Source organism: Cryptomeria japonica, chromosome 8, assembly GCF_030272615.1.
Source record: "Cryptomeria japonica chromosome 8, Sugi_1.0, whole genome shotgun sequence".
Taxonomy (NCBI): domain Eukaryota; kingdom Viridiplantae; phylum Streptophyta; class Pinopsida; order Cupressales; family Cupressaceae; genus Cryptomeria; species Cryptomeria japonica.
This window is the reverse complement of record NC_081412.1, coordinates 22,017,594-22,081,863: the sequence shown is the minus strand read 5'-3', so window position 1 is coordinate 22,081,863 and position 64,270 is coordinate 22,017,594. Positions and strand designations below refer to the sequence as shown.

Here is a 64,270-nt window from a genome sequence, read left to right as displayed (position 1 = left end):
GTTCCTCTCAAACTTTGTACACCATTCAATGAATAGATAAATTCAATGTAAAACATCTCTTGGATTGATCTAAGATACATAGTTAAAATGCAAGATGATGCAATCTTCAAAGGAAAAAATAATCTTAGAAGTCACAACTTTAATTACCCAATTCCTAGCAAAAGCTAAAGAAACAATTTCCATAACTAAAAGTGCATGAAAAGTATTTGGTTTCAAACTACATGAAAGTACTCAAATTGATTTCACAATGCATTTCACCATCAACAAGACACTAGTGATGTGAAGCGCATTTCAAATTCGTCTAATAAACATGAATTAATTATAAAAAGTATGAGATACCATGTTTAGAGACTAAAACATCAAAAGAGTAGTAAGTAGATCAAGAATGAAGCAATTCAAATATGAGTTTTATTGATATGAGAATTAGTTTTCAACCCTTTCAAAATAGTTGTAATTACATATTTGTAGGTTTAATAGTTATGACAATATGAAATATTTTCTCTCCCAAAAACCATATAAGATAAACTACAAAATAAGTTTAAAATTCACCTCACTTTCACTACTGACTTCTAATTATGTATTACATTAGGAAAAAAATTGACATACAAATGCATACCATGTATGTTGTCTAACCACACTTGTCATCCTTTGCATCCTTTTGAGATTTATGGCTCTCCTATAAATAAGTTGAAATTAAGAAAAACTATCCAAACAAATTCAAGGTTTGAACCATCTAAAAAGATTATATTTTATGAACTTTGACAAATATTTGTAATAGCATACGTTGACCTTTCTTATTGTTATTTGAAAATATTTGTAATAAGTCCTTATTCTCATGATTCAAATAATTGATACTATATTTAAACTTGACTCCATAAGAGATTCCTTTTCACCACCCTCTCAAATCAATCCTTCAAAATTTGTACAAAATGAATAGCATTTTTATCGTCATAAAGCTAACATTCCATCCCTTGGATACAACCTTTAAGAATCTTTATCCTATACATGTATCCCCACTTCCACTTCCTATGCAACTAGAGCTCTCTTCCATCTAAAATGCCCCTGTATATTTATATCTATAATTTAACTTTGGTTATCTCTACAATTTAGGACTAACTATTTTCTATGATCCCCAAATTTGTATCTAACCATTCCTCCAACATTTTCATGGAATCTACTCCTTTGAAAACTTCTCATTGACTTAATCTTCTATGCTTTGGTGGCTCTTACAATATTACCCAATTCTTCTCCAGCATAGATGTGATTCTCCATTGCTTCAACAAATTATGGATTTATGATAGCAATTGAAGAAGCAATATAGTGCATTAAATATTAGATATAAGAAGTAATATAAGAAACTTTATCTTTAAATTCTTCCTTTCTTACCAATAAATTATCTATCTTTTGTAAAATAAAATCAATGAAAGACTTTTATACTTGCTTCACTTCATTAATTAGTTATTCTTCTATTGATATTTTTGTTACAAGGTAATTCAATATTGTACTTCTTTCTTTTCTTTTTTCGTTAAACTGGTTCTTATTAAAACCAATCTCGCATAATCTATATTAACTATAGTTCTAGATCTCACTCTAACTCTTTTTGGAGGAGGAGGATTGATGAATATTGAAACAAAGTGTGAGAAATAATATTTTGTAGACTTAGTTACTCTCTTCCTCTTTTTATTGATCTAATCAAACCATATGGGATTATCTTGTGAGGTCAATTCACCCTATTGTCCTTTATCCTTTTATCCATGAGGAGGTGCCTATGGACGAAGATTAGTTGTCCTCTTAGGAGAGAGATGTAGAATTCTCTTGATAGGAGATGGATTAGGAAACCTATTTGGGGATGGAGTGAGTGTACAAGCAATATTACTGGAGAAATATTACCAATTAGAGAACTCGGTAGAGGAGGAGACTTAGAAGGGGATAAGTGTGGAGGAGAATGTAGTGGCAAAACAGTAGGAGGGGTCATAGGATAACATAAAGGTGATAGAAAATATTCTTCTAAAGTGGGAGAAGAGAAAAGACATACATGAGTTTTCTCAAGTTTAGTATAAGGAGGACTAGGGATAGGTGAGTTTTCTAGATCTTGGGAGAAACTTTATTTTGGCTAAGGTTTTATTGAGCTCACAAATTTGATCTTTCGTTTTGTTTTCCTCCCAAGCTAGTAAGTCTCATTTTCTTCTTTAGTGTTCAAAACCTTGAGACATAACCCAAATGTATCTTCTTTTTCTTGTTCTTGAAATTGTATTTCTCCTATTCTTTCTTTCTTTTTCCTTCTAATTGTTCTACTACTTTGAACTAGAGCTTATTATTGTTATCCTCTAACCACTTCTTGATTATTTTCATAACCTCTTATGTTCTCTCCTTAGTATTTTTGAACTCTATACTACTCCAACCATTCTCGTAAATAGTTTAATAAAAATCCTTTCTTGATCTTGGGAGGTACCAATAAATTTCCTAACATCATTTGATGCATTTATAATTATAAAATTGAGTATATCAATTGCTCATTGTTTTATTACTTCTAGAAGTTTGGAGGATATTATTTTGGCAAGATAATTTTCTAGCATCTTGATGATTCAAAAAATTAAGGAATCATTTACCCTCCTCAATGATTTTGCACTTTATTGGAGTTTAAATTGGGTTACTATTCATATGCTTTCTTCTTCCTAATATTGATTGCTCCATTTTAAAACTTTGTAAACAACACTTACTTGAGAAAAACATACATTAGGTACATGAATTCATGTAGAACTTATTTAATCCAATAATATCACTTAATTTCTCCTATAGATTCTAAGTGATGCTTCTTATTAGAACTCATCAAGTTGACACTTCATCAAGCATCTTTTGTTAGGACCATTGATGCCCATAACATTCCATGAATCGATCTTAATAGCTCTTGAGGAGAGTGGCATGCTCTCCTCGGTCTCAGGTTTTTGTAGCTCGTAACTCGCTGACATTTGACAGTCCCTTTAAGTGCTTATCCCTCGTTATTCATCCTTGTTGGTTTGACTTCTCAGGCTTATCTTTCTCACTTTGTAAAAAGAATTAAGACCCTTTCTAAATAAATTTTAAAATATTATTTATTAGAAAACTATCATTTTCACCGAGTAAACATTACATATATTGTATATACACATATATATGTATATGCATATGCATATGCATGTATATGCATGTATATGCATGTATATGTGTATGTGTATATATTATTTGGAAACTGTATAGACCAATTACATGACAAAGATAGCACGATTGTTATAATTCTGCAGCTGGGAATTAATAACAATTCATTCTCTTTCTTTCTATTTATTCTATTTGATCTACTAACATCCTTTCAATTTTCTTTTATTGCTATTCTCTTTCTTTCTGTCTGATGATAGACCATAGTATTTGATTTGAAACATTGACAACAAAAAATCTACATGATTTAATCTAAAAATAAACATATAAACATATTGATCATTATAAACTATGGAAGCTTCATGAATTTGAATACTGATATGATTTTTTATTTTTTATTTTAATTTTACACAGGAAAACTGTTCACTTCATCTGCCCCTGCATTAGAGGTAAAACGAGAGTAACTTTGATATTTAGCAGCCACCAGAAATATGAAAAAATTAACCATATTTATTCCTGCCAAGAGCCAGTAAAATAAATCCAGACGGCTCCTATTTAAATCATTTCTGAGCCAACCATTTTCCTTTCCACCTGTACGATTCTCAATAATATTTACAATCATGGTGCTCAGCCAACTTCCAATACCAAATGCGCTTAGAAAAAGTGAGCTGCTCAAACTCCTTGTCCCATCTGTAGCTTCGTCAAAGAAAAACTCCATTTGCCCTACATAAGTATAGACTTCAGCAGTTCCCATCAGAAAAAACTGTGGCACAAGCCACATAACAGACATGGGCAGGGTGCCTTCGTGCAAATCCAGGGCTCTGATATCTTCTGCCTTTTCCAGCCTCCTTTTTTCTATGACTGCTGCACAAGTCTGTATGGTAACAATTCAATTTGTCACAGTGATTTTTCTGAAAATATAAACTCACAAAAAAGATAGAAAAGTGTTTTCCTTTAAATTTAAGAATCAATTCAAATTTTATTGGTTAAAAAAAAACAGTTAGTCTTAAACCATACATATTAAGCAATATATTAAGCTTAGAGAATGTTGTTAGTCAATTCTGAATATTTAACATTTTTAAGTCTAGAAATCAAAGCTTAATATGTATGATTTAAGCCATCCAAAAAATAAATTAAATTAGATTTATACCATAGCTATGATCGAAATGAAAAGGCCAGTGCCAATTCTTTGCAAGGACGTAATCCCACGTTCAATTCTGGTGAATTTCCTGAGTGTGGGAACCAAGATCCAGTCATAGAAAGGGATAATTAAAATTGCACTGAGGGTGGAAAAAGTTGCTAATGAAGGCGGTGGGATGCTGAAATTGGAGGAGAGTTCTCGCCTTAGTGTCTTTCCTTGGGCAACAAAATAAGTAGAGAGTTGTGCGAAGGAGATTGTCAATGCAATGGTGGATACCCACACTGGCAAGACTCGCAGTAGTGCCTTCAATTCTTCAACTTGTGTAACAGTACACAGACTCCAACAACTCTTTTCCAGTTCTATGTAGTCATAATCTGTAAGTATTGCTGCTTTGTCAAGAAACCTGCACCATGTCAATTACAATCAATAAACCTACTAGCCAATAGAGATATATTTAATGTTGAGAGGCATTTATAGTGAGGTATCAAATGTAATGTCGTGAGTATGTCAACAAAAATTTATTTGTATCTTAAATTTGCTAATGAAGAGGTATTCTACAATGACAACATGGAGTGGAATGTAATAATATGTTAAATTTATTTTTATTTTTTATCAATCATTTACATATCAATATATTAATATTTAACTAACATATATATCTTAAATATATCTATCTAAAAGATCAAAAGAAATCAATTTGAAAAGTTTATATATTTAAATGTATTTAAGATATATATACTAATTTGTATCTAAATATATGTTAGATTTAACATAAAAACAAAGATCATTAGAATATATTCTATTTAAACAACATAACTGCAGAGAATGTACCTGTACTCAGGAGTATGAGCGAGCTTCCGAATTCCTGGAATAGCAGATGCAGTGCCCTTCACTTCATACAAAGTAGTGTTCTCATCGACCTTCATATTCCCCTTCCTTGCAGAAGCAACCAACACCTGAGCAAATCTTGTGAAGGGACTTCCAGTAGGATTCCTGAATCTGTAATAAGGAGTTCCACACACAAAAGCAAGTATAGAAACCAATGTGGCTCCTGTAGGAATACCAAATCCCCACATCCATCCATACCTGTTCTGAACATACACCATCACTGTTATGCCCAGCAGTTGACCAGTGTTAATGCTAAAGTAAAACCAGTTGAAGAAGGAATATCTTCCTCTTCTTTCTTTGTCATCGGTTTCATCAAACTGATTTGCTCCAAAGGAGGAGACACAAGGTTTGATTCCCCCTGTGCCGATTGCAATGCTGTACAGAGCAAAGTACAAGACAGCAATCTGAGCTTTGGAGGCCGGCTCACATTTGGCAGTGCATTCGGGTGGCCTGAAAAAGCTTATGGATGCATTTAACAGCAGAAGAATCGTCCCCTGTAAAATTTAGGATTCAAATTTACATTACAGATCTCCCATCCTCATAACATGTTCTTCTTGTTGCTTGTGAAAAATACAAACGAGTACTAAGTTGGATTGAAGTGGGTCCAGAAATACACCAAAAAATCTCATAAACATGGCAGTATACAATTTATTAAAACAACCTAATGAGCTTATGTTAGCTTGATATTTAGCTATTCCTTTCCAAACTCAATACCACATGTAGATTTTCTGTTTGGGCCAGATACATCTATTCTGTCATTCACGACAAATAAAATAAAACAAATTGTTCTTATTCAATAATGTATGGTATTTACTTGAAAACTAACTAAAAAATATCAGTGATTTCAATTTTCAATTGGTGGAAATTATTCTTACCACAGCATAGATACAAGAGAAAGCAAAAATGGTTTTGTAATGTCCCCAGTATGCATCAGCAACGAAGGCTCCAAGAAACGTAAGGACAAAGGAAGCACCTATCCAGTTTGTAACAAAATTAGCAGCATGGGGTATGCTGTCATGCATCTCATATACCAAGTAGGAGAACATGTTGGCAGTAATAGAATAGTATGCTAGCCTCTCCGCCACCTTGTTCACTGCAAAAATATTACACAAATTTTAACATCAAAGGCATAATTCTCAGACATGTGGCGGTTAGTCCCACATACACTCCCTTCTAACGTGATTCGGAAGAATTGAATGTGGGTTGAAGTTCTAATATCACATGTAGATTTACGGATACAACAAAATCTGAAGGTGTTCTAAGGTGTTCTAGAGGTGTAGGTAAAATTTATATTCAGAATGACGGTTAATTCACAAGATCAATTTAAATGATGGTTAATTCACAAGATCAATTTAAATAACAGAGAAAATATAAATTATACGAAATGGCAAAATAGATTGAACATATAAATAACATAAAACAGCAAAACAGAAATAGAGACCATCATAAGATAGACACAACATAACAAATTACGCGGTTGAATTCACTCTTGATCTGTCATTCAATTTGATATATGTGTTCAGGCCCCATCTCAATTGATTTAATCAGAACAAATTACGTGGTTCATCATTAAAGACTACGTCCACAAGTAAAGCAGGACAATATCTTTATTCACTATTGCAACATAATACATAGTCTACACTCATCATTTATACAAATGATTAACTTTTCGAATATGAAGAAATAGCAAGTAAATGAAGAAACCAGAAGAAAAGGATTAATCAGATAACCATTGAACTCCACATTCTCAAACAACACTGACTACAACTTTCGAGGTGGTATTTACCAAAAGAAAAATTAATTGTTATATGATTCTACTGGTGAAGTCAAATAGTTGACAAAAAAGATCCTACAACTTGCATAAATCAAAGCATAAGTATGACAGTATGTAAAGCAATTGTTTTTTAATGCAGCCTCACACCATAAAGAGACGAGACAAGAGGAAATAAAGAAGGGTAACTGATTGTATGGCCCCCCAGTGGAAGTACAAAACATCCAAGTATACTTACCTAGAAGGAAAAGTGACGCTTTCCATCTCCCTGTTCTCTTCATGTCAGCCACTTTCCCATGAAAGTCATATGACATATTTGGAGCATGAACAGATTCTTTTTCCTCTCTCTCCATTCCCTGAAACTAATTACAAAAAGATTCATCATACATGATACATGATCAGCACAATTCCATGAAACTTGCATTCTTGTATTTGCTTATTTCATACCTGACTAGATAAAAGATCGTTTTTAGAGTCAAAAGAGAGATTTTCCATCGTCTCCATTGCCTGCTGCAATAATTGGGTAACCTTGGTTGTAAACTTGCAGCATGGGGGTTGCTTAAACTTTAAAGGCTCTACTCTCATAACATAGAATCCTGGACTGAAAGAACAACAAACATTCTTGTAGCATATGCGTTGTCCTGTTTCCACAAATAGAGGAGTTTCAGCCGGCAAAGGCTATGGACAAAACTCATGATGCAGCCATAGTTTTCAGACGTATATTTCAGTAAGTGTTTTGGACCCATTCAAATGGATTGCGCAGAGAAGGCAAACAGAAAAGTATGTTTAGCGTATACTTATATTGCAGAGTATGTTGTCAGATGCCTATAGTGTCCATTCACTAGCGGATAGATTTTTGAACAAACTGTTTGATTTCAGTGTGTTTACATTGCCAACAAAATAAATATGTGTGTGTCCCATCGCTTAAGTTTTAACTACTTATATCCTACATTTTTAATAACATATTTAAGTGTTTTGACATCTTGTATGTTGTATGTTGTATCTATTATCATATGAATTTAAAAGTCTTTGTTTTACTTATTTTTAAGTATTGAATTTATATATCATGTAAATAAATAAGTGTTAGGCTTCTGTTGCCCTCCATTAGCAACATAAAAAGTGTTTTAATATCTTGTGTGTTGTATCTATTAACATATTGTCTATTTTAAAACAATATATATCATTAAAAAAGTGGTTGTAAAAATATGTCAAATTATTAATTAATAATAAATAATAAGTGTTTTGACATATTGTGTATTGTCTTGAGATATTATAGAGGAGAAAAGTATTTTTTATTTTTATTTTGCTTTATGTTTATTTATTTTAATGAAAAAAAAAGTAATTTATATTAATTGAATAAAGTTTAAAATATATTGTAAAAAAGTGGTTATAAGAGCATGTCAATTTTTTTTATTAGAGGTAGAATATATTTTGAAGGGACCTGAAACCTTGTACAAATGGATTTCGTCGAGATCCAAAACCTACATACACAATGTTGTCAATAACCTACATACACAATGTTGTCAATAGATAGAACAAAGGCAGACAATAGATTAGAAGAATCAAAACATTATAAACTAACTGCTACAAGAACAAGGCCAAAGGATGAAAGCCACATAACAACTCAACTCAGAATAAAAATAACAATGGGTTTGGAAAAGGCTATCATAACCTCAACATGATACAACAATAAGCTCCTTCCTTTGTATCCATCTCAATAGGAGAGGTAAGAAAGAAGTTTGGAATAAGGGTAGCAACAACCCCCTTGTAGCCAACATCAGGAGAAATGGCAACAACACCAAGCCTCACTTGCACAAACAATCTCCACCTCAATAGGAGAAGTAACCACCTCAATAGGATAAGATAGAGAGTCAGCCAACTAAAAAGGAAACAAAACCTCAACCCCTTCCACATGAAAAGTATCCACCTCTATAGAGTAACTCTCCACCTTTATAGAGTAACTATCCACCTCTACAGGAGAAGCATGAAGAGAGGACATGGTAATAGCAACATAGGCCCTCATTTGAAAATCAATATTTTTTATAGAATAGTGCCCTCTCAACATTAGCAAGAACAAATTCTCTCCTCCATATCAACAGAAGAAACTCCCAACCAAAAGCACCAAAAATCCACAAAGACAACCCTTAAAAAATTAGGGCCAATGAGATCGAACTTGAGGAGAACCCCAAAAAAACCCCTCATAGCCAATTTGCTTCTTGTAAACACAACAAGGGGGAAAACAACCCCAAGCCATCAACACCAAAAGAAACAAAACCAGGAAATGGGTATAGTGAGCAAAGGAACAACGAACAACATACCCATCAAGGCAAAGCCATCCTTTTGGAAAAACATAACCAGAAACCACCGAAAATTGGGACATAAAATAAACTAGGGCTTCCAAAACATCTCAAATGTATGACACAAATAGGAGAGGAAAAGCCCCACAAAAATAGTTTTTGAAGTACTCACAACCATGCAAAGGGAATTCTTCCACACAGACTACATCCAAAGATCTAGGAAACCACTACAGAAACAATGACAAAGCCCTCCATATCACATTTCTCAAAGCAAACCACAAAATGGTCTCCATGAACATCCAAACAAAAAACCCTTAAAGTAGAGGCAATACCAATAACAACCAATGGATAGTTAACTAGTTTCTCAATGTCAACCACCATGACATCCTCTATGTTGATAATCCAAGAGCCTCCTCCACACAAGAGAATAGTTTTTCATCCTCTGCAACAACTTCCTCAATGGAATCAACTTCTTTTGAAACTCAAAACCTAGATGTCTCTACATTTGTTGCACTTCATCTTTGATTTATTAAACTTTGTAAACCCCACCACAAGAAGCAAAAATCCAAGCTCTCGACCCCAGTTACCCATCTCCTCCCCTCGCACAACCATAGATTTTTCTATAGAGCCATTTGTATCACCTCCCCAAAAGCCAATACCAAACACCCACAATAAATAGGAAGGGCCAAACCAAAAATAATAGTGCACAACAACCAAGGATGCTTGATCCTCAAGCTGAACAAATCATAAGAGGGGATAAAATCCATCCCCATCATCATCCTCATATTTTTCATCAAAGAAGTCCTCTTCTAGAGAGGAAACCCTAAAAAAATCCTTCAAAGCACTCACAGACTTGCAAAGGGAAAATTCTTTCACACAAACTACATCCAAAAAGGAAAACCATTATAAAAAAAATGACAGAGGCCTCCATATCACATTTCTCCAAACAACCCACATAATGGTCTCCATGAACACTGTTGTCCAAACCAAAAAACTTAAAGTAGAGGTAGTGTCAATAGCAATCAATGCATAGTCAATTGATTCCTCAACATCAACCACCATGATAGTGTCAATGCTAGTAAACCAAGAGCCTCCACTCATGAGGATAGATTCATCATCTACAACAACTTCCTTGAAATAATAAACTTCTCCTGAAACCCAAAACCTCCTCCTCTATCTCTATCACACTTCATATCTAATTTATTAAACTTTGAAAACCCCACCACAAGAAAAAAACCCAAGCTCTCAACCCCACCCACCCATCTCCTCCCCTTGCACAACTACAAATTTCACTCTAGCCCCATCCACAACACCTCCCCCAAAACCAATACCAAACACCCACAACAATGGGGAAAAGGCAAACCAAAAATAATAAGGCATAGCAACTAAGGACACCTAATCCTCAAGTTGAACACATCATAAGAGGGGAGAAACTCAATCCCCATCAGCGTCCTCATAGATTTTGCATTAGAGTGGTCCTCTTCTAAAGAAGAAACTTTACTTATGCTATTGTCTACATTCACTCTCTACCCATGATGAACATAAGAGCATATCAAGTTATTATGTAATTAAAAGTTAGGATAATTAAAAAATGGAAGCCAATTATCTTGTTTTAAGTAGAGTATTGAATTTTGTACATTAAATGGTCTTTATCAATTTTATTTTAGTCTTTAATTTTTTAGGTAAGACCTCATAAAATTTATTCTTGTATCTTTAACAAAATCACATGATTAATTTTATCCTCTAATTAGAATTATGGTTTTTCAATTCAAGAAATTCCCCTTAGCTTCTCAAGTCGATTGTTTGAAAAAAAAATGATCATTTACCCATTAGATTTTATTCGTAATAGTGAATGGATTTCCTAGATTTGTGTATTTATAGACATGTACTAGCAATTTTCTAAATATTATCTGTAGTCACATAAATCTGTCCACTTAATTAAAATGAATATTTAGTATTTATTTGATTATTTATCCATCAATCAATAATTAACTAAATTAATATATTTAATTAATTCATCTTAACCCTCTTCTCCTATTAATTAAATAAATTATTCAATTTATTTGATTTAATTCACTTAACCAAATTCGGACCATTAATTAAATAAATAAATCATATTTATTTAATTCAATCTTCTCTCACATTTAAATAAATTAATATTTATTTAAATTCCCTCAAAATCTCATCTCTCACATTTAAATAAATAAATAATTTATTTAAATCACCTTTATCCTCCACCCACTTGTATTTTCCTACAAATGCAAGTTGCACAACTATTTTAAATAAATCATTTATTTAAATCACCTTTATCCTCCACCCACTTGCATTTTCCTACAAATGCAAGTTGCACAACTATTTTAAATAAATTATTTATTTAAAATCCTATTTATCCTCACCCACTTCAAACCTTTAATGGTTTCCCTTAAAGTCTTCAAACTTAATGGCTTCCTTCTAGAGTCTTCTCAAACCTTTAATGGTTTCCCTTAAAGCCTTCAAATTTAATAGCTTCCTTCTAGAGTCTTCTCAAACCTTTAATGGTTTCCCTTAAAGTCTTCAAGCATTTAATGCTTTATCTTCCTTTTTTTCATTTAAATAAATTAATATTTATTTGAATATTTACCCAAATGCAAATTACACCATTTAATTGAAATAAATGATTTTATTTTAATTGAAAATACCAAAATTCCTCTCACTTGCATTTTCTTACAAAATCCACTTGCATGCCTAAACCCCTTCTAGATTCTTCTAAACCCTTCCTAATTAACCTAATCCATCCCCTAAATATTGTCACATTCCTAAGCAAATTGAAGTCACTTCTCAAAGACTCCAAAGTCTTTGAAAAGCAATTAATGCTTTGTGTGTTCAACAAATTAACCTCTAAAGTCTTCCAAACCACTTATAGCTCTTACATGACCATTAATGGTTAATTCCACTTGCACCCATGGTTAAGGACTTTGACCCCTAACTTAACCCTCATGTAACCCATGTGTCTCTTCAAAGCATTTATTTCTTTGACTAGGGTAACCATCATGTCCCCTCAAGCATTTAATGCTCCTTATCTCTCCTCTCAAGCCTCCTCATGGTGACACTTGTCAACATGGGATTGGATTGAAAGTCTCACATGGATTGAATATCTTTCAATACTAACCCTTGTTAAGATTACTCAATCTTAACCCTTCATTTCCCCATTTCTTCTATAAATAGAACCCTTCTCCTCAAGCAAAGGGGAAGCATTAGAGTATTGTTGTTATACTGGTATTAGCATAGAGCTTTTTCATAGCATCACTATCTACACTTGCATAGCATTTGTTTATCATATTCAACCATCTTGAATCTCCATATGGCATCCATGGCTAGTGCTAAAAGCTGAGAGCTACACTCATTTGGGACTTGGAGAGGGAAGAACCAAGGGAAAAGCATCAAAAGGCATCATGGAAGCATCTTAGGGAGGCACTTCTCCTTTCTTTTATTTTGTTAAACTTCTTTCATGCTTTTTGAAATCTCTTTTGATATGTTTGGAATGGTTTTTAGTTCTTTGTTTTGTTTTTATGGTTGAAACTAACTTATTAACATTGAACTTTGTTGTTGCCTTGTCCCCATTTCCATGACATCATTATCAATCAAGAAAGTGTTCCATTATACTTGAGCAATCAAAAACCTATCAAAGCCCTTAAAACTAAAATCAAAGTGATGCAAAAAAATATCCTTCTACATAAAAATTGGACATAGATAGCATGTAAAGAATGGTCCAAAAATTGAACAAAGATGTTCTAAATTATCAAACAGGAATGCAACAAATTAAGAAAATTGAGCTTATCAACAAAAAAACTATAATTATCAAAGCACAATCATTGATGGAATACTCATTGAAGTAATAGTACCATTGGTCCTTCCCTTGGAAACACAAATAGACTTTACAATTTAAATTAGGGAACAATAATTAATCTTAAATACCTTGTCCAATCACATATATGTAGATTTAATTCCAACAAAGTTCATAATGAAATTTCATACCCATAGTTCACTTGGCATTGGGTATAATCTAGCAAGGATTATAAAATAATGAATAACTAGCTACACATTAAAACAATCCAAAGAAAGATTCTTCCTATCTTAGGAAAACATTCATAAAATTGATACTTACAATTTTCTTATTAAATAGAAGAATGGGTCGTAGGAAAAAACTAACAAAGTTCAATTATATTAGAAATATCAAAAAGGAGAAAATTATGCTTTGAAAAATTAAATGAACTAAGAAATCAATTTAACAAATTCTAACCCACAAAATATGGGAAGGTCGTAAGGCGAGGAAAATCTGCATCTATATGTCACATGCCTCACCCCCAACCTTGAGATGGAGCATGGAGAAGTTGTTGATACATAGCACTCGATAGATAGGAGAGCACTATGTTAGGAAAATAATACAAGTTGATAAGAACATTTTCTAAATAACACCATGAGAGAAAAGTACGTATACAAGCTTACAAAATAATCATATGCAAAGATCAATTATATACCACAAAACAACAAATGATATACCTTGAAAAAACCATCAAAAGGGAAAAACCCAACCTTCAAAAACATCCACACTCATTGTATTATTCAGTAAATAAAATAGTATAATATACTAACAAAGTCTTCATGAAAACTTTTTTTAATAATGTAAATTATATCCCTATACAATTTCACACTCATTTTGGGCTCACTTTGGTGGTTTTTCCTCATTCCCCCAATTCATGACTGATTGTGCTCAATCGATAGAGAAATATAGAACCCTAGAAAAATTCTAAGCTCCTTTCAAATTAGATTATGGCTCAAAAAGCTAGGAATCTGGAACCCAGATCCCTATTCCTCATGGTCTATTGTGCCCAGCTCCATGGTCTAGTCAATATGGGCCTAAATTTGAATCCTTAATGGTTGAGAAATTGTATATTAGTAAATGCTCCCCGATGTCGGCCTTCTTAAAAAAAATTAACCCAAAATGGTGTAAGTTGTGTATGAATACAACTCCCTCCCCCTCATTTTAACATCTCTCTACAATTATTTTTGTTGACTACTAATTTTTCATTAAACTCTAATAGCCTTATGGGAAATCCAGTGATTGGGGACATTTGCGCGAAGTTCACTGAATAACACCTCCGAGTTTGAGAAGTCGTCTCTTCATACAATGGGGGGTAGAAAAGGGAGAAAGAAAACTTAAAGGCTACACTAATTAGGCAATGCGCCAGAATATTTTTACAACATTTGCAGCACATAAAACCCAAGTAATTATAGTTTTAAGGCCCATTCAACAATCTACATGCCCAACACAATTTGAGAAGATAATCAAACAAGGCTCATTCAACATAATATGATGTACACCATTCATCTAACAGATAACAAGTTTAACAACATAGTTTAATCCACAAAGTATCACAACATATATCATAGAATTTACTAAATCAGAAAATAGCACAGAAGTTAATCTATTAAGCTTCAAACAAAATAACCATAAAGGCCATAGGCACAGTCTGATATGTTTATCATCCACAAAACATAATTAACATAAAGGCCTGATTTACAAAGCCAAAGTCTAATAATCCTTTCTTAAACTTTGAACCCCTAAAACAATACAGGGGAGGCCAATAAATAGCCCTCGGCCCTCAACCAACAATAGGAAAGCACAAGAAAAATCTCAGCAACCGCTACCTATCAGGAAAATCCTTGTGTGGAATCCATAGAGACACATGCAATCAAAAATGTAAAAAGGTCTTTCAATGTCATTATGCAAACTGCATCATGGCGACCTCTGCACTTGCCAAAACAAGAAAATCACGCACCAACAACATTTTGGTTCATGAATCATCGAAGGGACATGTGTCAACTCGGAGGAACCACAAAGTTGAGCGCAAAATGGGGACCAGGACATGAAGCGCGGAGGCACCATGTGTCACTTCTAGCACAAAGAGAAAGGTGGGGTTGAAAACACTTATGTCAAAAAAAAATCCTGCACCACACGGCAGCTCTACGCTTTCTCAATGCAAGGGGAGAAAGGCGAGCTGCTTAGAGCAGCGTGGTGACACCACGTGGCACGTGCACATGAACGGGAGAGTGAGCCGAAAAGAAAAGAAAGATGCAAAACACTTAACCAAAATGTCGCTTGCGAACAACTTCGAAATAATATTAACATTTATGGCGACTAAATGGGGAATTCTGCCTGTGGAATGTTAGGACCCAAAATTGCTGGTTCGGAGACCAAACTTTAAGATTGAATTGGGAAAAGTAGATCAAAGACCTGCTGCAACAGAATCCAATCCTCTTCAGAAGGAAACACCTGAGCTTCCACGATTTGGCACCTCTAGTCCAAATAGATAACTTCATCAAATGGCAAGATTGCCAGTTCTTCATGGACCATCTTCAGAAGTGCATAGAGTTGAGCTAGGGGGTGTAAAATTTGCTCGAATTCATCCACTGAAATAGGGCTACTGAGGCACTGTAGGAAAGTTTGATCTTGTTGCAGGTGCTCGATTTGGCTCACAACTTTCTCAATGCCCAAAATAGAGTCGTTTGTAGGAAAAGGCAAAGATAGGTCAAGGTTCACAAATCTCTCCATACACCGCTTGATATCTGGAACCAAAATCCTCAAAGAATTAAGCGTTATTGATGCTTGCATGGTTGCCTTGTCATGATTGATGGAAAGATTGGCCCTCTTGATCAATTTCTTGTGATCTGCAACTCCCTCTGTTATCAAATCTTCATCAGAAGCAACATATGGCCACTGAATCAAACTCTTGGATATGGGGAGCTTAGAACCAATTAAGAGCGCAACTTTGTCAATGAGAATGCCTGCTCCAACACAAAGAGACTGTGCTTCACCTAGGAACCTCGACACGGGCTGCAAGGAAGGGAAATACCGCTTAATCTTCTCCCAATGAGAAACATACAATTATTCCACAACCAGGGAGAGATCTTGAGTAACTTCCAAAGGGGGGGGGAAGTTGAGATAAGCGTGCGATTTCATCATCCTTCGCTCTTATCTCATTTTGTAGATCTTGATTTTTATCTTGTTCACGAGTGGCTTGATGCTCTAAAGTGAGGATCTTTGTGCCTTTATCCTTAAAATCTTCCTGAAGCCGCACTATGCGATCTTTCTCTTGTTGTAATACCCTTTTCATTCTGGAGTTCCTTCTCAGTTTGCTTCAAGCTACCTTTCATTTCGCGCATGGTTGTTTCAAACTTCTCTTTCCTCAGAAAGAGTGACCTACGCATTGCTCAAATATTGAGCGTATTCTTCTTTTAGGCAAACCTCTTCCCACAGCTGAGCTTGAATCTAGATAGCATCTCTAGAAGATGCTTTCAGATGTTTCACTTCTTGTTCCTTCTCTTGCAATTCCTTCACTGCTACATTCCTTATTGCCTCTTAACCCTTCAATTGAAAGCCCACATTGTAAAGGGTGGATTGCAACTTTTCCTTTTCAGAATTTTCTTGAGCTAACAAGCTTTGCAAACAGTTTATTTCAGTACTTCTATCTTTGTCCTGTTTCCTCTGACGGTCCAAGGATTCTCTGAGGCAAATGAGCTCTTCTTGCATCTTGTCCAGGGAGCAGCTCTTCTTGATGAAATTAGAATGCATGGCCTTCGAATTTTCTTCCATCATTTCAACCTTATCCATCGCAATGGCGTTCATGAGATCAACCCCGACAACATATAGGGAGTAATCATTTGGCTTCATTTGGGCCTTCGACTTGTTGACCTTTGGAAACACGGTTGCAAAGAAGAGACTTTGATTCTCCTCACTGAAATGTGTCTACACATGTGTCCGGGTTGGCTTTTGTCCATCCTTCTCTTTCCTCCTGTTAGTTCTGTTAAGATGTGCAGTCTTAGAGTAGGAGACTTGCTGATAATAAGTATCCAAGGTGGAAATTGCTTCACCTGCAAACACTAAACTAGGAGGAATAGCATAAGGAAAAGAGGAAATGGAGCCACCAAACATTGTCTGAATAGGTTGGGCAAGCGTGGTCGGGGAGAACAATGGTACAAAGGGAGACGCTCCTAAAAAAGATGGATCGACAGATGCCGAACTGACATTGGGGGGAGGAGTGGACTCTTTGAAACCAAGCATATGCGCAATAGGGTTTGCAATGGAAGTTTGCTGGAAGAACCTTGCAGAGAAAATGACATTAGGGGCAAGGAATGAGGAAGCGGCATGTAACAATGCAACTTGAGGCTCAACTAGTGGCCTAGAGGGTACTAATGTAAGAGTAGTAGGGACTTGCGAAGACATAGGTGCAACTTGGGGTGCTGAGGAAACTAAAGGCAGAGTAGAGAGGAGGGAAGGAGTAGTGCATACCTGAACCATAGAAGTCACTGCTTGCTACGAGGTTGAAGGAACTGCAAGAACTCGATAAGATGAACCCTTCTTTGCAAAACCTATGTATTGTTTCTTTTTGGATGGGGGGTCAAAGATCTTCTTATCAGCTGGTCTTTTTGAAGATTGGGAGTGCGGTTTCTGAGTTGGGCTGGCGAAAGGAACCAAAATGTCATCTTCAACACCTTGCTCTTCTACACTTATAATTCCTACTTCTTGTTGTTGAGCCTCCTTGGGAGATCAGTCGTCATGTGGGGATTCATCACTCACATCTTCCTCCTCATCATTATTCTTTTGCCATTCATCCTCAAAATACCTTTCCAAGAGAGCGTTGTTCACGTTAGCCCTGGGTTGTTGATTTTCTTGATAGTAGATCCAAAAATGCTCTCTTCTTTCTAGGCCAAAAATCGTCTTTCATAGTCTGCAGCATATTCTGGGGAATAGGCTTAGCCAAGTTATGCCTTTGTGTGGGAGTGTAAAAAAGCAACCATGGGGAGCACTCAACTACGGTTAAATCACTAGGATCAATGTAGAGGCTTGGGTCATTCACTAGAGGATTGGTGCGACCTTCCCATGAGCTTCATTGCTCATGCTTAATAGAATTTGTTCTATATTTGCTGGATAGGCACCCATCTAAGTAATAATTCCATACATCATCAATTACCACCAAGCGGAGTTGCACCGGCTTGGAGTTCAAGACCTCCGTGATACTCTTTTATTCAATAATGATGGGGCCATTAGCCTTGTGGTCTTCAGTTATTGATGTATCATGCTTCCCTGACCCTATAGCCTTTTCAACTTCCATCAGCTGCTTGAATATTTCAAGGGCCAAGGTTCTTTCAGTAACATATGTAGGTAGGCGGAATAGTTCCTCAAAAAATCCATGTATCTGTATAAAAGAAAAATCTCTACCCAAGAACCAGTCATAGTGGGGGCATTCATTACTCATCTAATTCACCTGAATCTCAGAAAATCAGGCAAGCGGCTCCTAAAGAATAACACCAAAATCTTAAAATATGGGGGCCATGAAACAATCTGAAAACTCATATGCATCCTAGGTGGCCGACAAGATGGGTGTCAAGACGGACACCGACATCCTGTATCCTTGCTCATCATGGGTAGCCAATCACATGAATTGACTAAAGAAAGGGAAATTTTGGTGTACGAACAGATGAACTAGGAAAGAAGCGAACATGAACCATCATGACTACTCAAACTCAGCCAGTTGCATTATCATTTCTTTGGCTAACAATAAAGAGAAGTCAAAATGAAATGGCTCTTTCTGTTTCTGGCATTTAAAAAGAAACCCCATCATGGGAGCTAAAATCTCCTGGTCACTGTCATGATCGCACATGAATGCAATTGTAGAGATGATGTCCTTAAGGTCATATTGCTTTAGGTCACTGTAGGGAACTGGGAGCTTGGGAGGTTCAACCACCGAACTTCAATTTAGCGCGGTTTGACAAAAGGGGACGATGTCTCGCCTAGAGTACGAATAATCTTCCATAGCATCTTTGTCAAAAATCTCAGTGATGTCAATTCTAGGACAACACAACATGTCCTTAATAGCATCTGGGGTTATGATACCCACAAATAAGAGCCCTGTATCAAAGAACAGTCTATCATGAATCTATTCGCGCATGTTGCGACAAATTTTGGATAATGTGGAACCATGGGGACCAAGAATTGGGGAATACCGCTATTCCAAAAATTAAATGTCATAGACTATGGCTCATCTCTATGGTTTGACATTCTTGCGCATGTGGCCACCCTGAGGCCCTTTGGTTGTTTATGCAGACCAGGCTCAACAACATCTTAAAATGAATCGATTACCACCATGGGGTCACAGGTGTGCGTCTTCAACTTGGACTTAGTTTTGGGGTACTCAGGCTTCAGAGGCATAGCGTGAGACACATATGATATTTCTCCATACACATCCACCCACATTTGGCCCTGAGAAGGGTTAGAGGTCCTTGCTGCTATCTCCATTTCTCTGTAGACAAGCTTCTTGACACTTCTAGAGGACTTTGGCGCTTGAGATGCAAAATGAATATCTTGCATGCACTTTTGAGGCTTTCTTCCTTAAATGCATCGCATGCCTAGATTTGTGTGTGAAAAAGGTATGTTTATTATAGGTATCAGTCCGCAATATGCCACCTCACTTTCTATGCGGCATTAATGCTGAAATACAAAGAAGCGCCGCCATTCGCATTTTTGAAAAGATATCTTCCCACTATGTCATCATTATGAGCCACTTGAAATGATCCTCTTGTCAAGACAAATTTCCTCATTAAGGAAAACATTTGCAGCCACAAAAGCTAACATGAGCCGAAGCAATCCTTTAGGTTACTAGGTTTAGGCAAAACGTACTTGAGGATACGTGTGGCGTTTGAGTACATTGCTTCTCTTCTCGGGGCTATGATCAATACATACACAATTCTTAGGCCCAACTTCATTCACTTGTGTGAGTAATGAGAAAGGATAGACACATCAAAGATCGAGGGTGTTGGTTCTTTATTGTCATTCATTATCCAAGGTGGAAATAGGCTATAAATATGTCTTTCCAGACATATTTTTGCACACTATCTAGCTTAACGTCGGATTTTCTAAAGTCATGGACACTCCTGTTAGGCTCTCCAGTAGCAAGGTGTAGGTCACATTCCCGGGGAATGTTTTAGACCGATGGTTACAGAGTATGATGCAATGAAAAAGCCCTTTGATTATTGATGTTATTAAATGGGTGCTTGGGGAGAACTTTTATCGATTATGTAGATAGATAACGTGTCAAAATGGACATTTGCTCACGCTTCATGGCCTCAATGCTAGACGCTGGGACAAAAGATTATCTCACAATGGAGCTGACTCAGACACTCTTCTCATCAAAGTATCTGGGTCATCTTGAGGATGTAGTGCAATATTTTGTTCCTTTCAGAGGTCTTCCCTTGGCTTTGTACTTGCAACGCTTCATAGCCTCCGGAGAAGATGTGGACTGGTATCCTCTTATCAACACTTTAAAGATGACATCATTGTCTACTCATTGCCTTTGAGTAGAGCGTGCTACTAAGTTTCTCCTCTGAGACCATATGATAGTGCATGCTCTGGCTAGCACAGCTTAGTACACCAATTTCTGGGACTACATCTTCTAGCAGATCCTGACACCACACATCCTTCCACATCTGGTACATGTCTCAATTTTCCACAAGTCGGACAATGACTCGGGTTACGAATGCATGGAGGAAGAAAATGAGGAGGATGATGATTCTAAATTCCTCATGGAAGAGGAAGAGGATGAAGAAGATGATTGAAGAACTACACGCCTTGCCTCAACAACCTACCACCCTGCTTTGACAAATTTACAGGCTACTAGCCTTTTTGATGCATTGTACAAAATGATACTACAATATAATATAATGTCTCTCTTTTGCTTGTTCATAGTGTATGTTATGGTTTTACTTTTGTTCCTTACCAATAATTGAATAAATAAGGGCAGACTAAAAATACACTATTTACATGGGAACACAAATGCTTAATAGAAATGTTTAAGGTGAAACTTGTTAACCGGGATTTCGAGGGACTCTTCTTGCATGTTTTCAAGGCTGAATACATTAAACCACTTGTAGTTGTTTATACAGAAAGGTCCCTCCCATAAGCCATCAAATTTTGCATACTGACCTGGCCTAGCAGCCCTTTCATTATATTTCAAGACAAGATCTCCCTGCTTGAATCTTGGGTTAGAACTCTTCTTACTGTCAAACCATCTCTTGACATTTTGCTGGTGATTTTGAAGTGACTCAAACGATGCTTCTCTTGCCTTCTATAATTTCATGAGTTCTGCTTACCTTACTTCCATGGGCTCATTTTCTTCCACCTCAATATATTTGAGGAGTTGTAAGGCGAGGATTTCCATGGATATAGGGAATAAGGCATCTCTACCATAAACCAACTTGTATGGATAGTTCTTGAGGATTTGTTTATGTGTGATCTGGTCTACCCATAATGCACTTATTAGGTGATGATGCCACTCCCTTTTGTATTTGGACCCGATCCTTTTGATGAGTCTTATTAGGTTCTTGTTACCTGACTTAGTCAGGCCATTTCCCTGTGGATAATAGTTTGAGTAAGTTTTTAGGTAAATACCTTGGCTAAGAGCGAATTGGGTCACTCGAAAACAAGTGAATGATCGTGCATTATCTGATATTATAGTCTTCGACAGGCCATACCGACATACTAGCTCCTCCAAAATTGCCAGGATTTATATCTTTGTAGCATTTCTTATAGGTACAAATTCAGACCATCTAGTGAAGTAATCAGTGGCAGTGAGGATCCATTTGTGTCCAACTAAACTTGGGAGGTTAACCATTCCTATGAAGTCCAGACCCCACTGAGTGAAGAGCTCTTCGACCACTATTCGTCTAAGTGGCATTGTTGCATTCCTATGTCTACCACTGTAAAACTGCCATTCCTTACATTTCCTTACCAGTGCATGTGCATCTTTAAACATTGAGGGCCAAAACTATCCAGCACGGGTGATCTTAATGATAGTGGTTTGTGCTGAATAGTTGCCCCCTACGAGTCCATGATGGAATTCCTGCAAGATCTTTTGGGCTTGATCTTTGTCTACATAGTAGAGTAAAATTCTATCAATTTTTTTTTTGAAAATCACCCCTTCAACCAGAAGGTATTTGCTATTTTACATTTTGTAGAACCTCTTCTTTTTAGGGGAAATGTGAGCTAGGAAGATCCTAGTCGTCATGAAATGCTTTCAGTCTATGACCCAACATTCTTTTGTCAGCTTAGAGGCAGTCATCACGACTTCCTCCACAATAATCTCAGTTTCTTGAGGGCTTGACTCCTGGGCGATGTATTCACAAAGTCCCTTTCCACAGATTACCTTAGTTGGTCTAACATCGATGTCATACTCTAGGATTTTGGTAATCTAATTAGCTCTTTTCTCTATAATATCACCTTCCATTATATATTTTGAGACTAAAAGATGAGTGACCTATACAATAGTTTTGTTACATGCAATGAAATGCCAAAAAAATTTAAGGCTTTGACAATGGTCAGGGCTTGCTTCTGAACAAGGTTGTACTTAGCCTCATATTCTTTTAGTATTTTGGAATGGAAGGCTATTGAGTGTTCACCCTTTTGATTTTCATCTTTTTGGGTTAAAACCACAACAATGTTGTAATTGGTGGAGAAGACATACATTATGAAATCCCTAGACATGTTGGGATTTGAAAGGACTGAGGCTGATGAAATGATGTCTTTGATTTTATCAAACACCTCCTTTGATTTAGGGGTCCATTTGAAATGTGTGTCCTTCTTGAGCATAAGTGTGATAGGCCTTACCATTCCGGTGAAGTCGAAGATGAAACATCTAATAAAATTAACCTTGCCTAGGAACGACTGAACACCTTTCTCGTTGACAGAAAGAGGGAGCTCCTTTATTGCTTTCACATGATCAGGATCAATCGAGACTCCTTGTTTAGACACTATATGCCCTAGAAATTTCGCTGGCGGGACTCCAAAGATACATTTATTTGGGCTCAAAGAGATACCAAATTCTAAGAATTTTTGGAAGACTAGCTCGAGGTGGTCAAAATTATCTTACTTGTGTTTTGAGAACACTGTCAGATCATCCAAGTAGATAAGGATGATTTTGTTTATCAACTCCTTAAAAGTCAAATCCATAGCCCTTTGAAAGGTCGTACCAGTGTTTGACAATCCAAACAGCATCTTCTGGTAAGTAAACCTGAGAATCCATCTAACATTGAGAAAATTTTTGACCCAACCACAGTGTGCAACTACTCTATTGGTGGTAAAGGGCAGTGATCCTTCAGGGAGGCTTGATTCAGGTTGCGAAAATCTATAGAGAGTCGGATATCTCCATTCATCTTCCTAACTAGTACCAAATTTGATACCCATGTATTGTGCTTAATGGGATAAAAAATCTTGGTTTCTATTAACTTTTTTTATTCTTGCGCCATGAGAGTCTCAATCTTTGGATTAACAAGTTTTTGTTTCTATCGGACTGGCTTGGAACCATCAGCAAGTTCAATGGTATGTTGGATGATGTCAGAGTTATCACCTTTCAAATTCTCATATGACCATGCAATCACACCAAGATATTCATCACAATAGCGAGCCAACCTTTCTTTGTCTTTTGGAGAAACCCCCTTTCCAACCTTGAGCGTTCTTCCATTTCCCATTGGTATTTTAGTGTAGTCACCCTTGTCAACTGTGAATTTTCATTTGTCATTTTTAGGATCATCATGATCAAATAGATTCTCAAGGGTGATCAATCCAATTGAGAGTTTATTGGATTTCAATTGAATGATTTGATCTTTCTAAGCCTCCCTTACTTTAGGTTGCATTTGATCAGCAAATTCATCGGAGTGTTGGATGAACAGAGCAATTTATTCATCACTTTCAAATACTTGCCAATGAGTGTCATTTTTTGGAATAGATGGTCAAACTACCACACGAACCGCTTGATGATTGGTAAGCAAATCTGCAGTAGGGTCGAATTATGAACCAATAGTGGTCATCCAATCAACGGTTGCATTTTCCTTGCAGGGAATCCTCCAGATGTTGAAAGCATCAAAAAATTTGATTAAATCCCATATTTTGTTAAATATGACCTTATGCGAACATGTTTGGCACTTGAGATCCCCCAGACTTGGTGCACTATTAGCTCAGAATCTCCTAAGTCTTTCAACAGTTTAATCCCCATCTGTTCTGCTAAGCTCAGGCCTTGAGTTAGTCCCTCATACTTTGCTTCATTGTTTGAACAAGCAAACTGCAAGCGGAAATATCTCGAGACTTGTTTGCGAGAGGGCGACGTAAGGAAAACTCTAGCACCTAAACCTAATTTTCATCTGGCATCATCAAAGTGCAAGGTCTAGAGTGTAGAAGACAAATCCTCCTTGGTTAGTGGTTCTTTAGTCAATTTTGGAATAATCCGATCCTCATAAAAAATGCAATAGGTACCAAGACCTATAGCATGGTAATTGGCATATGGGTCAGAATTTATGAACTCATTAAGGAATACCTCTTGTTCTAGTGTAATGTCACCAGTCACTTCTTGATCCTCTAGAAGCTCTACATTTTTTCTCTCCTCATTAGAGATGGAGGTATGGATTGGCTCAAATTTGATCATAGCTTGATCAGCTATATGCTCGGTATATAGGGGCTCTGAAAGGATTTTGGTTTTGGCACCATGTTGGGTTCAGAGGATGAGATGGGACCAATCTAGGGATGGGTAACCTCCTATCTTAGCAGTAAAGTAGTGGGAGAGGCAGAGGCCAAAAACAGGGGGGATATCAATGACTACTACCTCTTGGGATACAATGACACTAGGACATGCGAATAGTGTCAGCAAAAGACTTTTGATAAGACCCATGGTCTGAAAAAAAATTCCATCTAATTGCATAACGCCCCTACTTAGAGGTTCATATTTGATGTTCGAAACCTCGGCAATCTGCTTTGGCATGACAGTGGTGCTAGCACTAGAGTCTATCATGGAATTATGCAAAAGCTTGTCTCCTACAATGAGTCAAATAGAATGGATTTGGTTTAGGCTTACCCTCTATTTGGGACCTGGGTGATTAGGCCTCATTCGTTAGCATAGCTGGCGAGTGCAATTGCGTTGAGGGAGCTATAGATCTTTCCTCATTAGTTTGTGAGGAATTTGTGACATTCCTGGTGGTAGGTCTTTCCACCTCTACCAAAGCTTCTTTTAACCGACTCTTTTACTTTGGGATGCTAAGGATATCCCATAAAGAGAAATTGGTCGGGGCTTTCTTTAGTTGTTCCACCATGTATAATACTAATGGCACATACACTTTTACTTCTCTCGGTTTATAGGGGATAAAATCCTTTCTCTAATATGTGGCAGCAGCAGTGGGTTGTTCAGGAGCTTTTTCTGAGTTGAACCTCCCTTGTGTGCCTACAGGATCTCCTATGAACTGTCTTTTCGACCAAATTTTATAGTCTGACTATACTTGGGGAGCTCTCGAACTCGATCCCATTGTGCCATTTATGAGTATGGCATCTTCATCTTCCATCCAAGAAAATAAAGAATGATCTGAGGCTATCTCATTTTCTTGCTACATCGACATGCCTTATATTTGAGCGATGAGGGTTGCATTGTCCATGCCAAGGGAAGAACAAACCCTTAGGTCAGAGGTAGCACCTTGACTCCGTTGATCTGCAATCTTTTGTTGCAAATTACCCCTTAGACAGTTTCTTGGAGGGTGGGCATTGTTACATGGGAAACACCAAGAATTGGTGTTTGTTGGCTTGATGATGATGTTTTGATGTAATAGGTTGATTGATGACTTGTTTTATGTTGTCATTGATGACAACTATGTGTTGATAGTCATCTAAGTCTTTTAGGTCGACCGGTAGAGGAGATAGTTTATCAATGAACTGGCAAATAGGACTTCAACTAGTAAAACAGGAACAGAGTTATATTCACAATCGGTATGAGCGATCAATGAAAATTTAGGTGATGTGGTTTTGCAAGAGTGTTGTAGATTGTATCAGGTATCTATGTTTCACACCGTAGTGGTAGATTCAACAAGATGAGAAAGTTATGTTGTATAGAGAAGTCAATCATGAAGAACAGCTAACCAGTAGAACAAAGTCACTAAGATCGGTAAAATGGTACACATTATGTTTTATTTTTTAGTTGTTATGTCAGTGGCTGACATAGGTAAAGCATGTAGTGGAAGATTGACTAGATTCATTGAACCTAGGAAATTGTTCCAAGGTTGTTAGCCAACTAAGTTGATGTTTATAAAAAGTGTAATGAGTTATGAGATGAAATATGAGATCATGAGCAAATATTGAGAGTTTAACTATGTGATAATCTGAGAAGCTCTGTATTGATGTGTTGTTGATGTATTGAGCAGAACTAAAGTGGATCTTATCAAGCACAGAGGTGCTACATACAGATCATTTTACTATTATTTTCCTAATAGTTGCAGTAGTCAAATCCCTTAACCGGGTAGGTCCTAACAACCTTGAAATTGTAAATCCCCTAACAGGGTAGCTCATTAATTTGAGTCTAAATCCTCTTGAGAGGTTTCTCCTAACAGGGCAAAGCTTTTAATAGGGCTGATACAAATCCCTTAACTTGGTGACTCCTAACAGGGTCTTCTCCTAACCGGGCATATTTGTATGACCTTAACTAGTCAAAGATTTATATTCTATAGATAGTGAATCTTGTGGCTATTAACTCCCACCATGATTTTCCCCTTTTGGGTTTCCACGTATGAATATCTGTGTTATGTGGAGCTTGATATATTAGTTGTTAGCATATGTGGTGTTATTTTATGTTTATTAATCTTTAAGTTAGTTAAAGTGGTGATCAGATTTGTGTTGTGGTTTTTGCTTGCACTAATTCACCCCCCCTCTCAGTGCCTTATAAGTTTATCAATTGGTATCTGAACCTAATTCCCTTAAGGCTTAACCATTTGGTAAAGATCCTCAAGGATATCATGGGGGATATGAGTTATAGAGATTTGTTTAACCAACTTGTAGAATCTGAGGAAGCCCTAGATACATTGAAAGGCAAGTATAAAGCCTCACTTGCTAAGAGAAGAGAGCTTGTTGAACAATTGATGGAGTTTATTGAAAATAGTTCTTCTAATGAAGAAAACATGGATGCATTGGTTACTGAAGTTGAAAAATTGAATGATGAGAAGGCAAACCTGAGGATAGAGTTGGAAGCCCTAACCATCAGGATTAGTCAAGAGCTTGAAGCAAGGAGGACAACTGAAGACAAAATGAGAGAAAAAGAACATGAGATCTTTAAGTTGAACCAGGAGGTTGGAACTCTATATGCTCATCCTCATGAAGAACAAGAAGAAAAAGATGAAATAAAGGCTAATCTAGACATGGAAATGTCTCTAAGAGAAAGTCTGATGAAAAATAATGAAGATCTTACAAAGGAACTTGTTGATGCTAATGAAACACTTGTAAAGTTTAACAAGAGCTCTATTATGCTTGATGATTAGATCCAGCCACAAAGGTAGAATGGTGATACACATGGCTTGGGATAAAATACTTTTAAGAAAGGTGAGTCTTTCAGTACAAAGTAAAATACTGAAGAAGGTAAATCTACACCTAAGATCTATAAATCCATCGATAAAAAACCCTACAAAGCAGTATACTTTAATTGTCATAATCCAGGACATACTGCTAATGTTTGTAGATCTAAAGTTGTTAATGGCTATAGACCTAATGCCTATCAAGGATACAAACCTAGAACCTTTAATGGATATTGTTACACTTGCAACATGTATGGGCATAGAGTTAGTGAATACAAGTATGGAGCAAATGATCTGACACCCCACATAAATAAACGATCTGGTGGAGATTGGCAAAGAAATTTTAATGACCGGAGAGATACAAATTGGCAGACACCCTATGCTAATCGGTCTAGTCCCTATGAGATGGAAAAGAGAATGAATGTGATTTGCACAATCTGTCATAACTATGGTCATGTAGCTATGAATTGCAGAAGGATGGGTAGAGGCAATCTTGGACCCTAGAGAGCATCTAGTATGGCATGTTTTCATTAGTACCAACTGGGACACCTTACAAAGTTTTGCAGAGCTAAAATGAGTCAACCAGTAAATCAATATGTTGATCAAAAAGGGAAGAAGAAAGTTGATGTGGAAGAGACCAAAGCAGAGATGAACAAGATCTGGAAAAACAAAGAGTGATGAGAAACCATCGAAAGATCCTAATTCTTCACCTAGTGTGGAGAACTCATCACTAGAAAACTAAGTTGTTAAAAGGCTTAGAGGGAGCTTAATGTCAGATCCATTTTCGGACCCCCTTATATGGTGTGCGGTAAGATAAATCTTCATATCTTGATGCATTATGATATTGTGAAGTGATTTTATGAGAACCGATAGTATGTTGAATGGTGTTTTAGGGTTTGTTCGTTTATACAACCAGGAATAGCATTTAATGTAGTGGGTATTGAGAAAATAAAAGGACTTTTTTAATATCATTAGTCACTTTGTATTCCTGAGAGCACTCAGAGAGAGAAAAGAGCAGAGAAGATCTTGTGTGAGAAGCATTGGATCATATTAACAGAAGATTTGGAGTGATCTACGACCGGTAATTGCTAAGAAAGTGAGAAATGAAGTTGAGAAGTTTTCTAAGCAACAAAGATTTACCAAAGGAGGCCATAGAAGAGGCTAGAGAAAAATATGAAGCTAAACGAGCAGGAGCATCTAGTACCCCAACCAGTACCAGCATTGGTATGAAGACAAGAAGTGTTGAGGTTAAGAAAGAGAAACTTACAGAGGCAAAGAAGGAGAAACCTTCCAAGATACAATTTAAGAGAAAAGGTAAAGTCATTGAGCACCCTACACCTAAAGCACCCAAAGTGAAAGAAGTTTACAGGAAGAGGAAAAAGGGGCAAGCAAAAAAACTGACAGCTGATGGTGAAGAAGAAACTGAATCCGAAGGTGAGAAGAAAGCTTTGAGAGCTAGTGGCAAAAATTCAAAGGTTGTAGGAGCATCTACTGTCAAATCCATCAAGAAACCGGTGACTAAGCTTAAATTTTTTAAAAAGATGTTAATGCATATTAAGGAATATGGTGTTCTTAAGGGTTTGGATAAACTGTATGATAAGTTTAGTGAGGATGAACAAAGGTAGATAGAGGATGCAGTTTATTTTATGATGAATAAATATAGTAAGGCCCTATAATTGAATTGCAAGGGCAGATTTCAAATTCTTTGTTTGATAAGCTTGATGCTAGATGGCAGGCAGCCATAAAACATGATAGAGAATTTATTGAATTTATTACTAAAAACTTGCAACCTAAAGCCACAAAGGAGGAGATAGATTCAAAATTATTGCAAAGGCTAAATCATCTTTTAGATCTAAGAAAAGGTTGACAAGATTATTAGTTGGTAAATCTCAGTTGGTACATATTGAGACTGAACAAATTCTGAAGAAATTTTTGGGTTTGATACCTGATGAGGAGGAAGAGCAACCAGAGAAGTTTAAGGTAGAAGATCTCCTGGATGATGTAGATATTGATGTTTTTTCACAATATGAGATTGTTTTTACTAATCAATCGGAAGATGAAAAACTGGTTAATGTACAGAGTGAGACAGCTGTAATTCCTGATGATGATACAGAAATTGATACAATTGGTACAAAGGAGGAAAATAAATATCAAATTGAGGATATACAAGTTGAAGGTGTTCAGATGACTGAACAACGCGAAAGGGAACCGAAGAGAGGATAAGAAAATCGGACTAAGAAAGAGCCACTGGTAATCACTCAAACAGTTGATACACAAAATCCACTGGTAATGGACAAAGAGTAGACATAAGAGAAGAAAGAAGAGGAAGAATTGAAACCAGGACCTAAAGTGATATCTCTATCACTTACCTATAAGAAGAAAATTGATGATGATGCATTAAGTATACAAGGACCCATCAATATGGATGCATTGAGTTCCATAGAACTAATGGAGATTGCAACTATCGTGCAATCTAGAGCTAAGAAGAAAATAATGAAGGAACAAAAAAATGAAGCTCAATCAATACAATGTGTAGTTGAGATTTTGTCTAGTTTGTTACCGGAGACAGACACTAATAGACTGTCTACACCGATTGATAAGTTAGGTCAATTGGTTGCTGATGCTGATGAATAGATGAAAAGTTTTGAAGATGCAGCATATTTGAATGTGGAAACGGAATTTAAGAAGAAGAGAATAGAGCAGCTGATGAATGATATTGATAGAGTCAAAGTTTCTCTGATGGTTAATAAAGATCATATTAAAGATGCAATTGAAACCGGAGGTAAAATCCTATCCATTGTTGCAAAGTTTTCATTATTTTGTGATGATTTGATGAAAAGGAAACGGGAAGATGAAAAGGAACTTGAAGTTCTAAGTGAATCATTTAGCCTCCTAAATGATTCTGGTATAACTTATGGAAGATCAGTTGTTGAACTTCAACATAAGCTAAAAGCTTATGAGGATGAACATGTCAAAAGGACTAAGTCACTGCAGAAGCTACAAACACTATTGATCCCTAAGGTTGAAATTTTGCAGAGAGGTTATAAGGAAACTGAAGCTATTATAGTTACACCTAAGATGAGTACATTTGATGCCATGGAGGAGCTGGCTTGCCAGATAAGAACATATGTTGAGATAACCGAGACTCTTTTGGAGACTTGGCACAATGATTTGAAGCGGTTACAACCTCATTTTGGAGATGCATTTTATAAGATGGAATTGTAAAAAAAATTAACTTTTATATTTATATATGATAATGCAAATTTTGATGTATATTGCATTTATCTTTCATGTATTTGCTTACCTTTGCCATTGTTGTCAAAGGGGGAGTAGTAGTGAAGTCAAAATTTTGTGTTGTCATGGGGAATAGTAGTATATATGTTTGTAAATTTTGTAATAGCATAAAATTGCTAAGGGGGAGTATGTGTCATGAGTTGAGTCAATTTTTGTATTGCACACTTAGACAAAAAAATTCCTAAGTGTTGCCATCAATGCCAAGGGGGGAGATTGTTGGCTTGATGATGATGTTTTGATGTAATAGGTTGATTGATGACTTATTTTATATTGTCATTGATGGCAACTATGTTTTGATAGTTATCTACGTCTTTTAGGACAACTGGTAAGGGATAACCGGTAGAGGAGATAGTTTATCAGTGAAATGGAAAATAGGACTTCAACCGATAAACAAGAACAAAGTTGTATTCAAGAAACCGGTATGAGCGATCAATGAAGAGTTAGGTGATGTGGTTTTGTAGGAGTGTTGGAGATTGTATCAGGTAGCTATGTTTCACACCGCAGTAGTAGATTCAACATGATGAGCAAGTTATGTTGTACAGAGCAGTTAATCATGAAGAATAACTAACTGATAGAACAAAGTCACTAAGATCCGTAATCTTACACATTATGTTTTATTTTTGAGTTGTTATGTCGATGGCCGACCTAAGTAAAGTGTGTAGTGCAAGATTGACTAGATTCATTGAACCCAGGAAATTGTTACAAGGTTATTAGCTGACTAAGTCAATGCTTATAAAAAGTGTGATGAGTTATGAGATGAAATATGAGATTGTTAGCGAATATTGAGAGTATTGATGTGTCGTTGATGTATTGAGCATAACTAAAGCGGATCTTATCAAGAACAAAGGTGCTACATGCAGATCATTTTACTATTGTTTTCCTAATAGTTGCAACAGTCAATCCCTTAATCGGGTAGGTCCTAAAGAGCTTGAAATTGTAAATCCCCTAATAGGGTAGCTCATTAACTTGAGTCTAAATTCTCTTGAAAGGTTTCTCCTAATAGGGCAAAGCTTTTAATAGGGTTGAGGTAAATCCCTTAATCGGGTGAGTCCTAACAAGGTCTGCTCCTAACTGGACATATTTGAATGACCTTAACCGATCAAAGATTTATATTCTATAGATAGTGAATCTTACAAGTATTAACTCCCACTGTGGTTTATCCCTTTTGGGTTTTCACATATAAATATTTGTGTTATGTGGAGCTTGATATATTGGGTGTTAGCTTATGTGGTGATATTTTTTTTATGTTTATTAAGCTTTAAGTTATTTAAAGTGGTGATCAGATTTGTGTTGTGGTTTTTGCTTGAACTGATTCACCCCCCCCCCCTCTCAGTGCCTTATAAGTTTATCGGTGTTGTCCACCAGATTATTCTTTCCTACAGTTAATTCTTTATTGGTACTAGAATAAATGGTTTGTAGCAGATTAGGCACTGGAACTATCTGGCCCTTTTTTTGACTTGAGGAAGCTCGATTGTTCGCATATTGGTTTTCCTGATACAGGGGTTTATTTCCTTGAAAATTTTGTTGGAAAGGAGGTCTAACAGAGGGATTTTGGGACCTTTTTAGGTTAATGATCTCATTCGAAAAAGATCTCAACAAATTTTTCTTGTCATTGACTTATGTAACCAGAGCTAAAGAAGAGGATGTGCTATCTTGTTGGGCTCCAGGGTATACATACACGGTTTGGGGCGTAGAAGTGCTTGGTGTGACAGGGTCAAGTACTTGATTCGATATTTCAAAGAAGACCGACATGAGCGGTCATGATGCAAGCTTCCTAGTATCAATTAAATTGTTCTCTGCTCGGACCACCGAATCATATTCATCTAGGAGAGTATTGTGTCCGAGAGATTGGATCATCATGGATATATCTAAATTGAATGCTTTCAAATAAAAGACAAAAGCCATATCTGCGGGTGGGCGAGCAGACAAAGGTATCCTCTGTCAGGTTCTTTGAAACGTCATATTAAAGTCTGTCATTGCTTCATGAGGATCTCTCTTGATTGTAATAATTTGTTGCATCAGAGATGATCTATCCACCTTATCTAAAAATCTCTCAAAGAAACGATCACCAAGATGATCCCAATCAACTATAGAATTGGGTGCAAGAGATCTATACCAATCTAAAGCTCTTCCTTTAAATGAAGCTGCAAGCAATCTCAGAGCTAAATTTTGCTTTGTAACATTATAGACTATACAAACATCAGCCACATCCTGTAAGTGTTCCCTCGATGTCTTGGAATCTTCACCAGTGAATTTAGGGGCGACTTTTAGCGCAGAAGTAGGAATAGGGCCCCATACTGCATGTGGAATGGGAGGAATAAGGGGACTATCATTGTTCCAAAGTCACAAAATTTCTAGGAGGAACTTGATCCATCACTATGGGAATGGTTGTCATAGAGATAATAGGTGGATTCTAAGAAGAAGAAACTGCAAGTGATTGAACGGTTACTAGGGGTGGCAGAAGTAAACTAGGATTTGATGTTGTTTTACTCCTGGCAACATGTCTATGGTTCATAAACCTAATTAGGTTTCAAGCAAAAATTAGGTCCCACCGAGCGTACTAGAAAAAGAACTATTGACTACTAATTTTGCATTAAACGCTAACAGCCTTATGGGAAATCCAATAATGGGGGACCTTTGCGAGAAGTTCACTAGATAACCTCCAGGTTTGAGAAGATGACTCTTCATACAATGCGGGGAGAAAAGGGAGAAAGAAAACTTAAAGGATAAACTAATTAGGCGATGCACCAGAATATTTTTAGAACACTTGCAACACAGAAAACCCAAGTAATTGTAGTTTTAAGGCCCATTCAACAATCTACATGCCCAATACAATTTGAGAATATAATCAAACAAGGCTCATTCAACATAATATGATGTACACCATTCATCTAATAGATAATAAGTTTAACAACATAGTTTAATCCACAAAGTCTCACAACATATATCATAGAAGTTACTAAATCAGAAAATAGGATAGAAGTTAATCTATTAATCTTCAAACAAAATAACCATAAAGGTCATAGGCAGAATGCGATATATTTATCATCTACAAAACATAATTAACATAAATGCCTGATTTACAAAGCCAAAGTCTAATAATCCTTTCTTAAAGTTTGAACCCCTAAAATAACAGAGGGAAGGCCAATAAATAGCCCTCGACCCTCAACCAACAATAGGAAAGCACAAGGAAAATCCTTGTGTGGCATTCATAGAGACAGATGCACTCAAAAAGGCGAAAAATGGCCTTTCGATGTCATTATGCAAACAATATCATGGCAATCTTTGCACTTACCAAAACAAGAAAACCGTGACGCCAACAACATTTCAGTTCATAAATCATCGAAGGGATATTGTTGGCAATATTGTATTATAACAGACAATGAAAGATTGTTGGCATTTCAATAAGGATATTGAGAAGGTTGTTGATGATTATGGATATAACTGATTAAAGATGTTTTACTATCTTTATATTATTATTTTGTCATTGATGTCAAGAAATTGATTTTCTAATTCAGTATGATGTTGCCATATCTTGAGAAGTATGATATGAAGATTATAAAGAAGTCGGTAAAAGACATAGTAAAGAATATGATGAATAAAGGGATGAATAAGGTATTCAATGGGCAACTACTATCGAGTCAGACAATGATGAGATCATGATGTTTTAGATTGTTTTAACATCATACATATGTTGTAAAATGTAAAGGTTAGTACTATACTATGTTATCAAGCAAAGAACCTAGTCGGTAAACCCTAAGGTTATCGCTATCGGTTAATGAAGGCAGAATGTCTACCGAGTGAAGTTTAGTATTCACTGAGTTGTTACCGAGTTGTAATCAAGCTATAACAAAATGCATTAAATGTTTACATGTGTATTTAATGAAAGAAGCTGATGAGCTGGAGCGGATCAATGATTGGTAAGTCATGGAAGAAGTTTGTTAACGAATCTAAGGCAATGGAAAGTCGGCATGAAGATCTATAGCTCAGATTGAACTGCAATACCCTAGCACAAGTTCCAAGACTATTATGCAAGTTCCAAGGCGGGGTAAAACTTTTTCAGATCGAAAGATGCATTGAACCTAGACAAGATTGAAGATATGATGGCTATGATTGATCATGGGAAATGTGATCAAGGAGATTAAGTGGTTACCTAATTGTTTATAAATAGGAAACTATTGATAAACAATGTATGCGGGCAAGTGTATGTACAGGGATGCTACATAGTGATTACCAAGCACAGAATCTTGAAGATTTGTTGGAATAATAGAGTATAGAAGCCCAGCAGATAGACAAGATTAGTTCTATGTCTAGATTGTATTGAACAAATAAGAATCTACTTTAGCATTTTAGATGTGAAGTTGTAGATAACTTTTTATTACTATTATTTTGTGAAAGTGATAGAAAATCTCTTAACTGAGTGGACTTAACAGTCTTATATGTAAATCCTCTAGCAAGGTGGCATTCTGATTGAGTGTTTGAAATCCTTTGACAAGGTCACTTCTAACAAAGTGAAGATCCTAACAGATCTGAGGGAAATCCCTTAACCGGGTCACATCTAGCAATGTGTTTGTAATCTTTAACAGGATTTGCTTTTAACCGAGCATACTCTAGAAGAGTATATTTCTTAGTGGGTCTGAAATCCCATAGTGGTTTTTCCCTATTTGGGTTTCCACGTTAAATCTGGTGTTATGAGGTTTATATTGTTCATATGCTTTTGAGTTTGCATGTTTGACAGTTTTGGTTATATGACTGATATATATGTTACCGAGGTTGAATCTGATGTTTTATGGATGATTAAGTTTGTATGATTCACCCCCCCCCCTCTCATCTTGTTGGCTATTGGATCTATACTTATATTAAGTATCAGAACTATCAATTGGTATCAGAGCTTTGGACTCTAGAAGGAAAGTTTAAAGGCACTTGAGTTAAAGATCCAAAGATGTATAAGAGGGATGCACCGAAGCTGAACAAGTCAAGTTTCTCTACATGGCAGAAAAGGATGAAGCTACATCTATCAGGAGTTGGAGAATATGTTGTATACTATCTGGAGAATGATTTTGTCACACCGAGCACCTATCCATTGACTATGGAAGAGATAAAGGCAAAGCAAGAACATATTCAAGCAATGATTGAAATAACATCTGCATTGACCGATTCAGAGTTTAATGATCTAGAAGGCTGCAATGATGCAAAGGCAATGTGGAATAAGCTCATATCAGTATATGGAGGAGATGAACATGTTCAAAGAGAAAAAGTAGACAGTTTAAGAGGACAACTTGAATCTATGAGGATGAATGAAGGTGAGAACATAACTTAGTACAGTACAAGACTAAAGGAGATTGTCAATCAAATCAAAGGAGCGGGTGGAACTATTGAAGAAAATGATATAACAAGTAAGTTGTTAAGAACCCTTCTACCAGCTTATGCAATCCGAGTCTCGGCTATCAATGAATTGAGGTTTGTACCTAATATGCCAGTTTCCTTGGATGCTACTATTGGTAAGCTACATGCATTTGAGTTAAGTAATTTTGATAACAGTGGATCTTCGGTAAATAAAGTTGAATCTGCATTTAGTTCTTTTCATCTTGATGAATCTAATGATTACAATAAAAGAAAGTATAAGTACTCTAAAGGAGATCACAGTGGAGCAAGTGAAAGATTTCGGAAGAACATGGAAGAAGTACACAAACTGTATGAAGAAATCAGAAAGCAAGAAGAGTTTGAAGCACTATTGGCCAAAAGGTTACCGAGAGGCAAAGGTAAGTATAAAGGAAAACTACCTTTGAAATGTTTCAATTGTGATAAGATTGGACATATGGCTTCTAACTGTCCTGACAAAGATTTTACTGAAAAGAAAGATTACAGAGATGACAGACAGAAAGATAACCATTACAGAGGACACCGAAACTTCAGAAGAAGAGATAGAAAGACATGCTTAATAGCTGATGAGGAATCTAACGATGATAAATCAGATGAGACTGATACAGAGGAAGTTGTTTATGTGGCTATCAAGGATGGATTAGATGAAGAAAGGTATGAAGAAAAAGCCCTAATATCTCACATAAGCACTAATGATTCTTGGATTATAGATAGTGGATGCTCACATCATATGACAGGAGATAAACACAAGTTTGTTATGTTAGAAGATTATGATGGAGGCTATGTTAGATTTGGTAATGATGCACCATGTCCGGTAAGAGGTAAAAGATCCATAACACTTCTTGATAATGCAAGATGCAATGATGTCTATTGGGTTGAAGGTTTGAAATACAATTTTTTGAGTGTAGCACAACTAAACAACACAGGTTACCGAATAGAATTTCAGAAAGGAATTGTCAAAGTTCATGATAGGAATGGAATGTTAGCTGCTACCGGGACACAAACTAAAGGTAATACATTTCACCTTGACTTAACTCGGAATAAGTGTTTGCATGATACCTGGCTATGGCATAAGAGGTTTTGTCATGTAAAGTTTGATAACCTGATCAAGATAAGTAAGAAGCACAGAGTAAGAGGTCTACCGAGTCTTGAAAAACCTAAGAATGCTATGTGCCGAGGATGCCAGATGGGTAAGATGACAAGATCAAGCTTCACAAGTAAGTCTTACACTTCTAAAGGAATTTTAGATCTAGTGCACACTAATCTTTGTGGTCCTATGAAAGTTCAAAGTTATTATGGTGATAAATATTTCATATTATTTGTGGATGACTATTCAAGGATGATGTCAGTAATGTTTTTAAAAGAAAAATCAGAAGCTTTTCAAATGTTTAAATGGTGCAAGGCAATATTTGAAAATGAAACAGGAAGACAACTGAAATGTCTTAGTTCAGATAGAGGAGGAGAGTTCACATCTGATGAATTCAACTTATTCTGCAATGATCATGGTATTAAAAGACAAGTCTTTGCACCAAGAACTCCATAGCAGAATGGAATAGGTAAAAGAAGAAATAGATCTATTGTGGATTGTGCAAGAACACTGATGATTGAGAAGAAGGTGCCGCAAAAATTTTGGAGAGAAGCAATAAGCACAGCTGTTTACACCTTGAACTGAGTTCAATTGAAGAAAGGTACTTTGAAGACACCATATGAGATCTGGTATGATAAGAAACCTAATGTTAGTTATTTTAAAATCTTTGGAAGTAGATGCTATGTTCATAAAGATGATAGAAATGGCAAGTTTGATCAGAAAAGTGAAGAAGGAACATTTCTAGCATATTCTTCTAGAAGCAAAGCATTTAAATGTCTGATCAAATCATCTAACAAAATAGTAGAAAGTGCAAATGTGAAAATTGATGAATTTGCATAAAGAAATGATGAAGGAAATTCCAAAGAACCAGGAGACTATGATGAATTTGTCTATGTGCAACTGAGAAGTCCTACCGAGAAAACTGATGAAGAAAATATCTAGTTACCGAGTGATGAAGAAGATCATATAGAGCCTACCGAGCTTGTATTAGCCAAGTATGTCAGAAGACATCATGCACCAAGTCAGATTATAGGAGATAAGGATGATCCAGTGATGACAAGGAACAAACTGAGACAGAACACATGTTTGATATCTGAATTTGAACCGAGAATAGTAAAAGAGGCATTTAACAGTGAAGATTGAGTAAATGCTATGACAGAAGAGATTGATCAAATAAAAAAGAATGACACATGGACACTAATCCCAAGACCGAAGGACAAAAATGTAATCGGTACAAAGTGGATTTTCAGAAACAAGCTAAATGAAAAAGGGAGGTCATTCGAAACAAAGCAAGATTAGTTTGCAAAGGTTATGCACAAGAAGAAGGAATTGATTATGGTAAAACTTTTGCACCTGTTGCTAGACTTGAAGGAGTATGAACATTGTTGGCCTATGTTGCTTTCAAGAACTTCAAGGTATATCAAATGGATGTCAAATCTACATTTCTGAATGGAATATTAGAAGAAGAAGTTTTCATTGAACAACTTGAAGGATTTGTTGAAGACAATAATAAAGATCAGGTATGTAAGTTGAACAAAGCTTTATATGGTTTGAATCAAGCACCAAGAGCATGGTATGAAAGATTACACTCTTATTTGATTAAGATTGGTTTTATAAGGACAAATGAGAACAACATGTACATGAAGAATGATGAAAATGGAATACTGATCTCAGCCATATTTGTTGATGATATTATATTTTGTGGAAATGACTCTTTATGCAAGAACTTTGGAAATGAAATGAGCAAAGAATTTGAGATGTCTTTAATCGGTGAGATAAAGTATTTTATAGGTCTACAGATACTGCAAATGAAGAATGAGATTTTCATTACTCAATCCAAATACATAAAGGAAATCTTGAAGAAATTTGGAATGGATGATTCAAAACCAGTAAGTACTCCAATGACTACCAACTGTAAATTATCAAAGAATGATGAATCTGCATCTGTTGATGAGACACTCTACCGATCCATGATTGGAAAACTACAATATGTTGTTCACAGCAAACCAGACATAGCACATGCAGTAGGTATAGTTGCAAGATTCTCTACAGATCCTAAGGAAATACACATGACAACAATCAAAAGAATTTTTAGATACTTGAAAGGCACAGAGGATTATGGCTTAGTATATCAGAAAGGAAATGATTTTGATTTAAAAGTTTATACTGATGTTGATTGGGCAAGCAACATTGATGACAGAAAAAGCACAAGTGGTGGAGCTTTCTTTTTAGGAGAAAGACTAGTGAGTTGGCTTAGCAAGAAACAAGGATGTGTTTCACAATCAATAGCAGAAGTTGAATACATTGTTGCAGCATTAAATTGTACCAACATTGCATGGATCAAACAACTGTTGGAAGGCATAAATGAGAAAGTTACCGAGCCAGTAACTATATTCTGTGACAATACTAGTGCCATTAATATTTCAAAAAATCTTGTTATGCACTCTAAGACAAAGAACATATCTATCAGATATCATTATCTTAGAGAAGAAGCTCAAGAGAAGAAAGTGGTGTTGGAATATGTTAGCACAAAGGAGAAAATAGAAGATATCTTCACCAAGCCACTACCAAAGGACACTTTTAAATATCTCAGAAGTAAGTTAGGGGTCCTACCCCTATCTTCTACTCACTGACCAAGTTCGATGAAAGCATCAATCCGATGACTCTCTTGAATATATTTTGGGAGTTGATGCTGGAGTTATACACTTTAGAATGTTTTCTAAAAGTGTACTGGAATTAATACTGGAAATAATACAAAGAATATTACAGGGAATGGGAATTGAAGACAAATGCTTTGACCGAGACTCGGTTGATACATAACAGCAGGAAATAACTTCTTACAACAACAAATTATGTTTTAGTTCTTTTCTTTTTGGCATTGTTGTCAAAGGGGGAGAATACCTATGAAAGGGGAGAAGAGCAGACTACAGATTGGAAAGAAGACTGAGAAAACAGGAGAAGTCTAATGTATGGGGGAGAGCATTTCAGCATTTTAGAATCATAGCAATCCGAATCTATTAAGGTCAAATCAATTGGTTTTGCCATCAATGCCAAAGGGGGAGATTGTTGGCAATATTGTATTATAACAGACAATGAAAGATTGTTGGCATTTCAATAAGGATATTGAGAAGGCTGTTGATGATTATGGATATAACTGATTAAAGATGTTTTACTATCTTTATATTATTATTTTTTCATTGATGTCAAGAAATTGATTTTCTAATTCAATATGATGTTGCCATATCTTGAGAAGTATGATATGAAGATTATAAAGAAGTCGGTAAAAGACACAGGAAAGAATATGATGAATAAAGGGATGAATAAGGTATTCAATGGGCAACTACTACCGAGTCAGACAATGATGAGATCATGATGTTTTAGATTGTTTTAACATCATACATATGTTGTAAAATGTAAAGGTTAATACTATACTATGTTATCAAGCAAAGAACCTAGTCGGTAAACCCTAAGGAACCTAGTCAGTAAACCCTAAGGTTATCGCTATCGGTTAATGAAGGCGGAATGTCTACCGAGTGAAGTTTAGTATTCATCAAGTTGTTACCGAGTTGTAACCGAGCTATAACAGAATGCATTAACTGTTTACATGCGGTATTTAATGAAAGAAGTTGATGAGCTGGAGTGGATCAATGATTGGTAAGCCGTGGAAGAAGTTTGTTAACGAATCTAAGGCAATGGAAAGTTGGCATGAAGATCTACAGCTCAGATTGAACCGTAATACCCTAGCACAAGTTCCAAGACTATTATGCAAGTTCCAAGGTGGGGTAAAACATTTTTAGATCGAAAGATGCATTGAACCTGGACAAGATTGAAGATCTAATGGCTATGATTGATCATGGGAAATGTGATCAAGGAGATTAAGCGATTACCTAATTGTTTATAAATAGGAAACTGTTGATAAACAATGTATGCTGGCAAGTGTATGCACAGGGATGCTACATAGTGATTACCGAGCACAGAAGCTTGAAGACTTGTTGGAACAACAGAGTATAGAAGCCCAACAGATAGACAAGATTAGTTCTATGTCTAGATTGTATTGAACAAATAAGAATCTGCTTTAGCATTTTAGATGTGAAGTTGCAGATAACTTTTTATTACTGTTATTTTGTGAAAGTGATAGAAAATCTCTTAACCGAGTGGACTTAACAGTCTTATATGTAAATCCTCTAGCAAGGTGACATTCTGATTAAGTGTTTGAAATCCTTTAACAAGGTCACTTCTAACAAAGTGAAGATCCTAACAGATCTGAGGGAAATCCCTTAACCGAGTCACATCTAGCAATGTGTTTGTAATCTTTAATAGGATTTGCTTTTAACTGAGCATAATCTAGAAGAGTATATTTCTTAGTGGGTCCGAAATCCCATAGTGGTTTTTCCCTATTTGGGTTTCCACGTTAAATCTGGTGTTATGAGGTTTATATTGTTCATATGCTTTTGAGTTTGCATGTTTGACAGTTTTGGTTATATGACTGATATATATGTTACCGAGGTTGAATCTGATGTTTTATGGATGATTAAGTTTGTATGATTCGCCCCCCCTCTCATCTTGTTGGCAATTGGATCTATACTTATATTAAGTATTAGAACTATCAGATATGTGTCAACTTGGAGGAACCTCAAAGTCGAGCACAAAAATGGGGACCAGGACATGAAGCATGGAGATGCCAAGTATCACTACAAAAAAGGTGATCTTCTTAGAGCAATGCCATGACACCACGTGGCACGCATGCACAAATGGAAGAGCAAGCCGAAAAGAAAAGGAAGATGCTAAACACTTAACCAAAATGCCACTTGCGAACAACTTCGAAAGAATATTAACAATTCTATTCCTATCACTCTAATTGAGCAAAGCAATTAGAAATCGTCAACACATTAGAGGAGAGATCTGAGTTCAATCATTGAAGTTATCAATTATGATCAAGTTTATGTGTTCCTCCATGAATGAAGGCATGCATTAACTCTTATCAAGCAACATCAACCTTTCATGAGGCTTCAAGGAAAGAAGGTCCATATAAAAGGTATCATTTGTCAATTCAACACTTCCTTAAGGTTTTCAAGATCTACCCTACCAGGGGTTTAAAGCTCTCTTTTTTAATCATCATACTTTTAGTAGAAGTTGATTCCTACCGAGGGTTTGACTTAGGAAAAATCCTATACAACACAACATTTTTTCATCTTTTTAGTGTGCAGATTACAAGTCTAACTACCAAAAGTTACAGAGTGCACACTGAGACATACAGTTCTAGATTTTGAATAGGTGAAAACCCTGGTCTATACTAATTTGCACATGTGACCAGCACTTTTTGGCTGAATTTTGGAGGGGGTAATCTATAGGGCATTCTGATTTGGAATTCATTGTTGTAGTGTTGCAAATTGCACTGGTATGTGCATTAATGATACTTTTGCATAAAGCTCAATGCACTTATGACAAAAATCAAGATCAATAATTTATCATTCTAAAATCATGAACTGCAAAGATGAAGCATTAGTAGCCCTTAGTCCAAATTTGGGATTGATTCGGTTGAACAAGAGCACACCGTGCAAAAGTTTCCCAAAAAGATTCTAGATTCAAACAAGTATATTTTTTATCAAGGTTCTTTCAACATGTGTCCCTTCTCTTGGGGGCACTCAAAATGGCTATTCCTGCCCATTCTAAGCAACCATACTTATCTTCTCTTTCTCATTTGACACAATCACACTATTAGATCTCTTTCTCTCATGTTTGTAGACAGGATTTGTCAAAACCTACACACTATATCACAATAGCTATGCCTTCTTTCAAGCACTATCATGTTGCCATCTCAAGAGAGAGGCATTTTCTATGTAATGCTCTCCTTTCTCTCTTATCTCTTGTATATATTACATTACAATACAATCTTATTTCTATCAAATCTCTAAATGTATTTATCATATATTTGAGTAATGGGGATTTTTCTCCATTAAGCAGGGATTGTTTCTATTATGCAATCTCTTTTTATCCAAATCTATCTATCTAGTTGTCTGTAGAGGTGTAAACACTAAAATGGAGGTTTGACTAAGGATAACCACTATATAGCTACAACATTTTTCCTTATTTCAGTGTGTGTAAGTGGAGAACAGGTTCATGGAGTGTGGAGATATTTCAAGTATAGTTTCTAGTGATTTTTTGAACTTTGTCCATACAGACAACATTGTAGCACATAGATTAACCATAGAATGTTGGCATCCAAGGCTAAAACCTCACCATCCTGATGATAAAAGGTACATATTTTAAGTTTTTCATTTTTGTAGTTAAAATATTTTTATTATTCTATGGTATTCTAGTTATTTAATACTTTTTATTTATAAATACAATTAGCATTGTTAAGTTTACTTCTTCTATATCATCTCCCTTAGCTCACTATAGAGATGTAAATTGAGGTAGCGTAGGGTTATTTTCTCCTTAAGAACTCGTAGTCTTGAGGGTAGCAAATCCCCTATGTTGGCATGTCTAGCATAACTAATGTAGATGAGTTGATGATTGTACCGGTAAAGGAATGATGATGATATGATTAGTTATTAGTGTTGTCATTGATGGAAACCTATGTCAATTACTGTTTGATGATGGTTACAGATGAAATTTGATGTCTGACTTGTTGGATAAGTAATTTGGTCTACTGGATTTAGAATTTGTAAGTCTGACAGGGTTTATTGGTAGGACTGAGGATTAGGAATTCAATCAGTAAAAGCAAATATTTTCATGGAATCGATAAATCAGTGATGGTTGGAAACTTGTGGTTTGAGACATATTTAATTTTAAGATGGATTTATGTATGTGACCAGAACCACATCCTATGTTGATTACCATAAGGCATGTGTTGAAATTTTGATGGAATTGTGCTAAGGTTTTAGTAGGGTTTTAGGACCGGTGATGAATTCACTCAACCGATCATGATTTTTTATTTGACGGTGATTGGTGGCAAATCTACATGAAGAAGATAACATGACACAACCCACCTGAATGATTTAAAATGTATTTTAGCGTGGAAGATGATAGAATTTCTTGGGAATGTGCAAAGTGCTTAGTGGAATGTTCTAAGGGTTTGACTTCTATATAGATCAGATTTTTGTGATGGGTTATGACTAATCAATGGTTAATATTGCATTGTAATTTGTTGTAATGATCTGCATATTGATATTATATGATTTTTATTGTAAATTCAAGATGTAATTGTTGGCATTTTGATTTTGTTGGCATTTTGCATATCGATTACATTAATGATATGTTGTCATTGATGTCAATTGAACCGGTAATGGTATTCATGTTATTGTTGATATTGTTGTTTTTGATATTGGCTAGTAACCGATAAGAAGAGATTTGTGGAAGATGTTGTAAACCGGTATGTAAAAGTTTGTGAGTTTAACACATGAACCGGTGTAAAGGGTTAAACCTTTCTAAGCAATGTAACCGGTAAACCCTATCAGTTGTTAAACCCTAACCGATCAAGTTTGTTGGTTTATTATCTGATAAGCGATAATGATGAAGACACGTGTGATTATTGTATGAGGATAAGTTCAAATTTGTTTGGCGTGTTTGTTTTTTTCTAAGGAAGGAGCAAAGTGGATTTCATCTAATGCACATCGCATGATGAGTTACAAAGTCCGATGAAGTGGCGATCATGGAGCGGTTGGAATTTTCTTGAAGAATGTGAAGAGATTGTCATGATTTTTAACGGTCAAGATTGTATCGACTTGTTTGTAATATCGATGATGATAATTAGGTTTTTGTTGTGTTGCTGACCTAACTGATTTGTATTTAAGGTCGATGAAGTTGTTTGTAAAGGTTGTTGGCAAGATTGATAGAGTGTGTAGTTGCCTAACCAGTGAATGGATCTACACTTTGAGTGAAGGCGGATTGAAGCTTAGAAGGATCTGATCAAGCAAATGTAGTGCTACTCAGATAGATCAAGGAAACCTATTGTTTTCTAACAATTACAACAATAGTGAAATCCCTTAACCAGGTAAGATCTAACAAGCTTGGTTAGTCATTAAATCCTCTAACAAGGTGGTCCATTAGCTTGGATTCTCAAATCCTCCAGCGAGATTACTCCTAATAGGGTATTGTGCTTTTCATCAAGGCATATTTGTAAATCCCTTAACCGGGTGATTCCTAACCGGAATTAGTTCTTAACAGGACTTATTGTAAAGCTTTAATAGGCTTGGCTCCTAATAGGGCGAGCTTCAGAAGAGTTCAAATAGCTATCCTTGTGAGTCTCATCTCACCGTGGTTTTTACCTATTTGGGTTTTCCACATATAAAAATTTGCGTCAAGTGGTGAATGCTTTTGTGGTTATGATCTTATTTGTTGATTTGATTAACTTCTGATAAGGCATGATAAGTAGAAGCATTGAGAGTTGAATATGTTGAGTTATGATTAAGCATTGTTTATGTTTACAAGATTGAAGTTGTTTATTGTTAAGTTGTCATAACAATTAAACCGATTGATGTCAAGTATTCTTATGAGTATTGATCTTAACTGAGATATATTTACTTTGTGTGACTGAGTTTGAGTTTGGGAACTTTGTATCAGTTTTTCATTATACTTATTCATCCGCACCCCCTCATTATTCTACCGGATACTTATTCTTTCATCATACCATCAATTGGTATCAGAACGTCTCAAGTCCTCTTAATCTAAAAGCCTAACAACTTGAGGAAAATATCTTGTAGATCATGATGAAGAAAGAAGGTCCAAAGTTCAACAAAGATAACTATACAATATGGAGTGACAGAATGAAGATTTATATTAAGAGTCTTGGTAGTTAGTATTGGGATCATATAGGAACTAATTATATTGCACCCACTCGAATCCTGACCGATGATCGGAATAAAGAACAACAAGAAAATCACCAAGCATTAGAGGCCATTATCAATTCTTTGTCTGATGTTGAATATGTAGATGTTCATGGTCTTGAGACTGCATATGAAGTATGGAAGAAATTAGAATATATTTATAGCGGTGATGAACATATAAAAATTGCTAAAGAAGAGAGTTTAAGAGGAAAGTTCGGTGATATGAGAATGTCTAAAGGTGAGAATATCCAATAGTATGATCAAATGATTAAAGAGATACTTGGTGAGATAACGAATGTAGGAGGGAAAGTGGAAGATGCCACAGTAATCAGTAAGGTACTGAGAACCCTACTACCGGTCTATGCTATCTGAGTTGCAGCTATTCAAGAGCTGAAATCTATTGACAAGACAAAGGTAACTCTTGACTCTATTATTGGAAAACTTATTGCTTTTGAACTAAATGGCTATGATGGTAGTGTACAGAAATCAAAATCTGCATGCAGAGCTTCTGAGCTTCTGTCTCTAACTCATCTGTGAGAAGAAGGAGAGATACCGACCATAGTCATGAATCTAGATCCAGCAAAGATGTTGATGATGAAGACAGCTTAGTGGAACTTGAAGCATTGTTGGCAAAATGACTCCCTAGAGGCACTGGTAAATATAGAGGTAAGATACCTTTAAAATGTTTTGCATGCAACAATATTGGTCATATAGCAGCTAACTTCCCTAATGGTGAAAATGAATACAAGAGAGACAAATTTAAGAAGTATAAGGGTAAAGACAAGAGAGATTATCTTGTAGCTATTAAAAGAGGTATTACTGATGAAGAATCTGATTATGATGCTAGTGAAGATATTGTGTTCATAGCTATTAAGGAAGAAATATCAGATCATAAGGTACTAGTATCCAAAATGGATAACTCTGATGATTGGATCATTGATAGTGGTTGTTCACATCACATGACCGGTGATCGGAGCAAATTTATTTCCTTTAAGGAATTTGATGGCGATGTTGTTAGATTTGGCAATGACTCACCCTGTATGGTTAAAGGTAAGGGAATTGTTTCTTTTAATGGGAAGAGCAGTGTTGACGATGTTTATTGGGTTGAAGGCCTAAAGCACAATCTTTTAAGTGTGGCACAACTTAGTGACAGAGGGTACCCACTAGAGTTTAGAAATGGAATGTGTAAAATCTTTGACAACAAAGGTGAATTGATTGAAACTGGGAAACATACCAAAGGTAATCTATTTCATCTCAATCCTAAAGTTAGAAACTGTTTGATTGCAAAAATAGATGATAGTTGGCTTTGGCATAGGAGATTTTGTCATATAAATTTTGACAATATTGTTAAAATAAGAAAGTCTAAGACAGTAAGAGGTCTGCCTCAGCTAGACAAACTGGTTAATACTCTTTGTAAAGAACGGCAACTAGGAAATATGACTTCTTCAACTTTTAAGCGCAAGTCATTCTCAGCAAAGCACTTGTTAGATTTGGTTAATACAGATCTATGTGGACCAATAAGAACAAGAAGCATTCAAGGTGACAGATACTTCATGATCTTCACTGATGATTGTTTAAGGATGATGTGGGTCACAATCTTGAAGGATAAGAATGAAGATTTTGGTAAATTCAAGGTATTCAGAGCCTTAGCTGAGAAAGAGAGTGGCAAAAAGATAAAATGTCTAAGAACGGATCAAGGTGGTGAATTCACTTCTATGGAGTTCACTAAGTATTGTGATGATAATGGTATCAAGCGGCAGCTTTCTGCACCAAGGACACCACAGCAGAATGGTATAGCAGAGAGAAACAACCGGCCAATGTTGAAGCTACTAGAACTATGTTGATACAAGGAGGTGTACCAAAAACATTTTGGAAAGAAGTTGTAAGTACAGTTGTTTACACAATGAATCAAAATCTGGTGAAAAGAGGTAAGGACAAGACCCCATATGAATATTGGTATGGGATATCACCTGATGTTAGCTATTTTGAGATATTTGAAAGTGAATGTTTTATTAAAAGAGGTGATTACATAAGCAAGTTTGAAGCTAAGAGTGTTGAAGGCATATTTCTTGGCTATTCCACCAAGAGTAAGGCCTATAAATGCTTCAACAACTAGACACAGAAAATTGTTGAGAGTGTTGATGTTTGTGTAGATGAATGTCTTGAAGTTTCAGAAGGAACCAGTTCTGAGAAGAAGGATGAAGATCCTTTTATTTTTCTTTTGGAACCTGAAACTGTTAAATCAGAAACTGGTAAAGCAAATCTTGATGTACTTGTTCAACCGGAATAAATAAATTCAGAAGAAGATGATAATGAAGAAGCTGAACCTGAAGAGAATGATCATGTGATTCCTAGGTATGTGAGACTGAATCACAATACTGAATAGATAATTGGAGATAAGGATGTCGGTGTACTAACTAGAAGGAGAATAAGAGAGAACTCTTGCATGATCTCCACCTTTGAACCTAGAAGTGCTAAGGAGGCATTTGGTGATGATCATTGGGTGAAATCTATGGAGGAGGAGTTGGATCAAATCGATAAAAACAATACTTGGACCTTGGTACCCCAGCCAGTAAACAAGAATGTTATAGGTACTAATTGGGTGTTTGGAAAGAAGTTAAATGAAGATGGTGTTGTAATTCGCAATAAGGCAAGATTAGTATGCAAAGGCTATGCGCAAGAAGAAGGAGAGGACTATGGAGAAACTTTTGCACTAGTAGCAATACTGGAAGGTGTCAGAACATTACTTGCATTTGCAACTCATAAGAAGTTCAAGGTATACCAAATGGATGCCAAGTCTGCATTTTTGAATGGGATACTGGAAGAAGAGGTTTATATAGAGAAGCCTGATGGTTATGCATTAACAGAAAATGAAGACATGGTATGCAAATTGCATAAATCTTTGTATGGATTAAAGCAGGAACCCAAAGCATGGTATGAACGGCTTCATACTCATATGATGAAGATAGGCTTTACTAGAACCAGTGATGACAACAACATTTATCTCAAGTCTGAAGGAGATGAAATACTGGTCAGTGAAGTATGTGTTGATGATATTATATTTGGAGGTAATAATGACATGAGTAATTATTTTGCAGATGAAATGAAGAATGAATTTGAGATGTCATTAGTAGGGGAAATAAAAAAATTCATAGGCTTACAAATACAACAAATGAAGAATGGCATTTTCATTACTCAATCCAAGTATATGAGATAGGTTTTGAAGACTTTCAGTGTGAGTGATTGTAAACTAGTTGGAACTCCAATGGTTACAAGTTGTAAATTGTCTAGGGAAGATGCATCTAAGTTTGTAGATGAAAACGATACAAGTCAATGATTGGCAAATTACACTATGTCGTTCACAGTCGACCGAACATTGCCGATGCAGTTGGTATTGTTGCTAGATTTCAAAAGAATCCAAAGGAGGCACATCTGATGGCAACCAAAAGAATTTTTAGATATCTGAAAGGTATTGTTGACTATGAGTTATGGTATCCATATGGTGGAAATTTTGATTTGAAAGCATACACAGATGTTGATTGGGTAGGAAATATTGATGACTGGAAAAGTACTACCGGTGCAACATTCTTTCTAGGAGGAAGGCTAGCTTCATGGAGTAGTAAAAAGTAGATTTGTACCTCACAATCTACTACTGAAGCTGAGTATGTAGCAGCTTATATGAAGTGAACACAAGCTATGTGGATGAGACACATTTTGGAAGGTTTGAATATGGAAATCTCAGAACCAATAAAGATTATTTTGGACAATACAAGTGCAATAAACATTTTTAAAAATATTGTTTTGCATGCAAGGACTAAGCACATTGAATTGAAATATCACTTCTTGAGGGAAAAAGTCCAAAGTAAAGATGTTATCTTGGAGCATGTTTCTACCAAGGAGCAGCTTGCAGATATCTTTACCAAACCTCTACCTAAGACCACTTTCAAGTATCTTAGAAGTCAATTGGGGGTTGTCCCTCTTCATGAAGTTAGTTGAGCACGATGCTAATTGCATCACTCCCTGAACCACTTGCAGAATTTTACATGGATTGATGAAGAAGTGAATGTATTCCATAGGGGGTGCATCAAGTTGCAGAATGATGTTGATGGACAATGAGAGAAGAATTACATTTTCTTTTTACTTTCACTTTGGCATTGTTGTCAAAAGGAGAGAAGAATTATGTGATTGAGGAGAAGAATTATGTGTCTGATTAGGTGAACCAGCGGTAGGCTGAAGACAGACAACAACAAGGTGAATACTTGGTAATGTAAACCAGGATTCCTATTCACCAATCTCATCAGCAATCAAAGGCGTTGATATTTGTATTGCCATCAATTCCAAAGGGGGAGATTGTTGGCATTTTGAATTTGTTGGCATTTTGAGTTTGTTGGCATTTTGCATATAGATTGCATTAATGATATATTGTCATTGATGTCAATTGAACCGGTAATGGCATTCATGTTATTGTTGATATTGTTGTTTTTTATATTGGCTAGTAACTGGTAAGAAGAGATTTGTGGAAGATGTTGTAAACTGGTATGTAAAAGTTTGCGAGTTGAACTAATCAACTAGTGTAAAGGGTTAAACCTTTCTAAGAAATGTAACCTGTAAACCCTGTCAGCTGTTAAACCCTAACCGATCAAGTTTGTTGGTTTATTATCTAATAATCAGTAATGATGAAGACACGTGTGATCATTGTATGAGGATAAGTTCAAATTGTTTTGGCACATTTGTTTTTGTCTAGGGAAGGAGCAAAGTGGATTGCATCTAATGCACAACGCATGATGAGTTACAAATTCTGATGAAGTGGTGATCATGGAGTGGTTGGAATTTTCTTAAAGAATGTGAAGAGATTATCATGATTTTTAACAGTCAAAATTGTACTGACTTGTTTGTAATATCGATGATGAGAATTAGGTTTTTGTTGTGTTACCGACCTAACTGATTTGTATTTAAGGTCGATGAAGTTGTTTGTAAAGGTTGTTGACAAGATTGATAGAAACTTGTTGAGTGTGTAGTTTCCTAACCAGTGAATGGATCTACACTTTGAGTGAAGGCAGATTGAAGCTTAGAAGGATCTAATCAAGCAAAAGTAGTGATACTCAGATAGATCAAGAAAACCTTTTGTTTTCTAACAATTATAGTAGTAGTGAAATCCGTTAACTGGGTAGGCTCTAACAAGCTTGGTTACTCATTAAATCCCCTAACAAGGTGGTCCATTAGCTTGGATTCTTAAATCCTCCAGAGAGGTTACTCCTAACAGGGTATTGTGCTTTTCATCAAGGCATATTTGTAAATCCCTTAACCTGGCGATTCCTAACCAGAATTGGTTCTTAATAGGACTTATTGTAAAGCTTTAACAGAATCGGCTCCTAATAGGGTGAACTTCAGAAGAGTTTAGATAGCTATCCTTGTGAGTCTCATCTCATTGTGGTTTTTACCTATTTGGGTTTTCCACATATAAACATTTGTGTCAAGTGGTGAATGTTTTTATGGTTATGATCTTATTTGTTGATTTGGTTAACTTCTAATAAGGCATGATAAATAGAAGCATTGAGAGATGAATATGTTGAGTTATGATTAAGCATTGTTGATGTTTACAAGATTGAAGTTGTTTACTGTTAAGTTGGCATAACAGTTAAACTGGTTGATGTCAAGTATTCTTATGAATATTGATCTTAACTGAGATATGTTTACTTTGTGTGACTACATTTAAGTTTGGGAACTTTGTATCAGTTTTTCATTATACTGATTCACCCCCCCTCTCAATATTCTACCAGATACTTATTCTTTCATCATACCATTAGTAATTAGGTTTTATGGCTGACTTGGTTGTTATGGTTATTTAGGATGACACACCTGATGTTTTATGTGTCGGTGGCATTTGAAGAATGAGTTAAGTCATCCCAGAGAAGATAGAGATCTGCCTAAGTGTTGCAGATTGTGAATCAAAACTGGATTTGGTTTAGCAAGTTGAAAGTGTAAAGTTACAAATCAACTTTCATTGTTGTTCCCTAACAGTTACAATAGCATAAATCCCTTAACTGGGTAGGTCCTAACAGGCCTTTGTCATCTAAGTCCCCTAATAGGGCATCTCACAAAAGAGTGTTTAAATCCTCTAACCAGGTTGATACTAACATATCATTAAGCTCCTAGCTGGAGTGATAGACAAATCCCTTAATCTGGTGACTCCTAACAGGGTCTTCTCATTGTAAGCTCTTAACCGAGCTAAGATACTAATAGGGCGTACTTCAAAAAAGTAAAAATTATTGTGGGTACCAATTCCCACCGTGGTTTTTCCCATTTGGGTTTCCACATCAAAAATATTGGTGTTTATGTGTGGAATGTCTTTTTATGATGTTAATTTTTTCACAACTATTATTTCTGAGACATTGTTTATGATATGTCATTTATAGTTTATCAGAGATTACAAGTACTAATATGAAATGATTAAGGACTTGATCAGATTGATAAGACTGACTGGTTGAATGATCAAATTGGTATGACTGATTAAGAGATAAATATGTTGACAATTATGATAAATGGTTTTTGCAAATCTGATTAAAAGGTTGTTAGATCTGATAGTAGAAGTGAAGATATCTGTTAAGAAGTTTCAGATATGATTTTAGTTGGATTTGGATTCAAATTTTAGGTTATTGTTAATATTGATTCACCTCCCCCTCTCAGTCTTAACCGGATCTTCATAAGATTAACACCCTCTACATTTTGGTTAACTCAACATGAATGCCTTATGTCAGATCTCTTCCTTCGAGGTTTTGATTCATTTGATAACGTATTCTTGAAGGATGACTTTGACATGTTGGATGATGTCCTAGATGAATTCTTAGAGGTGTCTCCTTCTATTCACAAGCCCACCAAATCCAACCCACAATTCAACTTTTTTTTGTGAAGGACAAAATGTCTATGAATGTTATCATTGTCTTTGCTACCCCTAAGAATCCTAAGAGATCAATCATTTACAAGATGACGACTAATCCTTCTTCGAAGAAAGTTAATTCTATTCATGGTAAACCTTTTGAAAGTAATTCTTCTGACTTGTTTATGAGATTTATGAAATCTAAAAATACTTCTTACAATTTTGTTGCGCATACATACAATACAAGACAAAGTAAGTAGAATGTTGACCAATTTAATATTTCTTTATAGCCTTCTCAACCAGATCTTCCTTAAGCTCCTATACTTGTAGCTAATAAACCTAGTGACTATGATCTTATTAAGAAACTTCGTGTTACTCTAGCTAAGATCTCACCATGGGATTTGCTTCAAACTACTCTAGTCTATCAAGGTATGCTTCAGAAAGCTCTTCAAAAGATTTTGTTGCTTTCTTCCACTAGGCCTACAGATGTGAATGCATTGATGGATCATATTCATGTGTGTTGGTGTAAATAATTATTCATCTTAGATATTATTACACCTTACTTAAGTTTACTTAGGACATGTATATCATAGTAGTTTGGGTATGAGACACTTGGGTGTTTGTGCCACATTGGGATAGTGTGTGTAGGAGAATTTCCACCTTTTATGGTGTTGATCTTATCTTGTTGTTACATTCCACCTCATGTGGAATATTATATTGTTTCTTCTACCTACCACACATATTTCCTACCTACCCTTATTTTTTATTGAGCCACATGTCATGTTTGTGTAATCACATATCCATATAGCCTTGCCTATATAAGTAGGCTTATCTACTTTGTTTGTATGGGCAATCATTGAACATCTTGTAATGATCCAGTTGATCATATTTTGCATCTTGATAGAATACAATTTATTCCTATCATCTATTTTATCTCTCTAATTTGTGCTTTACACTGCCTCTTGATCTTGGCAAAATCTCACATGGTATCAAAGCCATTAGAGTGTCATTGGTTTGCCAATTGAGAGAAATTTGATGTTATTTGGGTTTGTCTATTTTGGAGATTTCTATTGCAAGTTATTATTGAATCTTGATGGATCAAATCTGAGGTTGCCATTGGATTGAGGAGGTCCAAGGAACTCATTTGTGCCTTTTGTTTCATCCAAATCGGACTTCGGAGGCCAAATCTAGAAGCATTTAAAGTTTGAAGTTGCGGTGGAAATTTTCCATAAATTATAATTTTGCAGACAATTTTCAAATAGTGATATCTCACTTATCCGGACTCCTTTTTTTGAGAATTTTTTTTTGGGGGGGGGGGGGTAGAATGTCGAGATCTATATAGTGGTGCAGGAGTTTTTTGTTTTTCGGATAGAGGGTTTTTGGAAATCGTGAAATCCTGATTTTTTCAACTTTGGAGGCTTCATTTGGGCTCATATGGACTCCTTTTCAGGTGCCATTTTTTTTAGAGTGCATAATTTTTTCTCTACTTTCATAATCTACCATTAGTTTGCAGTGACTGTAAGTAGAAATTGTACTTTCAGTATTTGGTCATTTTTTGGCCTATTTGGTACTTGTATTTTGCTTGGATCTCAGTTTAGATCACTAGAAGTATTTATTGAAGTCTCTTATATCTCATTTTGAGAAGTTGTAAAGTTGAAATCAAAAGTCCACTTTGTCATTATTTGCAAGTGCCAACATGATCTTTTTATGGGGGGTGAGTTGTTCATTTATATCTCTTGGTGAAATTCCATTCGGAGGCATCTTCATCTGCAGTATTCTACAAGGCTTCTTTGTTGGTGGCATCATTTTCATGTTTCCACATTTGAATATTTTATCATGATGTATGCTCTTGCTTGAGAAATGTTGTACTCACACTATCATAAAGTGCCACACCTCTTTGTATCTTGTCATTGTTGACTATTTGATGTAATCCTCTTGTACACATAGATTAGGAATATCTTGTGAGACTTGGTGCATGGCTCTAGTTGAGACTTAGATTGTACACATTTGTACATAGCTATCATGAGACTTGGATTGTACCAGTATTTCTACCATTTATGAGTATCCAGATGATGCTCAAAGCAGGTTGTCTCCATGCTTGGTCTTCTTTTTGTTGCAGTGAGTGATTCATTATCATCGACATTGGTACCTAGTTTTGTCACACTTTGACATTATTGGTGCAACATTGGTTCTCTTTCTTCCTTATGGGGAGGTATTTTGGTCATCATCATTGGACCATCTTTGCAGAAGATTCGACATTGAGAGCATTATGTGCTTTCATCATCTCTCTTTTGGGGGATGGTTTTTTCCCATTGGGTTTTTCTCTCTTTCTTTGTTTATGGGAGATTGCATTTGCATTTGTACATGGGTACCTAACATGGCCTTGTAGCTAGGACCCATCTTGCATTGCTTAGTTGCATTGTAGACTTTAGTGCATTCTCCTAAGTTGCACTTAAGGGGGGTGTTGGTGTAAATAATTATTCATCTTGGATATCATTACACCTTACTTAAGTTTACTTAGGACATGTATATCATAGTAGTTTGGGTATGAGACACTTGGGTGTTTGTGCCACATTGGGATAGTGTGTGTAGGAGAATTTTCACTTTTTATGTTGTTGATCTTATCTTGTTGTTACATTCCACCTCATGTGGAATATTATATTGTTTCTTCTACCTACCACACCTATTTCCTACCTACCCTTGTTTCTTATTGAGCCATGTGTCATGTTTGTGTGATCTTATATTCATATAGCCTTGCCTATATAAGCAGGCTCATCTACTTTGTTTGTACGGGCAATCATTGAACATCTTGTAATGATCCAGTTGATCATATTTTGCATCTTGATAGAATACAGTTTATTCCTATCATCTATTTTGTCTCTCTAATTTGTGATTTCTATTGCCTCTTGATCTTGGCAAAATCTCACAATGTAGATACATCAAATATTATATTCTATCTACATGAACTCCCACCTCCAAAAGTAAGGAATTTGGCAGATCCATTATTGATAATTGTTTATGTTATTAGTGTTGTTATTAGGTGGACTCTTGTTGATACTAGTTCAACACTCAATAGTTGAAGTCTAGACTTATTACCTAAGATCAAGGTGGATTAAAAATCTCTTTCTACATCTTCCTTATTCATTCACAATTTTGATACCATTGGTAAAATTTCTCTAGGCACTATAATATTGCTTTGAATATTAGACCAATTACTATTCCAACCCTGGTGTATGTTATTCCAAGGCCTTTACCTTATAATCTTCTTCTAATTAGACCTTGGATACATGCCTTAGGAGCAATTTCATCTACCCCTCATGTTTTTTTTATGTTTGTTTCTTACAATCAGGTAGTGAAAATCAAGGTTGACCCTAATGCTATGTACTTATGTCAAATGGTGACATTCGGTCAGGCTTCGATTACACCTACTTTCTAGAACTATATTACATCATTGTCTTCTAATATGTTGACATCAGCTTCTATGGTCCATCCTAAAAAGGAGGCTCAAGAAGAAGTTGTCTATAAAGAAGAATATCCTAAGAAATGGGATCCTCTTAAAGAGGGCCCTCCTAGAAGGTAGATCCTCCTAAAGCAAAAATTCCTATGTCTATATTTACTCAGTCAACTTCCACTTCATCTTTGATTAAATCTTCTTCTGATTCATCTCCATCTAAAGTGAATCCATGTCAAGGTGACAAATAGATAACTTTTGATTTCAATGAATTTCACTTTGCTAAATATAAAGTAGATCTAGTCTACTTGAACATTATAAATATCTCATTTACTTTGGCTAGGAAGGATGATTATGCATCTATAAATTCAGGCAATACTTATCATGTCAATCATCTTTTCTACACCAATTTTCTAACCTCTAGAGAATTAAATTATATATATGGGTTGAGTACCATCTCATTTCTAAGTATGTCTATGCAGGTAGGAGTTATCGACCTAACGAGAAAGGTATTCAAGTTCCTCTAGAGCCTGAACTTTGTCACCATGATACTAGACTTGGATACCATTATTGGCATTATTGTCATTGATGTTAACAAGTGTTGCAAGGATGCCAAGAGGATGCAGAGAAACAAGTGTTGCAGGGTCCAAAAGTCATCGTATTGGAATAACTCGATCGATGAAGAGGCTAGGCATCAATATGTGTGATCGGTGTAAGTCAGGCCGATGTCGGGTCATGTGCAGTTTATGTTGTGTTTTGTCATATAAGGATAGCAATGTTGAATACAAAGTAAGAGCCACAAATCAGAATAGCTAATAAAGATGGCATAACAAGTTTGTGTTATACCGATAGAGTAAACTACTCTGACATCATTGTAAGAGAATAGCTATGTCGACCAGTAGACCGAGGATGTGTATCGGAGTAGCTATTGAAGATGGAATGACAAATTTCTACTATGTCGAAAGTGTGAGCTATTCTGACAAAGGAAAATGAAGAGTAGACCCCTTGATAATATCATCAGAATAGCATATGTCGATATGTTGAAGGGTTGTGGAGTTGTGATTTTGGAATAACTATGCCAATGCATGTTCATGTTGGGTCATCAGAATATGGGTTAGTGTCCAGATGTTAATCCGATAGTGTTGGCTATTCCGATGGGTTTGTGTTCGGGGACACTTATGCCAACAAGGTCTGAAAACATGGAGATTGTGTTTTGGGATAGCTTATGGCGATAAGGGAAATCAAAGGTGAGGTTCTCAATGGAGAAACTCATGTCGACAAAAGGGAACAAAGGAATCACATGGTCATCGGGATATGTTGTGAAGGTGAAGTAAGCTCTATAATTATGCCTGATAATAATTGTTATACCAATGAAGGGACAAGGTGTTACATCAGCGTAAGTCACACCAATGTGAATGGAAAGTTGAGGTGAACGATTGGAGAAACCGATAACTATCGGGATAATACTTCAAGGTCCAACCGACTATTAAATTCATTCTGATAGTGCTTTGAGGATGTATATCAGAATGAGTCAACCTAATGTGTTTGTAGAGCATGCCACAACTACATTTTGATTGTTATAGAGTCTTATGTGGCTGATGACTGACCTTGACCAAGTGACCTGAATGAAGAATATGAAGACATGTGACTCCTTGGTGGACAAAACAAATCAGATATGTAAAAATCAGCGATGATGAATATTGTTGTTGATTCTTTCAGGGTAGGTCGATAGAGGATGGTGATCTTATTAATGACTACCCTATTGCAGTTGGTTGATGGGCTCGAGGTGATTGACAAAGGTAGAATCAAATCTGTTGGACAAATCAAGCTTGCCAAAAATAGCAACTTAGTACAAAGAATGATCAGAAGAAAGTTTGGATGCATTTAATACAAGTGAAAAATATGAGATCATATTTAGGGCAGATAATAAAATCTCCAGAGTTGTAGATCTCCAACATAATTGACTTGAATAAAATATTCAAGTCTGCAGTAGAAGAAAGATCTGATGTACACAGAGTTGATCTATTCTAGCAGAGTTGTAAATGAGATTGGATATTAATTGGTGTGGTTGTCGAGATGGAGATTGAGGTGAAATTATAGATATATCAACAAGTCGATAAAAGAAAATTATAGTGAAGAGATGAGAGGGTAGATAGAGAGAGTTAGAGAGAGAGCAGTTGCAGAAACATAGTAGAGAGGGTAGTTGTAGAAGTAGAAGATTGAGAGCAGAGTAGTCTAAGAAAGGTGAAGTTGAGGTAAAGATCAGACAAAGGGAGAAGAAAGAAATAGAGGAATAATACCATTAGGTAGAGAGATCCTTTCTGAAAGTGTGAAAAAATTGTAAGTGTTACAAAACACATTTGTAATAAGGTTTTAAGATTGAATTGTAACAACTGAATATTATTGAATTTCTCTGAGTGGGTGCTCAGAGAAGGGGTAGGTACTCCTTGAGTAGGTGCTCTAAATAAATACGAGGTTGGTGCTCAAAATTTTAGGGGTTGCTTCTCCTTTGGTTTGGTGCCCATAAAACTCTATTGTAATATGTTATTCATTGTGAGGCTGGATTGGAGCAGTACACTCCAACAACTATTCTCACCGAGGTTTTTCCCACATTGGGTTTTTCTCGTACATCTGGTATTATGTGATGTTCTCTTGTGTGTGTGTGTTTATGTTTGCACTACATCCTTAAAATCTGCACACTAAAATTTAAGTTTTGAAATACATTGATTCACCCCCCCCCCCTCTTAGTGTCCATTTGTTTTCTTCAATCTATTATGTGATGAGGATGACTCTTTATCTCATGGTGGTGGGGGCCTATAATGTCTACTTTTAGAAGCCTTTTTACTAGTCATGGTTTAGACTTTGGTCAAAATTTATATTTAATTTCCATGAACTTCAATCATAGTATGGTTTGTATTTGCATTAAGACTTTATTTGAGAACCTTTATATGTGTTGAGATGACTCTAATATAATATGTGTGTGTGTGTGTGGGCTTGTAAATTTATGCATTATGTGATGAGAATGGTTAGTTGTTATGGCTTTTGATGTTGTGTGTGCAAACTTATTTTGTAGCATCCTTTCCAGGCCAGAGCTTACTATTCCTGCAACTGTTCACTGCCCCAGTTTTTGTAACCATTACAAAATAAATGTTGATTCGGTCAACAATAGCTCAAATAGATTAAACTGTCTAAGGGAAACACTTCCACATGTATTCTTTATGTTATGAATTCAACTACTTGATCATGCACTATTAGGAAGTTTGTTGAAACTAATGCAATAGATAATTATGTAGCAAGGAATTTATTAAGAGTTGCAGTCCTAATAGGACTCTTGTTTAGATTATGCTCTTTTAATTATTGTTAATAAATCTCTCCCTATATATTGGGATCAATATTTAATTAGTTAGAAACTTATTCATAGGAAAGATGGTATAAATAAGATAGTTCTCTAACCTAAAAAAGGTTAATGAGTCATTGTTCTTATGTTGTTAGTTATGTTTTCCTTCAATATGAAATTATGATCAATGGATATTGATACATTTTTTAGTTGAAGTATAATCTTATGAACCTATAATCAGGTACTTAACCAAGGGGGGCCACTTGAGTTACAATACCATCATTATTAGTATAGTTTAGATTTGATATGGTTTTCACCATTAGAGAAAGTTTTTGAATTGGATGAATCCTAAACTAGTTTATTATAATCCTTATTCTAGTAGTTTTAATCAATAGCAAATTCCACCTCCACCAAATTGGATGAATCCTAAAATAGTACCTTGGAATCCTCCTTCCAGGGGATGACAACCTTTTCAACTATCAAATTAGTATCCACATTGGCAAATATCTCAAACAAATTGGTAGCAGCCACAGTGGAGAGGTAATCAACAATGGACTAATCCTAATCCTAGATACTCATAGTAATTATCAGCTCCACCAGTTCAACCTACCATTATGCCTAATCCTACCAATCCTCCTACACAATCTCTTAAGTCCACCCAGTTGCCAACACAACCTAAACCAAATCCGAACAATTGTCTAGTACAACAAGAATATGCTAATGATCCTCAACAATTTCCTACCTATGTAATTTACATCAATAATGTACACCTTCACTCTGGAAAAACTTTGGCTGCACCAACATGCCCAATAATAATAGGAGTGTCATCAGATGACACCTCACTTGATGTACATCCTCTTCTTAGCAGCCAATATTTACCTCTTGACCCAGAGTCTAGTAAGGAACGCTTGCCTCTATTTATAGAGAGTCTTACTGTACAAAAACCTGAGTTTGAACTTGCATTTGATTTCTCAGACCAATTGAAGAATGTTAGTATTATAATTCCCTTATTCCAAGAAAGAAATGATGTTCCAATCTATAATAAGACTATTAAGGATTTATGCCTTAAGAAGTCAGGTAAGAAAAGAAAGGACCTTGAAACTCTCCATATAGTGGGTCGGCTAGCAAACATTATGTTGGGAAAAGTAATGGTTCCTAAGTACACTGATCCAGGGAACCTTATGGTAAATGTTACAATTAATGGTGTACTTATCCCAAACACTCTGATTGGTCTAGGACAAGAAATTAATGAGATGACCTAAGAAACTATGTGGAGTCTACAATTACCTAATCTAAGACCTACACCTATTGTCCTACAACTTGTTGATAGTTCCATAGTTAAACCAAAAGGGATGGTATAGTATTTGGTCATAACACTAAACTCTTAGGAATACCCTATTGATTTCATCATTCTTCAGCCAAAAGCTAATCTTGTAGGATATCCAATTATTCTTGGGAGATCATGGTTTGCAACAACATATTCTTTTACAGGATGTAGGTCAAGAGAGATGATCATCTCAAATGGATGTCACAAAGAAATTAGTTCTCTATCCTCTAGCTCAACCTCATCAATAGGATGATCAAGCTATTTGGCCAGATTTTTGAGATACAAAAGAAGATAGCCTACAAGCATTAATGATGCTAGAAAGGGGGCCTATATTATAAGGGAAGGATAGGGATGTAGTCCTTGATCACATAATCCAAAATAATTAAAATAGACAAGAGGAAGCATTTTCATGCTTGCCATGTACATCTTAGCTCTTGTATTTAGTGCTTCTTATAGCCTCTTTTGAGACATATCTATCTACCGGCATAGCTGCTTAACCAATTGCTACCACACACAACAACCTCGATTACAACATGCTTGAATACAGCCTCAATGAGTCTACTTGGCACTCAAGTTTAGATTACTCCTAGAATGTATATAAATATCAATGGCAAACTCTTGCCAAAATAGAAAAAATAGTCGATGCCTTTGTTGCAGGAATAGAAAGAAGCGTTTGCTTGGGATTATAGTGATATGAAATTATTGGACCCAAACCTCTATACAAATAGGATTTATATCAAAAATTATTGTAGGCCAAATAGACAACCTCAAAGGAGGATGAATCCAACAGTCAAAGAGATAGTAAAGACTGTATTACAAAAATTGCTAAATGCATGATTCATCTATCCCATTTTTTATAGCCAAAGGGTTTCACCACTTTTTATTGTGCCAAATAAAAGAGGAAATGGAGATTCTATGTTGAATAAAAGGAACTCAATTCAAGAACAAGGAAAGATTACTTTCCTCTTCCATTTATTGATCGGGTTCTAGACTCTTTAGCGAAGAAGAAAAAATTCTCATTTTTGGATGCTTTTAATGATTATAACTAGATTCATATTGCACTAGAAGATCAAGACAAAAATACATTCACTTGTCCATGGAGAACTTATGCCTATTTTATCCTACCTTTTGGACTCTATAACACACCTACAATATTTCAAAGAGAAGACATTAGTATATTCTCAAAACACACATGATTTCATGGAAGTATATATGGATGACTTCACCACATATGGTGATAGTTATGAGGAAGCTATGGCCAATCTAACTAAGTTACTTCAAATATGTATACACCACAACCTTTCAGTTAGCAATGAGAAATGTTATATGATGATGCAAGAAGGAGTGGTTGTTGGCCACCATGTTAACCAAAAAGGTATACAAGTTGACCCCATGAAAATAGAGGTCATCCAAAACCTGCTAGAACCATTAAGACAAAAATATGTTGGGATTTTTCTTGTCCATGCAAGCTATTATAGAAGATTCATTAAGGATTTCAACAAAATTGCATCAACATTATATATGTTATTTTAAGTAAAGATGTTGAATTTGTTTGTACCCACGAATGTCAACAACCCTTTTAGAAATTGAAGGATGTTTTGACAAAGGCTCCTATTCTTAGAGGACAGAATTGGATTCTACCATTTCATATACATAAAAATGCATTAGAACATACAATTAGATCAGTCCTAGGGAAAAAAGAAGGGATAACAGTATATGCAATCTATTATATTTGTAAGAATCTACAAGCAAATAAACTTAATTATACAGTCACAAAGAAAGAAATGTTAGCTATAATCTATGCTATGATAAGTTTAGACACTACATCATACGTTATCAAGTTTTTGTTCATAAAGACCATATAGTAATAAGATATTTGATGAATAAGTTGGTTTTAACAGGTCAATTGGTAAGATGGTTACTATTGTTGTAAGAATTTAATATAACCATAATCGACAAACCAGGTAAAGCAATTGTAGTTGCAGATTTCTTGTCAAGACTTACAAATACAGATTCAAGAAATTTGATTGATGACTCATTCCTTGATGAGCACATATTTACACTCCAAACTCATGACCCCTGGTATGCATACATTGCAAACTATTTGGTCTCTAGAAAGGTGTCACCTTATTTTTCTACCAGAGAAAAGTGCTAGCTAGTAGAAAAGAGTTTTTCTTATTCATGGATTGTAGGATACCTTTTTTATATTGGACCAGACAATGATATGAGTAAGAACTGTCCCAGAACCTATAAACAGTCAACCGGAAGCGATAACTTGACGGGAAAAGAACCCAAATGAACTGAAAAAATCTGCAATCAAGCTCATGAAACCATCTGGAAACCGAAAAAAAGATCTACCATGAAGAACAAGAAACTATCGGTATCAATCGGTAAGAACACAAAAAACTGCACAAAGAAATAAACAAGAACAAAACTGAAAGGAAATATTTTTGGTTGATGCAAGATTGCTCATCGACTGGTGATGTTCCTGCTTTAGGCAACCCAAGTCAAAAAATATGTTCCATGAGAGGTACCTCATGAACATCTAAAAGGATTCAGAATGAAGATCTTATGGTCATTTTTGATCTAAACATCTTCTTTATCTTCCAATCTTTGCTTTAGCTCTTCTAGTGCCTCAACCGGCTTCTCTAACCTTTGACTCCCTTTGTTTCTCTTTCTTTGCTTCAAATCTGCACATTGTCTCTGTTTCTGCAACTCTGATTTGGTTCTGGCACAAGACTTCATTCGGTTTGTCACCATGAATTCTCAGGCAACCGGTTCCATCTATCCATCAGGTTTATACATCAACTCCTTCTGCAAACTCATGTCACCCTCCAGTTTAACCTTCACAATATATTTTATCAAATCTTTCTTCAAAACCTCGGGTATCACCTCTTCAACCGGTTCTATCAAACCTTCTAGTATAACCTCTACCAGCGGTTTCTTAGTATTGCAAATTTTCTCGAGACTCGGATTCTTCACCTCCTTCTCTTTCTCCTTCAAATAAATCAATGTGAACTTTTGCCCATCCTTTTCAATAGTAACTAGGTTTC

At 35.8% G+C, this 64,270-nt stretch overlaps 2 protein-coding genes across 2 annotated transcripts; one reads left to right on the top strand and one right to left on the bottom strand.

Annotated features, from left to right (window-relative positions):
* Window positions 1–3,538: 3,538 nt before the first annotated feature.
* On the bottom strand, window positions 3,539–16,940 carry LOC131074182 (protein NRT1/ PTR FAMILY 8.2-like). Its single transcript, XM_059210127.1, has 8 exons — window positions 16,653–16,940; window positions 15,606–16,130; window positions 7,380–7,610; window positions 7,171–7,288; window positions 6,037–6,254; window positions 5,105–5,655; window positions 4,283–4,676; window positions 3,539–4,006 (listed from the first exon to the last, which is right to left on the bottom strand). The coding sequence occupies exons 1-8, from the start codon at window positions 16,938–16,940 to the stop codon at window positions 3,539–3,541; spliced, it is 2,793 nt and encodes a 930-aa protein (XP_059066110.1).
* An 11,797-nt stretch (window positions 16,941–28,737) lies between these two features.
* Window positions 28,738–29,857, top strand: LOC131074181 (uncharacterized). The gene is made up of 2 exons (XM_059210126.1): window positions 28,738–29,148; window positions 29,528–29,857. Exons 1-2 carry the CDS (start codon window positions 28,738–28,740, stop codon window positions 29,855–29,857), a joined length of 741 nt encoding a protein of 246 aa, XP_059066109.1.
* Window positions 29,858–64,270: the final 34,413 nt, after the last annotated feature.

Bases quoted from the DNA above. Each gene is read 5' to 3' on its own strand.
- LOC131074181 (XM_059210126.1), top strand. From the start codon at position 28,738: ATGAAGTTGAGAAGTTTTCTAAGCAACAAAGATTTACCAAAGGAGGCC. The intron at 29,149-29,527 runs GTGACTAAGCTT...GGTAAATCTCAG, and splicing joins TCAAATCCATCAAGAAACCG to TTGGTACATATTGAGACTGA.
- LOC131074182 (XM_059210127.1), bottom strand. From the start codon at position 16,940: ATGAAGCCAAATGATTACTCCCTATATGTTGTCGGGGTTGATCTCATG. The intron at 7,611-15,605 runs GCAATCTTGCCA...TTTTGTCCATAG, and splicing joins AGATGGTCCATGAAGAACTG to CCTTTGCCGGCTGAAACTCC. The intron at 7,289-7,379 runs GTATGAAATAAG...AATTAGTTTCAG, and splicing joins ACGATCTTTTATCTAGTCAG to GGAATGGAGAGAGAGGAAAA.